Raw genomic sequence first — 72,089 nt, forward strand, 5'->3', positions numbered from 1 at the left:
CTTGTGAAGCACCAATCTTGCCTCCTTTTGGTCAACTTTAAATTTCTAATTGGTGGTGTTGCCACAAGGCACTTTTTAACATAAAACACACATAAAAAGTCTGTCTAAGTTTCAAATTTGATGTCTATGGCACAAATGATGTTAGTGAAAGGTCATGGTTTGATTCTGGTATTTCTGATGACATCCCTCCAGTCATCGGATGTCTCAGTGTAAGATTTCGCATTGACAAGACCTTTCATATAACAGTGGCCTCTTATAGCGAAAACTACTTTTACAGATGTACGTTGTTTCTGTGCATGAGCTGTGTAGTGCAGAAAATGCATAACCATGAAATTCTTGTTCTGACTTGCATTTGAGTTGGGAAAAAAGAATGATGTGTTTTACTATTGGGCTGAGATTGTTCTCATCATATGTCCTCTTCCAGGTGGCACTTTCATCATACATGTAAAATACTGAAGTTTAGTCTGATGATACGTGTATATTAAAAGTTATGAAATTCAGTTGACGATGACTGTATACATCAGGTGTGGTTACATTAAGAGTAGGCAGATTCTTTTTTTAATCAACAATAATTGCCTCAATTTCTTCATGTTTTCCGGATTCTTATAGCAGTTTCTTTTGACTGAATAAAACTTCACACTTCTCACCATATGATCCTGTCTTTTCTTTGCCACAAAGCCTTCTTAGCCTTAAACGGTATTATAAATTGCCATGTAGAGACTTTAAAGAAACACTCTGAAATCTGTGGCTCTCAGATAGATGGTTGAAGTAAATATAAAACCAAATAAAATCAACTGTGTGAATAAACTAAATCCATTTTTTTTCCTTCATGAAATCTACGAGAGGAAGTCATCTTTGTAAGTAAGGTAGGTCCTGGGCTAATGAGGCATGTTCTACAGTAGTATCAGTAATGACACTGATACCTATGATTTCAATCAATTACAACTGTATGTGTCTTTTTCAGGGTATCCAAAAATAAATATTGAAGTTTCCATCAAAAATTTCTTGGAAAGTTGTTGAACCACCAGTATGTTCTTTGTTAGACTCAGTATATATTACATATAGTTTGGCTTCATCTAGCCCTTCAGGTAAGCACACTCTTGATGTATCCTTTAAAGAATAGTGATATTTCCTTCCTCTCATAGATTTCATGAAGGAAAAAAAATGGATTTAGTTTACTCACACAGTTGATTTTAGTTGGTTTTATATTTACTTCAACCATCTATCTGAGAGTCACAGATTTCAGAGAAGTGTTTCTTTAAAGTCTCTACATGGCAATTTATAATACCGTGTAAGGCTAAGAAGGCTTTGTGGCAAATGGTTACATCTGGCAATAAATCACTACCATAAACATGTGCACGTGCCTGATAACAATAAGACACACAATCACTTGCCACTGCATCATACTTTCTGTTGCACCACTGCTGAACTGGAACAATTGTGATCAGTTCACTCAAATACTGAGTCTGTTTGTTGCAACACCCAAGTTTGTTTACGTTAGATATAATGTGTGGAGTGCCACTATGAGGACATGACCGAGCACCTTAAGATTTTGCATGAACCGAGGACTGGCAGCCACGTAACACGAGAAAATGTGAAAAGTGTTAATATGTAGTAAAAACCTAAGAAAATGTCCCGTTTCCGTCATTTACTATCGAATCGACCTAACACCAGATCGTCTCATTGGTCGCTTTTCTCTCTGAAATGGTTACATTTATCGTCTGCAAGCCCTTGTTGCATGCTGCGGTATGCGGAGACACTACAAGCAGCACAGTAGAACACAGAAGACGCATCTAAGTTGATGCAATCGGCCAGTAAGAAGAACAACATTTCAAGTTTTAGTTATCGATTATTGATTTCCATTTTCATGGAAAATTGTACTGAAATGCAGGAGGATCTGCAGTGAATTGACGCATGGTGCAGGGAATGGCAATTGAATATCAATGTAGACAAGTGTAATGTGCTGTGAATACATAGAAAGATAGATCCCTTATCATTTAACTACAAAATAGCAGGTCAGCAACTGGAAGCAGTTAATTCCATAAATTATCTGGGAGTACGCATTAGGAATGATTTAAAATGGAATGATCATATAAAGTTGATCGTTGGTAAAGCAAATGCCAGACTGAGATTCATTGGAAGAATCCTAAGGAAATGCAATCCGAAAATACACTCCTGGAAATTGAAATAAGAACACCGTGAATTCATTGTCCCAGGAAGGGGAAACTTTATTGACACATTCCTGGGGTCAGATACATCACATGATCACACTGACAGAACCACAGGCACATAGACACAGGCAACAGAGCATGCACAATGTCGGCACTAGTACTATGTATATCCACCTTTCGCAGCATTGCAGGCTGCTATTCTCCCATGGAGACGATCGTAGAGATGCTGGATGTAGTCCTGTGGAACGGCTTGCCATGCCATTTCCACCTGGCGCCTCAGTCGGACCAGCGTTCGTGCTGGACGTGCAGACCGCATGAGACGACGCTTCATCCAGTCCCAAACATGCTCAATGGGGGACAGATCCGGAGATCTTGCTGGCCAGGGTAGTTGACTTCCACCTTCTAGAGCACGTTGGGTGGCACGGGATACATGCGGACGTGCATTGTCCTGTTGGAACAGGAAGTTCCCTTGCCGGTCTAGGAATGGTAGAACGATGGGTTCGATGACGGTTTAGATGTACCATGCACTATTCAGTGTCCCCTCGACGATCACCAGTGGTGTACGGCCAGTGTAGGAGATCGCTCCCCACACCATGATGCCGGGTGTTGGCCCTGTGTGCCTCGGTCGTATGCAGTCCTGATTGTGGCGCTCACCTGCACGGTGCCAAACACGCATACGACCATCATTGGCACCAAGGCAGAAGCGACTCTCATCGCTGAAGACGACACGTCTCCATTCGTCCCTCCATTCACACCTGTCGCGACACCACTGGAGGCGGGCTGCATGATGTTGGGGCGTGAGCGGAAGACGGCCTAACGGTGTGCGGGACCGTAGCCCAGCTTCATGGAGACAGTTGCGAATGGTTCTCGCCGATACCCCAGGAGCAACAGTGTCCCTAATTTGCTGGGAAGTGGTGGTGTGGTCCCCTACGGCACTGCGTAGGATCCTACGGTCTTGGCGTGCATCCGTGCGTCGTTGCGGTCCGGTCCCAGGTCGACGGGCACGTGCACCTTCCGCCGCCCACTGGTGACAACATCGATGTACTGTGGAGACCTCACGCCCCACATGTTGAGCAATTCGGCGGTATGTCCACCCGGCCTCCCGCATGCCCACTATATGCCCTCACTCAAAGTCCGTCAACTGCACATACGGTTCACGTCCACGCTGTCGCGGCATGCTACCAGTGTTAAAGACTGCGATGGAGCTCCGTATGCCACGGCAAACTGGCTGACACTGACGGCGGTGGTGCACAAATGCTGCGCAGCTAGCACCAGTCGACGGCCAACACCGCGGTTCCTGGTGTGTCCGCTGTGCCGTGCGTGTGATCATTGCTTGTACAGTCCTCTCGCAGTGTCCGGAGCAAGTATGGTGGGTCTGACACACCGGTGTCAATGTGTTCTTTTTTCCATTTCCAGGAGTGTACAAAGGAAGTAGGTTACAGTACGCTTGTTTGCCCACTGCTTGAATACTGCTCGGCAGTGTGGGATCCATACCAGATAGGGTTGATAGAAGAGATAGAGAAGATCCAACGGAGAGCAGCGCACTTCGTTACAGGATCATTTAGTAATCGCGAAAGCGTTATGGAGATGATAGATAAACTCCAGTGGAAGACGCTGCAGGGTTCTAGACGGTCACGTCACCCTCCAAGAGGGAACATGTTTCGCACATCATACTGCATCTGCAGCTACAATTTGAGCAGCAGTTGGCACCACAGTGACACAATGAACTGTTACGTATCGTTTACTTCAAGGACAGCTTCACACGAGATGCCCTGTAGCATGCATTCCACTGACCCCAATCACTGTCATTTTTGACTTCAGTTCCATTAAGCAAGAGGTCATTGGAGGACATGGTGGAGGTCTGGTTCTGCCTTGGTGCCAGTGATGGCCATGTGTTGGTTAGGAGGAGGTCAGTTGAGGATCTGCAGCCAACCTGCCTGCGTGCTAGACATACTGGACCTACACCTGAAGTTAGGATCTGGGGTGCAATTTTGTATGACAGCAGGAGCACTCTCATTGTTATATTATGCATCCTGACTGCAAATTTGTTTATCAGTCTGGTGATTTGACCTGTTGTGCTGCCATTCATGAACAGCATTGCAGGGGGTGTTTCCTGAAAGGATAACACTCAACTACATACCTTGTCATTGCACAACATGTTCTACAGAGTGTCAAAATGTTGCCTTGGCCTGCTTAATGACCAGGTCTGTCTCCAATTGAGCACACATAGGACATGATCGGATGAGAACTCCAGCAGCATCCACAAACAGGATTAACCATCATTTACAGCATCATCCACAAACAGCATTAACCATCCCTGCATTGACCAAACAAGTGCAACAGGCGTGTAACTCCACCCCACAAACTGACATCCGGTACCTGTACAACACAATGCATGCATGTTTGTATGCAACATTCTGGCTGTTATAGTGGTTACCAGCACTTCACATTTGCAATGGCTTATCTCACACTTACGTGAACCTGTGATCTTTCAATGTTAATATAAGTCTCTTAGTATCATAGTCATTTTACCAGAACAGTTTTTCTCTGTGACTGTTTCTCTAGAAAGCAAAACAGGCGTACACTATTATTGCATATAATACTGAGGTAAATGTTTAGAAATCACTCCTTTTCTCTTCTTCATATCTTTCAGGCAACTATTGCAATATTACCATATTGTCAACATGCATGTGTGGGCATTTTGACTGTTACCTCTTACACCAATCACAAAGTAACTACTGGTGTTACCTTTCATTTCTTAATGATGTAATTAACTGTGTGTGTCATGTTGATAAATATAAAACAAAACTAGGTCCCAGCTCTCTGGCAGAAACGTGGCATCTTTTTGACAATATTCAGACTTTCATTTCAACAGAGTCATATAATAATATAGAATAAAATTTTTAATATGATGTTTTTGGTATTGCACTTTATTGAGTAAAAATAAAAATTATTTATTAACAAATGCATCATGAAAGCATTTTTAGTTCATACAATACCACAGCAACTTTGGTGTACAGAAAATATCATAATCTGCAGTCTTCAGTATTAGATTCATAGTTACAGACTAGATGTTAATTACTTAAAGCTACAGGACACTCATTATTCCAAAACTTGTGCACAAATGTCTGTGTTGCATCTTCTGATACTATGCTCCATGTGTATTGCATACCTGTACACTGATTTTTAGACAGTATGGATTCTCACTGTAGTTTTTTCCATGTTGGAGGACGATCACAAACTTTCACCATTCATGACACAAATTGGCACTTTTGGTACAACCTAAAATAAAAGAGTATTTATCAAGAGTGTTTCCAAACTGCTTACATTTATATGCAGTACACTGACACTAATAAATTTTGTTCAAAATATTAGATATTTCATTGAGTTTGATCCTCCTAGTTGTGTCTCTAACAGAAATATGACTTTCAAATAATAAACTTTCTTCCAGACAATGTAACTGCCATATAAGAAACAATATTATATTATTAATACTGTGGAGAGGCCAGAAAAATGTGGTTCCAGAAGAGGGGCAGCAGCCTCTTTAGTAGTTGCAGGGAAACAGTCTGCATGATTGACTGATCTGTTACAATAATGTCAGACAATATGGCCTTGCTGTGCTGGTACTGTGAATAGCTGAAAGCAAGGGGGAAACTATAGCCATTACTTCTCCCAAGGACATGCAACTCTACCATATAGTTAAATGATGATGGGATCCTCTTGGGTAAAATATTCCGGAGGCAAAACAATTTCCCATTTGGATCTCTAGGTGGGGACTACTCAGGAGAATGTCATCATTAGGAAAAACAAAACTGGCATTCTACGGATTGGAGCATGCAGTGTTAGATCCCTCAACTGGGTAGGTAGATTATAAAATTTTAAAAAAAGGAAATGCTTAGGTTGAAGTTAGATGGGATGGGGATTAGTGAAGTTTGGTAGCAGGATAAAGAGAACTTCTGGTCAGGTGAGTACACTGTCATCAATAAAAAATCAAATAGGGATAATGCAGGTGTAGGTCTAATAATGAATAAGAAAATATGAGGGTTGCCCAGAAAGTAGTGCACCACATTTTTTTCTTCAACAATCCTTTATTGAAGATAACAAGAATTACACACATGAAAGAATGGTGTTTCATCTACATACCCTATTTTTCCACGTAATCTCCATCCCATCCTATGGCCTTCCTCAAGCGCGAAACAAGGGCGTGTATGCCCTGTCAGTACCAATCCGGGTCCTGGTGGTGGAGCCAATGCTTCACTGTGTGAATCACCTCCTCATCAGCAAAATGTCTTCACGAATGGCATTCTTTAATGGCCCAAACAAGTGGAAGTCCAAGGGGGCTAGGCTAGGTGTGTCAGGTGTGACAGACACTGCTGCAAATAATGGAGCTCCACCAAATCACCTTCTGACGACCTCACCCTCCATGCCCAGCAACTAACTGTACTTCTGTTGACAGCATATGCTCCATAGACTGTGCACAAGCATTTGTGAATATTCACCACAGTTTCTTTCTCTGCAGTGAGAAATTCAATGATGGCATGTTGCTGTAACATGCATCTCCTACAGATGCCATTTTGAAACTGTCCTGCGGCTACACTATCTGTCAGAAGTGACAGAATCTTGACGCGCTCTCTCTCTCAGGAGACTTCAAATAATACATATGGAATATTCTGCATTTGTAGCATTGTTTTTGGCTGAGAAAAAAAAATTGGTGCTTTATTTTCTGGGCGACCCTCATAGCAATGTGGGTAAGCTACTATGCGCAGCACAGTGAACACATTATTATACACAGGATAGGCATAAAGCCAACACCCACAACAATAGTACAAGTTCATATGCGAACTGGCTCTGCCGATAATGAGGAGGGTGAAACAATGTATGATCAGACAGAATAAATTATTCAGACACTTATGGGAGAGAAAAATTTAATTGTGATGGGTGACTGGAATTCAGCAGTAGGTAGAGGAAGAGAAGGGAAAATAGTAGGAAAATATGGACTGGGGGAAAGGAACAAAAAAGTAATCTGTGTGGTAAAATTTTGCTCAGAGCATATTTTAATCATCATCAATACTTGGCTCAAGAATCAACAATCATGGAAGACACCTGAGATAATGGGAAGTTTCAGATGATTACATAACAGCAAGACAGAGATTTTTGGAACCAGATTTTAAACTGTAAGACATTTGCAGAGCAGCTGTGGACTCTGACCATAACTTATCGGTCATGAACTGTGGATAAAACAGAAGAATAGATTGCAAGAACAATGGAAATGAACACGGTAGAAGACAAATTGATAGCTTGAGAGATGAAATAGTGAAGGCAGCAGAGGATCTAATAGGTAAAAAGACCAGGCCTGCAGAAATCCTTGGACATCACAGGAGATACTAAATTTAACTCATGAAAGAAGAAAATATAAAAATTCAACAAATGAAGTGCCAAAAGAGAATACAAATGTCTAAAACATGCAATTCACAAAAGTACAAAATGGCTAAGCAGAATGATAGAGGAAAAACGTAAGTCTATAGAAGCATGTATAACTAGGGGGAAGATAGGTACCACCCACAGAAAAATTAAAGAGGCCTTTGAAGAAAAGAAAACTAGCTGTATGGCTATCAAGAGATCAGATAGCAATCCAGTACCAAGCAAAGAACAGAAAGGTAGAAGGAGTATATAGAGGGTCTGTCCATGAGAGATGTACTTGAGGGCAATGTTATAGATATCAAAGAAGACGTGGACGAAGATGAGATGGAAGATATGACACTGTCAGAAGAATTTGACAGAGCACCAAAAGACCTAAGGAGTTGACAACGTTCTGTCATAACTACTAATAGCATTGGGAGAACCAGCCATTACAAAGCCCTTCCATCTGGTTTGCAAGATGTACGAGACAGGCAAAATACCCTCAGACTTCAAATAATAAATCTAATTCCACAGAAAGCAGGTGCAGACAGGTGTGAATATTACTGAACTATCAGTTTAATAAGTCATGGTTGCAAAATACTAACATGAATTATTTACATAAGAATGAAAAAAAACTGGTAGAAGCTGACCTCGGAGAAGATAGGTTTGGGTTTTGGAAAACATTGGAACATGTGAGGCAATATTGACCCAACAACCTATCTTAGGTCTTGTAAATAGGTTGAGGAAACGGAAACCCATGTTTACAGCTTGTGTAAATTCAGAGAAGGCTTTTGACAATGTTGACTGGAACACACTCTTTGACATTCTGAAGGTGACAGGAGTAAACTAAAGGGAGTGAAGGATTATATGGAACTTATACAGATATCTCAGTTATAATAGACCAAGGGCATGAAAGGGAAGCAGTGGTTGAGAAAGGAGTGAGACATTGAGAAAGGAGTGAGACAGGGTTGTAGCATATCCACAATGTTACTCAATGAAACTTTTATTTTAGCAATTGCTGGGGCGGGAGCTGCAGTCACTGAATGTGCTGCACTCTAGGTGACTGTTATTCTATGAATACTTACCTCTCTTGTGCACAGAAAATAATGGTGTTTCTTCAAACCACAGTAAATACTCACTTGCAGAAAAAACAACTGTTTAAAATTTACCACTGCATATATCTTCAAAGGAAAAGGAACCAATAATGAAACGTTCTCTGAATGTGCACCACACCTTTTCACTGCTAATACAAAGGTATTTCCACAATTAATCAAGCTATATGTATACACATTTCAATTACTTGAAAAGTGTATCTCATCTGCCTGCATGACATTTGTTTGATTGGTTGATTGATTTGGGGGAGGGAACAAACAGCGACGTCATCAGTCCCATGCATGACATTTATGTCCATCCATATTATTTTCCATTTGTTGTGTGTTGGCCTGATGCAGCTAAGTTTATTGCAGGTCACTCTAAACAGTATGTATTGTCAAAGTTTTTCATCATCGTTATCACTGAGAAACATGGCACCACACCCTCTCAGCTACTGTTCAAAAACAGTATGAACAATAATGGAAATTCATAAACTGTGAGTTACCTTATTACGTTATGGTATGGGAAGATTTCAACTTACTAACTATAGGCTGGAAAACTCTATAATGATTATGGCAAGCAATAACAACAGGGATTTGTGTGATATTGTTATGAATCCTTATCGAAAATTTACCTTGAACAATTAGTAAGGGAAGTGACTTATAAGGGGAAATGTCTTAAATCTAGTTACAAATTGGTCATAACATTTTAATTTAGTTAACATAAAGCAGAGAATCAAAGCTGATATAGCAGTTATAGCATCACCACCATGAGTGTTATTAGATAGGTTAAGAAAGGCAGATAGATATTTCTCATTAATAAATGTGACAAGAAACAGATTTCAGATTATCTGAGCAGACAACATGAAACATTAATCATTCTGCTGTTAGCTGCCCTAAATGGTTGGTATTCCACAATTTTCACTCTTATAAACGACATAAATTGATGTTACAGTATTCATCTGTGGCATGCTAGTGTAGAATATGTGACAAATTCAGCTAAGTAAAAAGACCCAAACATTGCACATGTTAATTTAAATATGTAAACTAACTTTCAGTTTTTCCATGGTGTGAGACCACGTCATGTGTCAGGTAAAACTGATGCAGAATTCTAGAAATATTTTATTGTTTGTATTAAGGCTTGTGTGTATCATAATATATTGTGTATCTTCAAACATCTGTGAGTGCTGCAAAAGATCTGTACTACAATGTCAATTGCAAACTACATTCTGGCAGCAGAACCCATCATTTAGACAACCACTGCCTCCTGATTTCAGTTGGTACACGTGTGATAAATGATACATTTTTCAGAATTTTTGGAAGCTCTGAGTACTGTGTGTAACATATTTGACAATAAATCAATGGTTTTGAGCTATAGTTGTGTACTCTGCAAACTTTAGCAGCAATATATTTTTGGAAAATCATTTCCCCACATGAATCTGTTAATGAAGATGATTTCAACAGAAGTTTGAGACAAAGTAATCTTCAACAATTCACTGATATTTAACAAAAGCCACTTTCTTGGGTGTTGAAACTTCATATCTTAAAAAGGAACTTGGAGGCCTTGTAGGGTAATAAATCACGAAACTAAAAAATCCAAGATTAGTTTAAAGTTACTTGTTTATTGTTCAACAAAAACAATCAGTTTTTGAAAAAATAATTTAAATTTAATTGGATAAATAAAAAAAATCTACTCACCAAGAGGTGGCAGAACACACACATAAAAGAAAATTGTAATTAAGCAAGCTTTTAGAACCAGTGGCTCCTTCTTCGAGCAGAAGGATTGAAGGGGAAGAAAGAGGGGTGAAGGAAAAGGACTGGAGAGGTCTAGGAAAAGGGGTAGATTTTGGGAAAGTCACCCAGAACCGCAGATCAGGGGAGACTTACCGCACAAGATGAGAAGGAAAGACTGATTGTTGGGGACTGCATCAGATGATATTTGAAAACCTGAGACCTTAAAGGTGGAACACAGGGTAATATGCAAGACAGAGATTACTGCTTACACATCATGCATGAGTTAATAAGAGCAAAAAGATAAGTACATTGTATGTAACAGATGTGGGAGGGGGTGGTGAAAAATAGATAGGTAAGACAATGAAAGATGTAGAAAACTAAAGTGGAGTGAAGAGAAGAGTAGTTACTGTGAAGAAATGCTGGGATGGAAGAAGTTAACATATATTAAGGCCAGATGGTTCGCGAGAACCAAGGACATGTTGTAGTGCTAGTTCCCACTTGCAGAGTTCTGAGAAACTGGTGTCTGGGGAAAGAGTACAGATGGCATGTGTGGTTATCATGTTGTAGAGCATGCTCTGCAACAGGATATTGCATGCTCCCAATATACACCCTCTGCCTATGCCCATTCATCCTAATTGATAATCTGGTGGTTGTCATGCAGATATAAAAGGCCAAACGGTGTTTACATACCAGCTGGTACAAGACATGTCATTTCACAGGTGGCTCTCCCTTTGATAGTATATCTTTTGCCAGTTACAGGGCTGCTATAGGTGGTGGTAGGAGGGTGCATATGGCAAGTCTTGCAGTGAGGACGGTCACTGGGCTAGGAGCCATAGGGTAGGGAGATGGGTGCAGACGGAGCACAGGACCCGACAAGAATATTGCAGAGATTGGGAGGGCAACAAAAAGCTGTTCTAGATGTGATGGGTACAATTTCAGACAGAATGAATCTAATTTCATGGTATGTTTTTAGGAAGTCATGGCCCTGTTGAAGTAGCTGATTACACATTAAAGACCAGGATAATACTGAGTCACCAGTGGTGTGCTTCAAAGCTGTTTTTACAGTGATCAGCAATACCAGGATTGGATGGGATGGCCCAGGAAATATGCTTTTGAACTTGGCTGGTGGAGTAATTAAGTGCAGTGAAGGCTGAGGTGAAATTCTTGGTGTATTGCTCTAAAGAGTTTGCATCTGAACAAATACATTTGTCTCAAATGTCAAAGCTGTATGGGAGGGAACATTTGACATGTCAAGGCAAACGTATTTGTTCAGATGTAGACTCTTTACAGCAATACACCACCAGTCTCACCTCAGCCTTCACTGCACGTAATTACTTCACCAGCCTAGTTCAAAAGCAGATTTCCCGGGCCATCAAATCCAATCCTGGTACTGCTGATCCCTCCAAAAAAACAGCTTCAGAACACAACACTGGTGACTCAGTTTTGTCCTGGACTGGAATGCATAAATCAGTTACTTCGACAGGTCAATGACTTCCTAAAATCATGCCCTGAAATGAGATGCATTCTGTCTGAAATTTTTCCCACCACATCTAGAACAGCTTTTCGTCACCCCCCCTCCCCTCCCCCCCTCCCCTCCCCACCCCTCCCCTCCCCTCCCCTCCCCTACCCTCCCTCCCCCCCCCCCCAATCTCCACAATATTCTTGTCAGACACTATGCTCCTTCTGCACCCATCTCCCTACCCAATGGCTCTTACCCCTGTGACCATCCCTGCTGCAAGACTTGCCCTATGCACCCTCCTACCACCAACTATAGCAGCCTTGTAACTGGCAAACATATACTATCAAAGGGAGAGCCACCTGTGAAACAACACGTCATGTACCAGCTGTCATGTAAACACTGTTCGACCTTTTACATCAGCTTGAAGACCACCAAATTATCAATTAGGATGAATGGACAAAGGCAGAGGGTGTATACATGAAACATGCAGGCTCTACAACGTGACTATCGCGATCTCGGTGTCTGTTTCACCAAACATGCCATCTGGATTCTTCCTCAGACACTAATTTCTCAGAACTCCGCAGGTGGGAACTAGCACTACAACATGTCCTTGGTTCTCACCACCCACCTGGCCTTAATTTATGTTAACTTCTTCCACCTCAGCATCTCTTCACAGTAACTACGCTCTGTGTGCTCTCTGGTTTTCAAATCTCATCCAATGCAGTCCTCAATAATCAGTCTATCCTTCTCGTCCCGTGTGGTGAGTCTCCCCCAACCTGCGGTTCTGGGTGACTTTCCCAAAGTCTACCCCTTTTCCTAGACCTCTCCAGTCCTTTTCACTCACCCCTCTTCCTTCCCCTTCAACCCTTCTGCCTGAAGAAGGAGCCACTGACTCTGAAAGCTTGCCTAATTACAACATTCTTTTATGTGTGTGTTCTGCCACTGCTTGGTGAGTAGATGTTTTATCTAGCCAATTAAATTACTGTTTGTTGTTCAGATAAACATCGCACCACCCACATGCAGCCCCACTGTGAATGCTGCTCTCAGGCACTGGGTGGACTACTTGGTGTTTGCAAGTAATTGGAAATTGTCCAGACTGCTATCAAGCATTTGAAAGCCGGTGTGAATGGATGGTTGGGTAGACTTCTGTCAAAGGAGCGTGAACTACTATCCTCTCCCACGGGTACTGTTCCTTCTCCAGGAAATACAAGATGTCGACAACTAGACTTTGAGTGGTGAGTCAATGGTTGGTCCAGAGGAAGGCTAGGACTGGGAAGAACTTCAAAGTTCTACACTTATCACTTTTACCAACAGGTTTAAGGTGCTGTCTCCCACTGGAATGATAACTGTTGGGGCAGTAGGACTAAAAAAAAAACATTGTTCATTGTTCATTGGTAGCATAGTAGGATAATGCAGTCAATCTACACAGGAAACTGCTTAAAAACACTTCCACATTCCATTTCAAGTGTATGGGGCCCATAAGAATTAGTACTGACATGTATATTGAATGTAAACAAGTAAAAGTAGTATGAATGGTCACAGGTTTGTTTGACTCACAGGAATGCTGAAAACCTTAAACTGGCACACACTTGAATATAGATGCCATCTGTTACTGGTAGTGGTGCATACACATCTTGCTGCCAGCCACAAGCACTAGTCATTTTTTTAATAGAATAATTCTTAGTCTCGCAGCCCAACCGAGATGATGCAGCTGTGCCAAATGAGGACACCACATGGCCTTGTCAACAGAGGTTATTAGTCGAGGCCACTGCAGGACAGCAGTTTTGCACACTACATCTCTCCACAGACTTATGGAGGCATGACACCACTGGCCACTCATGTACATCCCCGGCAGCACAGCCAACTCCTGCCCAGGGGGCAGGAGGTTTCTTCCCATGCACACCAGCCACTGCCAGACGGGGGGTCTAGTGTGGTGGGCACCCCTGCTGTGATGTCAGCAGATGGTACTTGGGGCCACAGAAGCCATAGCAGCATAAAATTTGCACAATGATGGTGCAGGGTCCATGCAACCAGCTTATGTAACAAGGTCACTGGCACGATGTAGTGCCGCACCGGCAACAAGGGTTGTGCGGGCAGACAGCCAAGCAGAATTCGGCAGCCAGCTGGACACTGACCCTATGCATCAAGCAGTTCAGATGTGTCAATAAAAGAACTTGTTACATTTGCAGCTGCCGTCCTCTGCCATCTGGGCTCGACCTCAGCTCCACCACCCATTTGCAGCATCCTGGCTTCTAGTCACCGCACCCTGCACCACGAGCACTGTACCTTAATCAGTCCCACAATCAGCAATTATTTTGTCAACACAACAGTGAAAAGATCTGTGCTCAGCTGTGAAAATAAACGTGTATGAACTTCCTTGTGTAGTCAGTCAGTGATAGGTGTAAATATCGATAAGTGAGACATGATTGTTGAACCTGTTAGAGCGCTATCGATGAGTTATCCTGCCACTGTTAAAAGTCCATTATATTCGCTAACTAACTTGGCCAACTAGTGTTATTATCTGGAGAGAAAGTGGACTGATTAGATGAGTATTACTAATGAAATTATTTTTATAAACTGCTGATACTACGAAAAAGTGTGAGAACTGGTCATCAGTTGCGTGCAACTTAATCTGAATAAATAAGGAAGAGTATCAAAATTAAATCAATGGTGTTACATTCGTCCCTGAACTGTGAGAACACCAACTAATACAATTTCAGGATCTGAGACTAAATTATTCATGCACCACTGAGGACTTGCAGCGACACTGCCAGATTGGTACCTTAGTAAGGTGGACTTTATTATTATTATTATTATTATTATTATTATTATTATTACTATTACTACTACTACTACTACTACTACTACTACTACTACTACTACTATTTTTATACGCAAACTATCAATGAACTGAAGTGACATGTAAAGGAAACGGGTCAATGCTGACACATCAAGAGTCCCAGAATCACTCCTCATCAATACGTACTTGTCAGAAGTACAAACAATGGCTTTATTGTGTTCAGGTGTGTCTTTATTGTTTCTAGATTGTTTTTGTTGTGAAAAACTGTAGACAATCATTTCATTTCACACTGACTTTATAATCTGCAGAATATACCAGCCACAAACAAGAAATGCATGATAATATTCTTCAAATTACATAGACGTACACGACTGCTGCATTTGTCTCCCTGTCTGGAGTGCGGAGATTCCTGTGCCTACATGGGGCAGCCTGTGTGCACAAATCAGAAGCCCGTGTGACTCTGCGAAGTTGCATTCACCCCCTCACCTCTCCGTTCAATGGCTACATGCACCTATAGTGCGCGTCATTTATGTTGGCGGCCATGTTTAGGTTCGTTCTGCGCATCTGACATCACAAAACACAATCAGCCAATGAACAGAGAACGACGTTGCCAGATCTCGACTGCAGTGCAGAGCATGGATGAGTGGTTTCAGTTTTAGAAACGTTCAGTCATAAATAAAGTAAAAGAACAAAATCAATGTCTTGATAGCAGACTTTCATTTATAGAAAGTTTGGGAAAAACATTCTTTATACCAATTGCTTCATATTCTATTAATTAATTAAACCTAACAAGTAATAAGACTCCTAATTCAGGCGATAGCAAGGAAAGGTGTTTGTATCAATCTCACTAACCGCTTTTTCGCAATAAAGAACGGCGGTAAGTGTTTATTTCCTATTTTACTTCGACGAAGCGTCAGTAATTCATAGTCATACCAACAGTGTTTGTCAGTATTTTGCATGACGTGTTAGACTCCTCATGTAGTTACATTGTAAGATGAGCTGCGTTAGCGTAATGGTTAAGGTGTTGGGCTACTAAGCAGAAGGTTGTAACGGTTAAGATGTTGGGCTACTAAGCAAAAGGTTGTAACGGTTAAGGTGTTGGGCTACTAAGCAAAAGGTTATGAGTTCAAACCTTGTGCGGTGCTTAATATTTTCTTTATTTAAAAACAATATCGCAGTGTCTTACTTCACGAATTTTATTCGTTTGAATGCAATTTTTTGAAATTTCTAGTGCTTTGTCTCTTCATTAACCCTTTCGCTGCTGCAGACATGTGCTCCTCGAATTCCATGCTGTGCATGATTTTGTCATCACTGGACTGCTAGCCTGTGTAGACACATGGTGTTCCCACTGCTTTGACACACTTATCATTCGATTTCACAAAAACTATTTGGCCCAAAAATTAGATTTTTACACATCTTCTTGACTGATATCTTCCCCTCATAAATGACTTAATTTTGTTTCGATGTTCAACACAGTTATTGTGCAGCATTAAATGTAGTAAACCATTGCACGAAATTTTGAAGAGTTTGCAGAGGTAAAAGTCCATAGAGTATACTTTCTGTATGGTCGATTTTAGTTGCCACAATGTTGAGATTGAAATGTGGACAAGATACCTAAATTTCATATAAAATTTACTGTATAACAATATCTCATTTAATTTAAGTACCACATAGGTGTCATATGTAATATTGAGAAATATTCGATCTTTCGCGACTGTAACAAAAGTTTTATTTACACTGGGCAAGTTTGGCTTTATTTTAAAGCACTTCAATCAACAAAAGGTATGACACATACACAATGGTACTCATGTTCTCTTTCTTGTTTTTGTTCCACAGTTGCAGTTTTACCAATGGTACTGAAATATATTCCTCTTCTGCAACTGTAATAAGCGACTTATTTAGACCAGACGCATTTCTCTCTTTTGAAGCATCTTCAGAGGACAGTATTTTTTCTCCTCCATTGCCAAGTCACCTTTCATAGTTTTGTGCTGCGGTAACACAATATTCAATGTTTGTGTCGGCTGATCAGTGTTTTAGCAAATAAATGCTGTTTGTGTGTGCCACACACAAAAATTATATTTGACATAGCTCAGAACACTTCACTGATAGATGGAGTCCTAATGTTTTTGTAAGTCCACAGTTTTGTATAATGTATTTTGTCTACTTCCTTTTGATCGCTTGAAGTACTTTTAAATAAAGCCAAACATGCCCAGTGTAAATAAAACTTTTGTTAGTCACGAAAGATGGAATATTTCTCATTATTACATACGACACCTATGTGGTACTTAAATTAAATGAGATATTGTTATACAGTAAATTTTACATGAAATTTAGGTATCTTGTCCACATTTCATTCTCAACGTTGTGGCAACTAAAATCAACCATACGGAAAGTATACTCTATGGACTTTTACCTCTGCAAACTCTTCAAAAATTTCGTGCAATGGTTTACTATATTTAATGCTGCATAATAACTGCGTTGAACATCAAAACAAAATTAATTCATTTATGGGGGGAAGGTATCAGTCAAGAAGATGTGTAAAAATCTAATTTTTGGGCCAAATAGTTTTTGTGAAATCGAATGATAAGTGTGTCAAAGCAGTCAGAACACCATGTGTCTGCACAGGCGAGCAGTGCAGTGACAAACGCGCACAGCGCGGAATGCAGGGAGCACGTCTTTGTATCAGCGAAAGGGTTAATGCGGCCGTGGTAGCTTTACTTCATGAACTGCGCGCTCGCCCCTAAATGTAAGCTTAGGAACTATTCTATCCTATGGCACTGCTTCTCTTGGTGCGTGCATCGTGTGCAACTGGCAATGCAGCAATCTCCCGCATCTGGGCGGGCATGCGCGAGCCGCCAAGATAAAAGAATTGAACTATCGTGCACACATAAAGTTACACAGATGTAAACACACCTTTACAAGCAGGTTAGTTTACATGCATCTAGCAGTAGTTTTGTCAGAGAAAGTTGTTGTTGCATCAAAAGAAAACTTCACCTGATAAAACAATAAATTATGAGACAGAATTTCTTCCCAGTGCCTATTTTCTGGGGGCAAAACTGTTAGTACGGCCAAAACATATAAAATTATACAAAAATACTCTAGCTTTCAAAACTATCTGCTGCTACTGCTGCTGGTGTGTGTGTGTGTTTTGTATGTTCCACATCTTCTCCTAAACCAGTGGACCAATTTCAACCAAACATGATATACATATCCATTACTGTCAAGCAACAATTGCTGAGGGGTAAGAACCACCTACCCACCACAGTTCAGGACATATGACTTCATTAACACTGAGATGCATGAAAAACTGCTACATTGTGCATGACATTTACATTTTTTACTCCTTTGCTACTAACTCTATTCACAACACATTTTGCAGACACTATCCACAAAAGCTGCTGAATGTAACTATAAAATTATATCATTGTATGATGTACAGATCAGGAGAAACTTTTGCATCATGCATGACATTTAAATAAACTTGTTCTTAAGTACTAAAACACTCCTAGTCAAGTCAACTTAAGGTAATCCCTTACACCTGCTTGTGCTTTTGGCATGTTTGAACTGTGAAGCACAAACGGCATTAGACGAAAACTATAGCTGCCTACAGAGATATGGAGAGGCATTGCCATAGTGATGTTCACAAAACTGCACATCTCACACCAAGTATACTGCTCAAATACATACAAGGTTTCATTTCTAATAGAAAATTGGCAAAATTAATATCCACGCAATGCTGGGTTTGTCAGCTAGTAAGTCTATAAAAATCAGCAGCAGGGTGCAGTGCTGTTTATGAAAGAAGACAGTATATTGAACATTTCAGAAACAGAAGTCAGTGTTTCCAGTAAATGTTCAGTATTTATGAGAAATAACATGTTCTTACGTAGTACTTGAAAGTCAGTAATAAAAGTTAGTGTGATCTTATAATCTTTTAAATGAACAGATGCATCACCCATGGGGCAAGTGAACAGCAGATCTATTTCCTAATTCTTGTCAGTAAACTTTTACTTGTGTTTTCTCTTTGTATCAAACTGATGTTAGACATATGATTTATCTATGGATAAACAATAAACTAAATAATTGTGGCTTCATACTTCTACAAACATTATTCATTGTATAGGAATCATAGCCAGAGTTAGGAAATTGTATGTCCTGTTTTCCTCATTATACACTCCTGGAAATTGAAATAAGAACACCGTGAATTCATTGTCCCAGGAAGGGGAAACTTTATTGACACATTCCTGGGGTCAGATACATCACATGATCACACTGACAGAACCACAGGCACATAGACACAGGCAACAGAGCATGCACAATGTCGGCACTAGTACAGTGTATATCCACCTTTCGCAGCAATGCAGGCTGCTATTCTCCCATGGAGACGATCATAGAGATGCTGGATGTAGTCCTGTGGAACGGCTTGCCATGTCATTTCCACCTGGCGCCTCAGTTGGACCAGCGTTCGTGCTGGACGTGCAGACCGCGTGAGACGACGCTTCATCCAGTCCCAAACATGCTCAATGGGGGACAGATCCGGAGATCTTGCTGGCCAGGGTAGTTGACTTACACCTTCTAGAGCACGTTGGGTGGCACAGGATATATGCGGACGTGCATTGTCCTGTTGGAACAGCAAGTTCCCTTGCCGGTCTAGGGATGGTAGAACGATGGGTTCGTTGACGGTTTGGGTGTACCGTGCACTATTCAGTGTCCCCTCGACGATCACCAGTGGTGTAAGGCCAGTGTAGGAGATCGCTCCCCACACCATGATGCCGGGTGTTGGCCCTGTGTGCCTCGGTCGTATGCAGTCCTGATTGTGGCGCTCACCTGCACGGCGCCAGACACGCATACAACCATCATTGGCACCAAGGCAGAAGCGACTCTCATCGCTGAAGACGACACGTCTCCATTCGTCCCTCCATTCACGCCTGTCACGACACCACTGGAGGCGGGCTGCACGATGTTGGGGCGTGAGCGGAAGACGGCCTAACGGTGTGCGGGACCGTAGCCCAGCTTCATGGAGACGGTTCCGAATGGTCCTCGGCGATACCCCAGGAGCAACAGTGTCCCTAATTTCCTGGGAAGTGGCGGTGCGGTCCCCTACGGCACTGCGTAGGTTCCTACAGTCTTGGCGTGCATCCATGCGTCGCTGCGGTCCGGTCCCAGGTCGACGGGCACGTGCACCTTCCGCCGACCACTGGCGACAACATCGATGTACTGTGGAGACCTCACGCCCCACGTGTTGAGCAATTCGGCGGTACGTCCACCCGGCCTCCCGCATGCCCACTATACGCCCTCACTCAAAGTCCGTCAACTGCACATACGGTTCACGTCCACGCTGTCGCGGCATGCTACCAGTGTTAAAGACTGCGATGGAGCTCCGTATGCCACGGCAAACTGGCTGACACTGACGGCGGCGGTGCACAAATGCTGCGCAGCTAGCGCCATTCGACGGCCAACACCGCGGTTCCTGGTGTGTCCGCTGTGCCGTGCGTGTGATCATTGCTTGTACAGCCCTCTCGCAGTGTCCGGAACAAGTATGGTGGGTCTGACACACCGGTGTCCATGTGTTCTTTTTTCCATTTCCAGGAGTGTATTTTCCCCACACAGTCAAACATCAGTTCAGTGTCAGTTATTATTAATAAATTTTATGGACAGAAAACTAGAACTTACAGTGTTGACATAAAATTTACACTTCATATTGCAGGTAAGTGTGGCTTGGTGGTAAAGTGCAATCTTTGGATTGGTGACTGATTTACTTTTTCTATTCCAGGTAAACTTTGAGTAAAACACACTGGATATTCTCATTCAGAATACAGCAATAAATAAATAAATATGTACAGTATTATTTACATATTTTAGAATCACAGTGAATAAGTATTGTCACACATACCTCAGAAAATACAGCAATGCATAAATATTCAGTAGCAACACAATATTTAGTCCAGTTTTTAGCTAAATGCTTGTATTCCAGTTATAGCTCTCCCAAGAATGAGAGCATGGATATCGTGAGTACCTATAACAGATTGATCAAGTGCAGTTGTCCATTATTTGCATTCAGGAAACAAAGAGGAAAAAGACAGAAAAGTATATGACCTTACCTTCATATGTATTGACTGATTCCAGATTCAGAACATGTCTAATAATATGATATTCATCAGAAATGCCATTCCCACCCAACATGTCACGGGCAGTGCGTGCAATGTCCAAAGCTTTTCCACAGGAATTACATTTCAGTATTGATATCATTTCTGGAGTACACCTTAAAATAATATGTACAAAATGAAACTTTACTTATATGGAGAAAATGAAGATGGTTTAATATGTAAGTGAGAAAGTGAGGAATTTGTGTAAAATCTTGAGAACAGCTATTTTTATTATATTATTATGAAACACGCAATAACAAATGGCTTTTCATGTAAGACAACTTTTGTTGGTGAAACTGAAGCATATAATTAGGAGACCACTCTTGCATCACAACATCCAGTTTCATACTACACCTAGTCACCTAATAGATAGCTGCCTCATCTTGACATACAAGACAGCTGCACATTATCAGAACATGGAGTCTCCATGTCCCCAATGCATGGTTAATGACACCCCAGACCAATTCAACTGGGATTATGTGCAATCAGGACATCAAATATCCCTCAAACCACTGTAGCGTGATTTTGACCTGTTGGTATGGATTGTGTTTTCCTGGGAACGCCACATCTGGTAGGGAGACCATAAACTATGAAGGAGCATATGTGACTAATAAAAATACTGGCATATTCCACAGCTTTCATAACGCCTTCTATAACAACCGCAGGTCCCAACAAGGTCCATGTCACCTTTTCCGAACCTTCATCTGAGTTGCCACTCTGCTACTAGGAAATTCATATTTCAAACTCTAATATCTAATAGGTTACAATATAATTAGTTTGCTTTTGATAAATATTAGTGATATCAGAATATGAACATCCAATAACCTATGCTGCTTTTGCAGTAATCATTTCTAGCTTCTAAATTATCAAAATGTGACCTCTGTTGAAGTTGATCAGCAGTTTTCTGTAATCTCAGAATACGGAGTACACTGAATGACTTAGTTGCACTCTTGGCACCTGTCATGCCATGAGTACATTAATTTGAGATAGTTGCTGTGTAGGAAAGAGAGTGGTCCTGTTTTCAAAGTGAACACTTCGGCATGCCACATGACTGGCAGTCATCAAATTTTGTACTGGTCATTGGCATAACAGTTGAGAGCAGGATGTTAAAGATATGCAATATTAGCATATTTTATCAAGATCAGATCATGTGTATATGGCACGTGAGACACTCCATTTGAGGCTATGCAATTGATGGGCTTTTCATATGCCACTCTTTCAAGGGTGTTCCTGAGGACTTGCTTATAGGGAAAATAACTACCACCAATGTCATAAGTCATGAGAAATAACACAGTGATGAAAGAGATTGCCACTAGCTCCTTTAGTTAGTGCAGGTTGTAAGATTTAAGTGGTGGGCCACAGCCAGTTCAATGCAGAACAACAACAATGTCATTTTTTCCTCTGTCATTCCTTAGTTGCTTCAAATTTCATGGAGGTACGTTTCAAAACTGTAAGTCAATGAAAGTTAGATTGTTTATGCCATATACGTTTCACTTCTTTTATTCATGAAGCATCTTCAGTGGCCTGTAATACATTTTTCTTTTTATACATAAAATAAATGTATTATGTAATAATTACAATACGTTACTATGTTACATTTCGCCATGTCTTTCTCTTGTTTTTTAGATTACAAACAACTTTTATTACACAGATCTTGTGAGGTTCAATTATCATTTGATGTTACTTCCGATTTTCAGTATTGTTAGTCCATATGTGTGGTCCTGTAGCTGTGTTCGTTTGGTCCCCATGCTCCAGCTCGCCGATTTCTGGCAGTTTTTTCACCCACATTTATTACAACACATTACTTGCACTTTTCATTTTGTGATCAATATGTGCTTGTTTACAGTATGTGGTATTGCCAACTATCACCATGTGGTTTATCTTTTGTCTTTTATGTGTGGTTTCATATTTTTCATCTGTTTTGTGTGTGTGTATTTTGTTATGTGTAAATGTTACATTATTTGTGGGAGCAGTCTTCTTTTTCCTTAAGTGAATAAGTGTGTGTGTGTGTGTGTGTGTGTGTGTGTGTGTGTGTGAGTGAGAGAGAGAGAGAGAGAGAGAGAGAGAGAGAGAGAGATGGGGAGGGGGGGGGGGGAGAAAGAGTCATCAATTATTTACTCTGGTTAATGTTTCCGATTTATGTTTATTATTGTTTTAGTGGCTAACTTGATCAGAGAGTTATTGATTACATTAATTAGGTCATTAATTACTTTCTTTTTCATTGCATGGGCTCTTTGTATGTGAAAGTTTTCTCATAATGTCAGGAGTTTTTTGTTGTGACTGTTCACTCTTCTCACATAAAATTATTAGAGTGAACGATCACAACAAAACTCCTCATATTAGAAGAAAACTTCCACATGCAAAGAGCCCTTGCAATGAAAAGGAAAGTAATTAATGACCAAATCAACACAAGCAATAACTCTCTGATCATGTTAGCCACTAAAACAATAACAAACAGAAATCTGAAACATGACAAGAGTAAATAATTGATGGATCTCTCTCTCTCTCTCTCTCTCTCTCTCTCTCTCTCTCTCTCTCTACACACACACACACACACACACACACACACACACACACACACACACACACAATATTCACAAAACACACACTCTCACAATGAACAACAAATTTACATATAACACAACACACACACACACACACACACACACACACACACACACACACACACACAATAAATGAAAAATGATAAATGTGAGTGAACAAACACCAGAAATCGGCCAGCTGGAGTATGGGGACTGAATGAATACATCTCCAGAACCACATATGGACTAACAACACTGGAAATCATAACACCAAATGATAATTTAACATCACAAAATTTGTGATACAAACGTTGCTTCTAATCTATAAAACAAGAGAAAAACATGACAAAATGTTACATACTTACATTCTGCAACTACTACATAACACATTTATAAAAACTAAAACTTTGTGTTCTGCCTTATGACAGGTCTTGTCATGGAGGAAGCCTCATCAGAGAGGTCCACCCCACGAGCGTCTAGGGAAGTGATTCCAGTGGTGGTTTCCTTTTGCCTTCCACAGATGATGATGAAATGATAATGAGGACAACAAAACACCCAGTCCCTGGGCGGAGAAAATCTCCAACCCAGCCAGGAATTGAAACCGGGCCCCATGACATGACAGACCGCCATGCCGACTTCTCAGCCATCAGGGCGAACACACATTTATTATATGTAAAAAAAAGAAATATGTATAACATGCCACTGAAGATGCTTCACAGACAAAAGAAGCAAAAGGCATATGGAGATAAACACACTGCCTTTCATTTAGTTGCATAGATGGAACATACCTCCATGAACAACAATGATGATTGGTCAGCACCCACAATCATCCTCTCACTATAATGTGTAGAAGTCACCACTCTCACATGCTTATTGAACATCAAAGAGCATGGCTATTCATATCATCACTGGACACTGACAGTAAAGAAAGTTACCTGAACTGACGAGCTGCAGAACACACTGGTACACTCTTATGGCAGGGTACAATTACACCAAAAACCAGGTGAGCTGTTTTTCCAAAAGAACACCATTCAGGCCAGTAGCAGTGGTATAACCATATGGTGGACATGTACGTGGAATGAAATGTGGTTCCTGGTATGACTAACATTGTTCCTCACTGGTGAATGATACAACCACCTTCAGCCCAATCAGGTGCACACTAAATCTCTCACCTCCCTCTCCAGGTGACTTGTACCTTTAGAAAGACATTCCCTTATCTAGTTGCTCCCAAATTGGAACACTGCATGAAATGAGAAAGTTTTCTGGTCCTCCAGGTCACCTGACCTTAATCATATTGAGCACATATAGGACACCATATGTATGTTTCTTGGATCCATTTCTGGCCAATTTCTGTGTGTTGTGGTCAACAGTTGAGTAGTTACGGATCAGGGTGGCTATCTACACACACTGTTTCACACAGCCCGAGCAATGACATGTCACTGCTGTCATAAGGCCAAAACGTTTTGCTAGATGCTATTAGGTTATATTCCTCATTACTCCATAATACCTCTGGTATTATGACATCCCCCCTGGGTTATTAGGTGAGCTCAATCTTGACAGAAGGATGTTCATAATATTAATATTATAGGCAATCGGTGTGTGAGGAATTTTCTTAAGCTTGGTCTTCAGTTTTTCCCAATACCCACCCGTCATCCGTTTAAATTTGTTGAAATACTCCGAGACAGTCACTGTGTGAAATGTACTAACTTATCTCATGTTTAAAACAATTTTATTTTAATAGTAAAAATTGCACAATTTAAATGAGTTTGTTGTATATAAATCAATGTCTTGTAGGAATGAGTCATTTTACATCCCATCACAAATTATTTTGTGAATATTGTTATGGCATCAAAATTTATAAGTGTTTTTTTTTTTTTTTTTTTTTTTTTTTTAAATATGCGGATCTGATTTGGTAATTCTTACCCATCACCTTTAACACATTAGAATTACATAAATTCTTCTATAGAATAGAAGGACGTGTCAAGGAGAAACTTTCTCAGTTTGTCCTCAAATTCTGCTTTGCTGGCTGCCAGACATTTTATATGCCTCATTAAGTGATCAACAATTTTTGTTGCAGCATTACACCACCCTTTCTTTTGCTAAAGACAACCTTTATGGGGAGTATTGGATGTCATTTTTCTTTGTGGTATTGTAATTATGTACATCATAATGTACTGTAATGAACTGCAATGGATTATTTACAACAAACTTCATGAGGTAATAAATATACTGTGAAGCAGAAGTGAGGATGCCCAACTCCTTAAACAAATGTCTACAAGGTGATCATGGGTAAGCTACCACACATTATTCTTGTTGATAAATAATTAAACTTTAAGTGTTTCATGATACAACACTGGAAAATTCTTACTCTCATCAGTAAGTATGACAAGCACACTTTTAGGATCCATTTTAGAAGTTCTGGGCATGTTATTCATCTGCAAATGTGTCACATGACACACGAAAGTCATGTTTTTTTATCAGCAATCACATTAAAGGACTTCTTGAAGTTTTCAACCTCAGATGATTTTCACGAGTATTATACAGGGTGATTATAATTACAGTTAAACTTTCAAAACACTGTAGAAATAACACCACTAGTCAGAATGATGTCAAATTGCAATGGAAAATTATTGGAGAAGGGGAAAAACCTATGGCAGATGAAAAATATAGTATGAAAATTGATCAACAGATGGTGCTTCATGTGACAGAATAGGTAAATGAAAACACCTGTCATGCGCACGACACATTGAAGTTGGTATAAACACTCCAGGTACACGGCTTTTCCTCCTTTCGCATCTGCGATGTTCGCAATGACTGTCTCAATGCAGAATCACGCTCTGCTTGTGAAGCTGTATTACAAGAACGATGACTGTGCACACATCATTCTGTGGAAGTACTGGACACTGTAGGGTTTTAAAAAAGGTGTTGGTCCAATGACTGCCGTGGGTCTGGAGAAAATTATTCATAAATTCGAAAAGACGTGTTCTTTTGGTGAGCAACCTGATAGACAGAGGAAACAAATTGATTCGACGTCAGTGGAAGCAGTGGCCACAGCAGTGCAGGAGGAGACAAGTAGTGGTGTGCAAACGTGTAGTGCATGGAGAATTGCCTGAACATTGGACATACCCATGAGCATTGTGCGTAAAATCCTACAAAACACTCTTCTTTGCGACACATTCAAAATTACCCATGTGCACGAGTTGCTTCCTGTTGACCTGCCAGCAAGAGAGACCTTTGCTTGCATGGAAGTGGACAATGATTGGCCAGGGAAGATTTTGTGGAAAGATGAAGCCCACTTCCATCTGACAGGGTATGTCAATACACAGAGTTTTCGAATGTGGGCAAGAGAAAATCCACACGCAAATCAACCGATTCCATTTCATCCTGAAAAGGTCACTGAGTGGTGTGGGTTTACGGCATCATTTATCATAGGGCCATATTTTTTAGAAGAGACAGGTGCTTCTGCTAAGTGCTATGAGTGTCTCTTGCGCAATCTAGTTATTCTAGCTCTCCAAAAGCCTGGATGTGTGGATGGGATCATTTTTATGCAAGATGGCACACCTCTGAACATTGCAAATCCAGTTAAGCAGCTGCTGAAATGCCATTTCAGAATTGCTAGAATTATCAGCCGCCATTTTCTTACAGCCTGGCCATCCTGATCACCTGATCATAACCGTATGACTTCTGGCTGTCCGGCAGCCTGAAAGATGATGTGTTCAGTGTTCCGACTGCAAACTTCGCTGCATTGAAGGCACGCACTGCGCAACACATTCTGAATGTGATTCCGGAAACACTTCCATCAGTTGTGTAACATTCTGTTCCTCAATTTCAACTTGTTGCAGAAAATGGTGGACAGCATACTGAACATTTTTTGGACCAGTCACACAGAAATTAATAATGTGATCTGATTTTGATTGATGCTTTTTGTACGGTTTTTGGTCTCAGGACAATTAAAAACTGATGTAAGTGATGCTTTTTATGTGATTTTTGGCCTCAAGACAATTAAAAACCAATTTTTCCCATCCAATGTGATATGAACTTGCCGTGGTGGATGGGCTTACGTAACTAACAGTATCACACCTGTACACGCATGCAAACTGAGTAGTTAAGTTTGTTTAACGTCAAACGTACACCTTAGGCATTGTTGTATGATTCATTTGTCATTTGTAGTCGACCACTATTAAATTATAATGCTTACAGTGCCATATATTGCTACATATTGTAACTATTTATTTTCCGTCTGCCATATGTTTTCCCCCTTCTCTAATAACATTCCGTTACAATTTGACGTCATTCTGACTAGTGGTGTTACTTCTACAGTGGTTTGAAAGTTTAATTTTAATTATAATCATCCTATATTATATCTTGCGTGATTGCCCAATTTTGGCCTTGCAGGCCATTTTCAAGCATTGTAGGTGTTAATGTGTTGTGCAGTTACCCTGTTATTAAACAGTGCATACAGCCGATCTGAAAGCCAGCACATGACGTGCAAGTATGGCTGTGGTACCCCATGTGAACCAAATACGCAGTTACATCAATTAAATATCTAGGTGTAAAGTTGCAAAGCAATATCAAATGTAACAAGCACATGACATCAGTTGCAGGGAAGGCAAGTGGTCAAATTTGTTTTATTGCAAGAAGTCTTTTTAGTATGGCTCATCTCTAAAGGAGGCCACATACAGAATACTTCTTGAATACCACTAGAGTCTTTGAGACTCTACCAGGTAGGATTAGAGTACATCGAAGCAATTCAGAGGCACGTTGTTAGATTTGTTATTGATAGGTTCAATCATTATATGAGTATTATGGAAATCCTCTGAGAACTTGAATAGGAGTCCCTGGAGGAAAGACGACATATTTTTAGTGAAACACTATTGAGAAAGTTTAGAAAACCAGCATTTGCAATTGTCTGCTGAAGAATTTTACAGCACCCAATGTACATCTTGTGTAAGGAATATGAAGTAATCATAAGGTAAATTTGGGTTCATACACAAGCAATTAGACAGTCTTTTCCCCCTCACTCCATTTGCGAGTGGAACAAGGAAGAGAATGACTCGCTGCTGTGCAAGGTAACCTCTGCCAAGCACCATAAAGTGGCTTGTGGAGCATGTATGTAGATGTAGATGTCTACATCAATTTATGGAAGTAAAGGAAAACATAAATAACTTTGAGAGGATCTGAACTCTCCTCCATCAAATTTGTGTCCAGTTCCTGTAATTAGTACTCTTCCTTGGGAACTTTGCAGTGTAATAATGAACCTCAGAATATACTGTAACTAAGTACATGATTTCACAGTACTCTAATCAAATGAGTCATTTAGTTTACAAAGGACTTACTCAGTGAAAAATATAGTAACATGCTAGCCATTTATATGATCGTCCTTTAATTAATATTAAGCTATCTTTAATCTCTATTTTTCAACATACATTGATTTATACTTCACTATATGTGCAATGTCACATACACTTTACAGTCTTGTACATTCACAAATTTTTCAATTGTATACAAGCAAAATGGCACAGTGTAAGACACTCAACTCATTCGGTTCAAATCCCCACCTGGACATCCTGATTTAGGTTTCCCTTGATTTGTTTAAACAGTTTAAGGCAAATGCTGGGAAAGTACCTTGGAAAGGTACTTTTAAAAGGGCACAGCTGATTTCCTCTCCAACCTATTTCTAATGACCTCATCATTGACAATGTTAAGCTCTAATATTCCATCCTTTTCCTATGGAGATGGAGATGTCAAGCAGACATGATTTCAGTTTGCGTTTGAAGTTAATTATATTGTATATTAGATTTTTCACATACTTGGATAAGGGGTGAATTAATTTTGGGACTGCAAATCCACTGCTTTCTGCATCACACTAAGCCTGAGTGAGTTTTGTTACCAGGAATTTCTGAGTTGAAAGTGAACATCTTCATTCCCAAATGAATTACATAGCATTTCTTGTGTAACTTTGAAAATTATGACATAAAAGTAGTTACAAGTCAATGTGTCTTTATAGAGGCAGTTAATACCACAGGACAGAATTCTAGGATGAAAAATGTTATTTTTCTTTAATATACCTTATATTTTACCCTTATTTAAAAAAATTATTTTCAGTAATGAACAAGTTTGGATTATCTAAGTTTTTTTCAACATATTTCAAATTAAGCTTTGATTTGATTGAATATGTTGTTTTCTCTTTGTGATTAAAATCAGCAATATTACAAATTCTTATTCCTCAAAAATTAGTACACTTACAAATTCTTATCCTTCAGGCGACCCACATGAAGACATGCTTGAAGACCTATTGATATTTCTGTAAGCATATCTGCTAATTTCTTCTGAATGAGCTGGGTGGCTGCTAAAGGCCGTCCAAACTGGTGACGCTCTAGTGTATATCGACGTGCTTCTGCTAAGCAAAACTCTGCTGCACCCAGGGCTCCCCAACCAATACCATAACGAGCATTACTAAGACAGGTAAAAGGTCCCTGGGGAAAAAGGGCACAAAAAAAGAACCTTAAGTTACAACAGATCCAACACTTACAATAAAAATGTGAAATATGGAAGAGTTTATTTTGAATATAAATAGAACACACAGAAAAACTTTATCATCTTCACTTCAAACATCAGGCCTTTTTTAGTTTTGCCTGTTACAGTATGCATCAATTCCTCAGTATTCTTCGAGTTCATTATATCCACATTGTGTAAACTGTATGAACCAAATGAGTATTGATTATATAATCCAATGTGCCTCAACTAAGAATACATTTGCCATGTTTACCAAGATTCATCCACAAGATTACAAATCGTAGGGATGAGAGGTTTTTTTTTTTTTTTTTTTCTTTTAGGCTTTGAAGAATAAATTGGATCAGCCATCATAAATGAGTGTAATGAATACAACTTTAATCTACGTGACAATCTGATTGTTGATTTGGAAATTATGTAAATATCTGGAGATGTGTATTAAGGTCAGTGAGAACCTAGGGATGAGAGTTACTTTTTTCTTCTAGGCATTGAAGAATAAATCGGATCAGCCATCAGACATGAGTGTAATGGATACAACTTTAATCTGTGCGACAATCTGATTGTTGATTTGGGAATTATGTACATATCTGGAGATGAGAATCTAGATTATTCCATGATTGAACTTAGAACATCCAAAGTGATTGTGTCAACAATTTGCTTACAGTACTTCATGAAATCGGTGCTCAGCTGCAGGATGATTTGCCTCATAATGGGGAAGAAGAAGATAATTTGAAAAAGAGTAGCAACATAATTGTACAAATTTTCTCACTTTAGATGAAAGAGTAGTGTCTCAAACTACTTGTATTTTCTTAAAATTAGTAGAAATGGTCATACATATTGCAAATCTTTAACTGGCAATACAATTATAGAAAATAATTAGTTTTATTTCCTACAGATGAAATTATGCTGTTTTGATATCAGCCTGTAAAAGCAGACATAAGTTTGTATCTTTCAACTTTAAACCTGCCTATCTCCTACCACTTACTTTTCAAAATATTTTGGAAGACTATTTATGATCATATTTATTGACATGTTGCAATTCCTTTCTGATTCCTTCCCAATTTGGTTTCCATATAAGATACTTCACAGAGGATGCTATAATCATTTACAGGAATAAAATACTTTGTTAACAGTATCCTCTGAGAATCTTTTTGAATTTTTGGACCTCTTCCAGGTTAGACTTACAAAATTAATACAGCATGGGAAATCAGATAGTATAGACTCTTTCAGTGTTTTACCCTCAACCTATTCTTATCTTGATTTTTCATTAATGGCTTTCCAATGATGGTAAATAATCAGGCAGCAATGGTTGCCAATAAAATAGCTGTACAGATCAAGTATTACTACTACACAACACAAGCCACAAAAATGTCAAATTTGTTAATACTATTTTATAATAGTGAATGACACTGCAAGTCATTGAAATGAGATAAATGTGCTGGAAATTCAGAACATCCAACATGTAAGGTTCCTATGTAGCCAAACAGACAATTAAATTGGCAGCTTATTGATAACTAACTGAAGCAACAAAGTTTGCTCCAAAACTTATTTTCTGACAGTATGACAGACAAGTGATTCTGTTATATTCTTTGTGTATTTCTATCATCTGCACTAATGAAAAGAATTTACATTTCATAGGCTATAGTTAAACAGAAGAGGGAAGTTCCACGATTGTAATAGGCTTGTCTCTCTCACACACATGGCAAACATGAAAAAGCCAACACACATTACAAAAAGATTGGTAGAAAAGGACTCGCCAAAGGTGGATGTACCAGAATTAAATGATGCTAAATATACAATTATGTACCAGTTTCTGAGAAGACATAAGAAAGGAAAAGAAATACGCCTGATTGGCTGACTTTGAAGTAAAGATGCTGTAAATACAATAAATAGCTACAAACCCACAAATGAATCCATTTCAAAAATTTACAGTCACAATGTACTATCTTTGCATGACAAGACTATGAAATACACAGCTCTTGTTTTCTTTTTATTTACACATCAAGTTCCGTAGGACCAAATTGAGTACCAAATCTCCAAGGTCATGCAACATGTCAGAACATGAAATTACAACATACAAGTAATAACAGATAAAATAAAATGTATATGAACTCAAAAAAAGACAAGCCATAAGTTTGAGTAAGCACAATCAACAATATAACATAGGAATGAGCTTAATTTTTCAAGGAACTCCTCGACAGAATAGAAGGAGTAACACATGAGGACACTCTGCAGTTTCAATTTCAAAGTGCATAGATGACTGCTAAGATTTTTGAACTCCTGTGGTAGTTCATTGAAAATGGTTGCAGCAGTATACTGCACACCTTTCTGCACAAGGGTTAAGGAAGTGCAATCCAAATGCAGATTGGATTTCTGTCTAGTATTAACTGAGTGAAAGCTGCTAACTCTTGGGGATAAGCTGATATTGTTAATAAGAAATGACAGTAAAAAATAAATATACTGAGTGGCCAATGTCAATACCCAGACTAGTGAACAGGGGTCAACAAGAGGTTTGCGAACTTATTGCCCAAACTGTGCATTTCTGAAGCACAGATATCTTTTGAGAATGATAAGAGTTACCCCAAAATATAATACCATATGACATAAGACTTATGTCATAAGTGAATGAAAATAAGCAAAGTAGACTAACTTTCATGTTGAACGATCACTTACTTCAGATACCATTCGAACAGTAAAAATGGCGTCATTAAGTCTTTGGACAAAATCCTGAATGTGGGCTTTCCATGACAGTTTACTATCTATCTGAACACCTAGAAATTTGAACTGTTCAGTTTCATTAATCATACGCCCATTCTGTGAAATTAAAACGTCAGGTTTTTTTGAATTGTGTGTTAGAAACTACAAAAGCTGCGTCTTACTGTGATTTAGCATTAGTTTATTTTCTACAAGCCATGAACTTATGTCATGAACTGCAGTATTTGAAACTGAGCCAATGTTGCACATAACATCCTTTACTACCAAGCTAGTGTCATCAGCAAACAGAAATATTTTAGAGTTACCTGAAATACTAGAGGGCATTGCATTTATATAAATAAGGAATAGGAGTGGCCCCAACACTGATCCCTGTGGGACCTCCCATTTGACCGTACCCCACTCAGGCTCCACATCACCACTATTCTCAACACTGTGAATAATGACCTTCTGCTGTCTGTTGCTAAAGTAAGAAGTGAACCAATTGTGAGCTATTACCCACATTCCATAATGGTCCAATTTCTGCAGCAACATTCTGTGACCAACACAGTCAAACACCTTGGTTAAATGAAAAATATGCCTAGTACTTGAAACCTTTTGTTTAACACATCAAGTACCTCACAGAGAAAAGAGAATATAGCATTTTGAGTTGTTAAATGACTTCTAAAGCCGAACTGTACATTTGATATCAAAATGTGTGATATAAAATTATCAATTATCCTTACATACAGAGCATTTTCAATGACTTTAGCAAACATTGATGGCATAGAAATAGGTCGAAAATTGTCTACATTATTCCTTTCTTCCTTTTTATAAAGCGACTTTCCTACTGAGTACTTTAATCATTCAGGAAACTGACCATTCCTAAACAAAAAATTAGAAATATGGCTAAATACAGGGCTAACATGTGCAGCAAAGTACTTTAATATTCTGCTAGGCACTCCATCATATCCATGAGAGTCCGTAGTCTTCAGTGATTTAATTATTCACTCAATCTCCCCCTTGTCTGTATCACTGAGAAATATTTCAGACATCAATCTCGGAAAGGCATTTGCTAAGATTGTTATATGATTTCCTGTAGAAACTAAATTTTTATTTAATTCACCAGCAATGCTCAGAAAATGATTGTTAAATACTGTACATATATCTGATATACAAGTAACAGAAACTGACTTTACATTGCCAACCTTGTGCTGCTGACCGGACACTTACTTCACAACTGACCATATGGTTTTAATTTTATCCTGTGAATGAGCTATTGTATTTGCATGCCATGTACTCTTTGTCTTCCTAATAACATTTTTAAGCACCTTGAAGTACTGTTTGCAATGCACTACTGTAGCTTGATTGTGACCACTTCTAACGTTTTGATATAATTCCCGCTTTGTTCTACATAATATCCTTACCCCACTAGTTAGCCACTGAGGCTGCCTTTTACTGCTAGTACCCTATTTAGCCCCCCCTCCCCATGAACCATGGACCTCCCAAGTGGGGAGGCTTGCGTGCCTCAGCGATACAGACAACAGAGGGGTATCTGTCGAGAGGCCAGACATATCTGTGGTTCCTGAAGAGGGGCAGCAGCCTTGTCAGTAGTTGCAGGCGCAACAGTCTGGATGATTGACTGATCTGGCCTTGTAACACTAACCAAAATGGCCTTGCTGTTCTGGTACTGTGAACGGCTGAAAGCAAGGAGAAACTACAGCCGTAATTTTTCTCAAGGGTATACAGCTTTACTGTATGATTAAATGATGAAGGTGTCCTCTTGGGTAAAATATTCCGAAGGTAAAATAGTCCCCCATTCGGATCTCCAGGCGGGGACTACTGAAGAGGACGTCATTATCAGGAGAAAGAATACTGGCATTCTATGGATCGGAGTGTGGAATGACAGATCCCTTAATCGGGCAGGTAGGTTAGAAAATTTAAAAAGGGAAATTGATAGGTTAAAGTTAGATATAGTGGCAATTAGTGAAGTTCGGTGGCAGGAGGAACAAGACTTTCTGTCAGGTGAATACAGGGTTATAAATACAAAATCAAATAGGGGAACTGCAGGAGTAGGTTTAATAGTGAATAAAAAAATAGGAGTTCGGGTAAGCTGCTACAGACAACATAGTGAACGCATTATTGTGGCCAAGATAGACACGAAGCCCGTGCCTACGACAGTACTACAAGTCTATATGCCAACTAGCTCTGCACATGACAAAGAAATTGAAGAACTGTATGATGAGATAAAAGAAATTATTCAGATAGTGAAGGGAGATGAAAATTTAATAGTCATGGGTGACGAATTCGATAGTAGGAAAAGGAAGAGACGGAAACGTAGTAGGTGAATACAGATTGGGGGTAAGAAATGAACGTGGAAGCCGCCTGGTAGAATTTTGCACAGAGCACAACTTAACCATAGCTAACACTTGGTTCAAGATCCATAAAAGAAGGTTGTATACATGTAAGCAGCCTGGAGATACTGATAGGTTTCAGATAGATTATATAATGGTAAGACAGAGATTTAGGAACCAGGTTTTAAATCTTAAGACATTTCCAGGGGCAGATGTGGACTCTGACCACAATCTATTGGTTATGAACTGTAGATTAAAACTGAAAGAACCAGAGGTTGTACAGAGTTTCAGGGAGAGCATAAGGGAACAACTGACAGGAATGGGGGAAAGAAATACAGTAGAAGAAGAATGGGTGGCTTTGAGGAATGAAATAGTGAAGGTAGCAGAGGATCAAGTAGGTAAAAAGATGAGGGCTAGCAGAAATCCTTGGGTAACAGAGGAGACACTGAATTTAATTGATGAAAGCAGAAAATACAAAAATGCAGTAAGTGAAGCAGGCAAAAAGGAATACAAACGTCTCAAAAATGAGATCGACAGGAAATGCAAAATGGCTAAGCACGGATGGCTAGAGGACAAATGTAAGGATGTAGAGGCTTATCTCATGAGAGATAAGATAGATACTGCCTACAAGAAAATTAAAGAGACCTTTGGAGAAAAGAGAACCACTTGCATGAATATCAAGAGCTCAGATGGAAACCCAGTTCTAAGCAAAGAAGGGAAAGCAGAAAGGTGGAAGGAATATTTAGAGGGTCTATACAGGGGCGATGTTCTTGAGGACAGTTTTATGGAAGTGGAAGAGGAGGTAGATGAAGATGAAATGGGAGATATGATACTGCGTGAAGTGTTTGACAGAGCACTGAAAGACGTAAGTCGAAACAAGGCCCCGGGAGTCGACAACATTCCATTGGAACTACTGACAGCCTTGGGAGAGCCAGCCCTGACAAAATTCTACCATCTGGTGAGCAAGTTGTATGAGACAGGCGAAATACCCTCAGACTTAAAGAAGAATATAATAATTCCAATCCCAAAGAAAGCAGGTGTTGACAGATGTGAAAATTACCGAACTATCAGTTTAATAAGTCACAGCTGCAAAATAGTAATGCGAATTCTCTACAAATGAATGGAAAAACTGATAGAAGCCGACCTCGGTGAAGATAAGTTTGGATTCCGTAGAAATATTGGAACACGTGAGGATATACTGGCCCTACGACTTATCTTAGAAGAAAGATGAAGGAAAGGCAAACCTATGTTTCTAGCATTTGTAGACTTAGAGAAAGCTTTTGACAATGTTGATTGGAATACTCTCTTTCAAATTCTGAAGGTGTCAGGGGTAAAATACAGGGAGCGAAAGGCTATTTACAATTTGTACGGAAAGCAGATGGCAGTTATAAGAGTCGAGGGGTATGAAAGGGAAGCAGTGGTTGGGAAGGGAGTGAGACAGGGTTGTAGCTTATTCCCGATGTCATTCAATCTGTATATTGAGCAAGCAATAAAGGAAACAAAAGAAAAGTTTGGAGTAGGTATTAAAATCCATGGAGAAGAAATAAAAACTTTGAGGTTTGCCGATGACATTGTAATTCTGTCAGAGACAGCAAAGGACTTGGAAGAGCAGTTGAACGGAATGGACAGTGTCTTGAAGGGAGGGTATAAGATGAAGATCAACAAAAGCAAAACGAGGATAATGGAATGTCATCGAATTAAGTTGGGTGATGTTGAGGGAATTAGATTAGGAAATGAGACACCTAAAGTAGTAAAGGAGTTTTGCTATTTGGGGAGCAAAATAACTGATGATGGTCGAAGTAGAGAGGATATAAAATGTAGAATGGCAATGGCAAGGAAATCGTTTCTGAAGAAGAAAGATTTGTTAACATCGAGTATAGATTTAAATGTCAGGATGTCATTTCTGAAAGCATTTGTAGGGAGTGTAGCCATGTATGGAAGTGAAACGTGGACGATAAATAGTTTAGACAAGAAGAGAATAGAAGCTTTCGAAATGTGGTGCTACAGAAGAATGCTGAAGATTAGATGGGTAGATCACATAACTAATGAGGAGGTATTGAATAGAATTGGGGAGAAGAGGTACTTGTGGCACAACTTGACTAGAAGAAGGGATCGGTTGGTAGGACATGTTCTGAGACATCGAGGGATAACCAATTTAGTATTGGAGGGCAGCGTGGAGGGTAAAAATCGTACAGGGAGACCAAGAGATGAATACACTAAGCAGATTCAGAAGGATGTAGGCTGCAGTAGGTACTGGAAGGTGAAGAAGCTTGCACAGGATAGAGTAGCATGGAGAGCTGCATCAAACCAGTCTCAGGACTGAAGACCACAACAACCCTATTTAGGACATTCTAATGGAAAGCAGCTCTCAAAGAGCATCAGAAATGTGTTAAGGAAAGCATTATATTTGTCATCTATGTTACCAGCACTATAAACATCCTGCCACTCTTGTTCCTCGACAAGGTTTAAAAAATTCTCAATTGCTTTTGGATTAAATGGTTCAAATGGCTCTGAGCACTATGGGACTTAACTTCAGAGGTCATCAGTCCCCTAGAACGTAGAACTACTTAATCCTAACTAACCTAAGGACAACACACACATCCATCCCCGAGGCAGGATTCGAACCTGTGGCCGTAGCGGTCGCACGGCTCCAGACTGTAGTGCCTAGAACCACTCGGCCACTCCGGCTGGCTTTTGGATTAACTTTCCTGCATAGTTTGTAATTATATGTGACATTTGTTTGAGTACAAAATCCTTTTAGTGTTAAAATTGGTGCATCATGGTCTGAAAGGGCATTGACCCTTTTACTAACAGAATGCCCATCTGGTAATGAAGAATGAATAAAAATGTTGTTTATGGCTGTGCTACTGTTCCCCTGCACTGTAGTTGGAAAAACACATTCTGCATCAGATCATATGAATTTAGGAGATCTACCAACATCATTTTTCTTGCACTATCATGTACAAAATTTATACTGAAGTCACCACACACAACTAATTTCTCGTACTTCCTATAAAGTGAACAAGAACCCCCTCTAGCTTGGGCAGAAATGCTCTGAAGTCAAAATTAGGGGACCTATAAACAAAAACAATTAAAAGTTTAGTTTCACTAAATTCAACTGCAACTGCACAACATTCAAATATCTGTTCAGTGCAGTGCCACGATACATACCTCTATGGACGCAAAAGGAATACTGTTTTTTACATACATGGCCATTCTCCCACTCCACAATGAAATCCTTGAAAAACAGCCAGCTAACCTGTATCCTGGTAAAGGAAGCCTCTGAATCGTCAAATTATTTAAGTGGTGCTCCGATATACGAATAATTTCATAGTCAACATCTATAAGCAGTTCACTAACTTTATCTCTAATAGCTTTAATATTCTGATGAAATATGCTAACTCCTTCTCTACTTGGAAACACGACATCCTCTGAAGGTGAGCCCTTAGAGGGACTTCCTTTAAGCAGGTATATCCATCAGCTGACTTCATTCAAAAACGGTGCAGCTCTAACACTAACTACTACAGGAATTTTTCCAAGAGTGTCCTACCACCACCCACTACACTTGCACCTATAAGCTTTGCCAGTATCCCCTTCCCAAACCTGTTGAAGTGCAGGCCATGCCTAGTGAAACCTGATCTACTGATAAACTCAACTGGCACCAATGCAATGTGACCCATGCCCTCTGCCATCAGTGCCCTCTCCAGCCCAATGTTAACGTGCTTAACAGCTGCATTAAGATGAGGCTGATCATGATGCGGAAACAGTTGCATGAAATGCAGATTGATGCCATCAGTTTGAGTAGCTATCTTTATCAGGTCACCACCTACATCACATTCCCTGTCCCTATCAAGGCTATTCCCTGCACCAGGTCTAATTTGGTGCGTAGTTTTGTGTATGTAATTAATTTCCTAATTTATTTTGACCATTCCTAGTTAATATCTTTTGTTATGGAGTGAAATCAGTAATTTTTTCAGGACTTAAATTCTATTGTTTACTTATAAACAAAAATAAAATCTGTAATAATTATAAACATTTGGAAGAAGAACTACTAGAATCCTTTAAGTATTTACTTGGCTCTATTCGAAAACATGTTAGCAAAGTCAGCCCTTATTTAATTCCAAAATAATTACCAGATTGGTCAAAAGCATTGTTTGCATAACTAGATCTGCTAATTTCATTATTTAAACAAATAATTTGGCCTAATCTTTGTGGTAGAGAGAACTGTTAAAAAGGAGGAATTTTTCGATCTATTCATATAATTGAATGAGTTATGTTTTAATTGTAATTTCTGTAACTTAAAACATCAAAAAAGTATAGTCTCAGTGCCTATTTACTGTGAGGATTTATAAAGGCCCTATGTTTGGTCCTGAGACAGTCCGTCCACGGCCAATTTTCAGAGGGAAATTATGTACTGCTTCAAGTAACAACAATGCATCAAATTTAACAGTGGAATTAGTGTAACACAAATAGGCCATGTGTTAAGGCAATGACAATGTCTGTTCAAGTTATTTGAGAAATAGTGTCACACATACCTTATTCTTCTGCAAGAACTGCGAACTGTGTGGTTAGGTTTATACTGCTCATAGATGTTCAACAGCAAACTATCATAGCAGTATGCTGATGTTTGCCTGCAACCTATTAATGAGGCTTATCAAAATTTACCAATAGTGAGCTATGTACTGTTGGGGGTTGTGGACAGTGACAGTAAAGAACTGTGAAACACAACTGTGCAACTGTTAGCTACATTAATTACAGTAGTCAGTGTTGAACTTCCACCCTCCAACCCCCCCCCCCCCCCCACCCCCTATTTTTTAGCCAGTATAACAATGCAGTACGTCGACACCAAGGACAAATGAAGAAACAAAGCAGGTGAACGTCACAAGCTTTCAGCCAAGTGCTCATTGGCCTTTTCCAAGAGGTATGACTGCCAGTGGGCTGCTGGTACACCCTTATATATGCTAGCTGCCAGCTGATATCACTGGTGCTCACAGCCTTGCCATATATGGGCATAATTTGACTTGGCATTCAATATGCCCACTTCAACCATGTGATCCCTGGATTCCACATCATTCTGAGCTGCAGGAGGCCATCTCCATTAAGGGCGTTATTGATGATTTTTATTTCAGTGGCTTATTTAATTACACAGTCCCAAAAGCCATTAGTGTGAGCCACAACAGTGGTTTCATCGAATTTGATCAAGCGACCGTTTTCTAAAGCATGTTCAGCTAAAGTCGATTTCTCAAGGTAGTGTATGCGATAAAGCCTCTTGTTCTTCTGTCTGCATTGTTCTACCATTCATACCGATTTCCAACATATGACTGGCCGCACTCACAAACCATCTTGTAGACCCGAGGTATTCTGCGACCTACTCCATCTCTAACTGGTCTCAGGACTTCCGAATATTTATCAGAGACCTGAAGATCAATTTGATTTTGTGTCTTTTCAGTAGGTGGCTTGTCTTGCTCAACATGGACCCACAGAATGGCAAGAAGACATGTTTCTTTTCCCACTTTTTGTCGGTGGTCTTATTGTGATTCTCACTTGAAAGCACTCCATTTATTTGATGAATGTTGTAACCGTAGTTCCTGAAGACCATACTGTCACCCTCATTAAGATGAAGATGGTCAGTCTGGTTGATAAAATCATTAGACCACAGAGCTGTGGTCAAAACACACAATAACCCTGAAAGAGTGGTTTGGTGTGGGGCGGTAGAGGGGTGACGAGGACCGCGGTGGCCATCGTAGGGTTGTGGACCACTCTGGCTGCGGCATGGATGGGGCCTCTCCGTCGTTTCTAGGCCCCCGGTTAACATACAATACAATACAATACAATACAAAACAACACAATGATGATCATTTATGAGTCACTGCAAGCTTAATATCAGTAACATGTATTGTCTTAATACAACTGGCCAGAGCCAATAGTTTTTCTTATTGCACAAAAAAAGTATTTCATTCTCCTCCATCTATTTTTCTCCTTTTCACATCAAAACTAAGAATATTCCTGTTACTGTCAACTGGAGATACTACAAACACATTTTTTGTGTTTTCTTGATTTTATAAAGTGTGGTCAGTTATGTTGTTGTTGTTGTGGTCTTCAGTCCTGAGACTGCTTTGATTCAGCTCTCCATGCTACTCTATCCTGTGCAAGCTTCTCCATCTCCCAGTACCTACAGGAGGCTACGTCCTTCTGAATCCTATTAGTGTATTCATCTCTTGGCCTCCCTCTACGATTTTTACCCTCCACGCTGCCCTCCAATACTAAATTGGTTATCCCCCGATGCCTCAGAACATGTCCTACCAACCGATCCCTTCTTCTAGTCAAGTTGTGACACAAACTCCTCTTCTCCCCAATCATATTCAATACCTCCTCATTAGTTGTGTGATCTAACCATCTAATCTTCAGCATTCTTCTGCAGCACCACATTTTGAAAGCTTCTATTCTCTTCTTGTCTAAACTATTTATCGTCCATGTTTCACTTCCATACATGGCTACACTCCATACAAATACTTTTAGAAACGACTTCCTGACACTTAAATCTATACTCGATGTTACCAAATTTCTCTTCTTCAGAAACGCTTTCCTTGCAATTGACGGTGTACATTTTATATCCTCTCTCCTTCGAGCATCATTAGTTATTTTGCTCCCCAAGTAGCAAAACTCCTTCACTACTTTAAGTGTCTCATTTCCTAATCTAATACCCTCAGCATCACCCGACTTAATTCGACGACATTCCATTATCCTCGTTTTTCTTTTGTTGATGTTCATCTTATATCCTCCCTTCAAGACACTGTCCATTCCGTTCCACTGCTCTTCCAAGTCCTTTGCTGTCTCTGACAGAATTACAATGTCATCTGCGAACCTTAAAGTTTTTATTTCTTCTCCATGGATTTTAATACCTATTCCAAATTTTTCTTTTGTTTCCTTTACTGCTTGCTCACCTCACCAAAAGTCTTGTTCCTCCTGCCACCGAACTTCACTAATTCCCACTATATCTAACTTTAACCTATCCATTTCCCTTTTTAAATTTTCTAATCTACCAGCCTGATTAAGGGATCTGACATTCCACACTCCGATCCGTACAACGCCAGCTTTGTTTCTCCTCATAACAATGTCCTCCTGATTAGTCCCCGCCCGGAGATCCGAATGGGGGACTATTTTACCTCCGGAATATTTTACCCAAGAGGATGCCATCATCATTAACCATACAGTAAAGCTGCATGCCCTCAGTAAAAATTGTGGCTGTAGTTTCCTCTTGCTTTCAACCGTTCGCAGTACCAGCACAGCGAGGCTGTTTTGGTTAGTGTTACAAGGCCAGATCAGTCAATCATCCAGACTGTTGCCCCTGCAACTACTGAAAAGGCTGCTGCCTTTCTTCAGGAACCATTCATTTGTTTGGCCTCTCAACAGATACCCCTCCGTTGTGGTTGCACCTACGGTACGGCTATCTGTATCGCTGAGGCACGCGAGCCTCCCCACCAACGGCAAGGACTATGGTTCAAAGGGGGAGGTGGTTGGTTATATAATTGATATCAATGGGTTTCTGTATATCATTCAGGTTCTTAAGGGCAATTGTAGCCTCAAAATGAATGGAAATCGTGTTTATGACATGTTTTAACAACATTGTGTGTAAAGTTACTCCATTCAAAGAGTACATGCATATTCAAATGCAGAGATATGTAAACAGGCAGAATATGGCACTGCAGTCGGCAATGCCTATATAAGACAACAAGTGTCTGGTGCAGTTGTTAGATTGGTTACTGCTGCTACAATGGCAGGTTATCAATATTTAAGTGAGTTTGCACGTGGTGTTATAGTCGGTGCACAAGGGATGGGACATAGCATCTCCGAGGCAGCGGTGAAGTGGGGATTTTCCCATGTGACCATTTCACGAGTGCACGGTGAATATCATGAATCCAGTAAAACTTCAAATCTCTGACATCGCAGCAGCTGGAAAAAGACCTGCAAGAACGGGACCAACGACAACTGAAGAGAATAGTGCAGCGTGACAGAAGTGCAACCCTTCCACAAATTGCTGCAGATTTCAATGCTGGGCCATCAATAAGTGTCAGTGTGTGAACCATTCAATGAAACATCATCAACATAGTCTTTTGGAGCCGAAGGCCCACTCGTGTACCCTTAATGACTGCACGACATGAAGCTTTACACCTCACCTGTGATCATCAACACCGACATTGGACTGTTGATGACTGGAAACAAGCGGATGGATGTGTAAGGGTATGGAGACAACCTCATTAATTCATGGACCCTTCATGTCAGCTGAGGACTGTTCAAGCTGGTGGAGGCTCTGTAATAGTGTGGCGCGTGTGCAGTTGGGAGTGCTATGGGGCCCTTGATATGTCTAGAGATGACTGTGATAGGTGACACATGCGTAAGCATCCTGTCTGATCACCTGCATCCATTATTCATGTCCACTGTGCATTCCAACAGATTTGGGCAATTCCAGCAGGACAACTCGACACCCCATACATCCAGAATTGCTATAGAGTGGCTCCAGGAACATTCTTTTGACTTTAAACACTTCCACTGGCCATCAAACTCCCCAGACATGAACATTATTCAGCATATCTGGGATGCCTTGCAACGTGCTGTGCAGAAGAGATTCCACCCTCTCATACTCTTATGGATTTATGGACAGCCCTGAAGCATTCATGGTGTCAGTTCCCTCCAGCACTACTTCTGACGTTAGTCGAGTTCATGCCACATCATATTGTGGCACTTCTGCATGCTTGCGGGGGCCCTACACAATATTAGGCAGGTGTACCAGTTTTTTGGCTCTTCAGTGTACTTTGCAAGATATTTGGCAGTATTGCCTTATAATGGATAACTTTACACATGTCTGGAAATTTTAAATGAAAAGAAAACAGAAATCTGAAGTGGCATGACACTTTTCATAGGTTTATTGACTTGTTGGAACCTATTACAAGGATAAATGCAATATGGCAAGTCATTTAAATTTTAAGTTTTTATTATGTAAATTGAAAATAATGCTTCTGCTGTGTCTGGAGCACGAGTTTCTCACCTTCACTTTTATAGTATTTCTATAGCAGGATGAGGCACTACTAACCTTGATTTCACTTCAATAAAGACTGGATACATACATAAAAGATTGCAGGTGTTCTTTGAACTACAAAGATCATCTTTGTAATACCACAGGTTCATCAAGTAGCCCCTAGTTATTGATTTTGGAGATATCTCCAACATCAGGCCATACAAATGTCTATGTTGAGTCACCTGTCATCTTCACGAACTTAACTTGAATCTAATCATAAGATAGCACTTGTCCAATAATTTCCTCAGTAACCTTATTTTCTGCTTTTGTTTGCAGTCGTCGTAAAGTTACCCCCACCCAAGCAAAAGTCACACACCTTTGCTTGTTTTCAGCTTGCTAGTAAAATGTCTCCACTAAAAAAGTGTTTCACCTACTGTTCCACATAACTATGACATGGCAATGACAGTTTCTAAGCAATGTAAAAATACGTAAAGATGCTCACATCCAATTAACTGCATTTATCATCCTGCATCATGATGTATGAACAACACTGTCATGATTTTTCAATCCAGTAAAGTTCACTATGTCTTATCTAAGCAGCCATTTTACTCAGAATTTCCAAAACAGGCCATGGGCGGCACCCCACAGAACTTAATGGAAAGTGTGTAAAGTAACCCAGGTTGCATAATTTAACCCAGTTTATGGTACATCAAATTCAGTCGTTATCTTAAAACCATTGCAGAGTATACCCTTGTACGTTTCATCCTCTCAGAAACTAAACTCTGCTTATATTCTGCTAAACACAAAAATAGTTTTATACATAATCACTATTATGAATTTGAATATTTTATTTCCATGCATTCAAAAGACAGCAGTAGATTTTAAGCAACTTTCTTCTTCTCTGAATTTCTAATTCTTCTGAAGCACACATAAATTTGATAATTACTGAAGATTTTTGTACCCAAATGTACAAAAAACTTTGGACGAAAACAGAAGGCATTCAGCCTGATCCATCTATTTGCCATGCTTTCTGTCAAACTACAGCAAGCTGTAGTCTCAAAATAAAATGGCACAAAACCTACAGCACTGCTCCCTGTCTAGCACTGCTGCAATTGCATTCTCACAATGAGTGGCTTTTGGATATTAGCGAGATCATGAAAACCAATCCTCTGCAACAGTTAACATGTTCATCTGATGATTAGATTATAGTGTATGTTTTAGAGTTCAGTTGTTACATCATATTTCAAAAGAAAATATAAAACTGACAAGAATATTTAGAACATACAGAGTGAATATCGAACACACACAGAGACTGGCAATAGCAAGAAAAACTTTCCTGAAAAGCAAGATGATGTTAACAACAAATACAAATTTAAGTGTTAGGGAGCCTTTTATGAATGTATTCATTTGGAGTGTGGTGTCATGTAGAAGTGAAAGGAAGAAAATAAATGGTAAAGAGAATATAAGCATATTTGGTGCTACAGAAAAATCCTGAAGATTAAATGTATAGATTGGATAAGTAACAAGGAGGTACTGAATGGAATTAGACATCAAAGAGCTTAACATCAAAACTTGCCTAACAGAAGAAAGAGATTGATTAGACACATCCTGAGGCATCAAAGAATAGTTTAATTTGGCCTAGAGGAACGTGTCAGGGGTAAAAATTGCAGGGGGAAATCAATGTTAAATACAGTAGGCAGGTTTAAATTGATGTAGGGTGCAGTAGTTATGCAGGTAGTAAAAAGTTTATACAGGAAAACAAGTCAGTCTTCAGACTGATGAATTCAACAATTACAATAAGCACTCTGTATTACTCGGCAAGGTGAATCAGTTACCTGGCTGTAATGGGAACTACTTGGCGATGTGACTTGTTACAGTAACGTTCCAGTCCATCTCAGAGTGTGAGCACAAAAAGGGACTGCAGAAAATACCTTTGTGGAAAGCCATGACTACTTGCTATTAATATCGTTAATATTACAGGCAATGAAAACAAGAAAAGTGTGATAGTGCTGACACAGAAGGTGATAAAAGATGCATTCAGTTAGGGAATGGTGTGCAAATTACAGAAGGAGGGATATGATGCCAAGTGGAGTAGGACATCAAGTATGTGCTCCAAAACAGAATTAGAGAAATGCATACAATAAATATTTCATTGGTGATCTAAATAAATTGCTGCAATATTATGGCCATGGAAGGAAATACAAACTTTGCAGAAATTTCACAGCTGTTGTTTCACTGAATTAGCCTTCCCTACTAGAAAAGAAACTCTAAGAAAAACTGTTCCATCTATGGGATTTGATTTTAGAAGTTGCTAGAATGAATGAGTCATGAACATACTAGCAAAAAAGCCCATGATATCAGACTTTTAAAAAAAATTTATAAAATGAAGCATTAGCATAAAGTGACCAATGGTTTACTTAGATGAGCCATGGATCGAGACACACTACACTGTGAAAAATATTGCAAAGTGGCAATGTGTGAACAGTGTCATCAGACAACAGTGCCAGAGAGCGTTTCATTGTTGTGACTGCAGAGTTTCATTTTTTGTTCACATATTCTCTGTGACAACAGGAAAACTTCAGACTATCATGTAGAAATGGCAAAAAAAAATACAAATCTGTAGAGACAAAGAAAACCAAACTTTCACATTAATTATGGAGCAACAAACACTTTCTCTTTATTCAATTGGTAAACTCTTGCAAAAAATGTCCCTTCTTACTGCTGTCATGCCATCTAGACCTAAATCCTACAGAACTATTATGAAATCTTGCAAAGATAATCGTGATACATCACACATCTTACTCTCTAACCTGAAAAACTTAACAGCTCATGCCTCTGCTGCTAATAAATAAATGTTGTTTGTCATCTAGCTTGGTGCATACCTTTTGATGTAACACTACTTTGGTGATTTATGCATCAATTTTTCTGGTTATAGTTGGCATTACAAGGCTAAGTGGGTTTCCTTCCAAACCTTTCCACCTACGAAAAATTTGAGATGGTCACTGGGAATCAAACACAGGACCTTGGCATTACTAGGCACAAATGCTAACCACTAGACCACAATGTCACTTTGCTTATGTGGCTGTGACATTATCTTTTACTGCTGTGTCCTTAGAAGACTTGAAAGTATACGTATCATGCCAAAAAAGTGTGTGATGATGAGTGGAGGAGACACACTTTGATGGCCAAGGAACTGAAAATATAAATAAAATCACTCAGCACAGATTCAAACAAAAAGTCAGCATTGTCATCCTCCAATGAAACAGCAGCAAAGAATCAACAGATACACACGTAGAAAATAGCGATGTCACTGGGGAAGATAGTTTTCCAGATATTGCCCTTCTTACTGCTGCCCACTGTGAGCAGCCAAGGTGAGATATACTATGTGTCCCAATTCCGGTCTTATTCTAAATGGGTACTTCATTTAGATGTGAGTATAGACATTTAGCGTGCGACAGCACTCCTCTTGTAACAGTACTGGAAGGTACACAATTACTACCTCCCCTCCTTGCTTATAGGGCATGAACACAGGGGCACCGGCACCCTGGCCAGATAATTGGATTGCTTTGCTGGGTAAAACTTCAGCTAAGGGAATTAAAATACACTCATCTATGGAATCTAAAGGAAGTTCTAGACATTACAGGCATAATAAAGAAGAAAATTGTAGAAAATAAAGTAACTTTTGCATCTGTTGCCTAAAGATGCTTCTACTAGAATAAAGAAATTTTTCTTGCTGTTCTGAGTTAATGCATACACAAAACATGACACTTTGCCCTCACTTGTTCCTACCAACACACAATTCTCATTTAACAAAGAATTAAATACTGCTCTTGGTTGGTGTCGCAACGTAGTTGTCAGTCTCACACATTGCAATTCTTGACTGAATTACTCTGCCCATATTCAGTATGTTCTGGTATAAGATTAGGGATCATGGTAGTGAGTTATGGTGACACATGACAAAAACAAAATTCAAGCTTACTTTGAAACTGGTCACACCAGGAAGAACGTTTTCCTCTGGAACTTCAACTTCATCTAAGAAAATCATTCCTGTAGCAGATGCCCGAAGTGAGAATTTGCCTTCTATTTTGGGTGTTGCCAATCCTTTAGCTCCATTCCATTCCACAATGAATCCTCGTAACTTGCCGTCTTCACATTTTGCCCAAATAATTAAAATATCTGCAACTGGGGCATTGCTTATCCTGAACAGACAATAAGTTACATAAACATAGATGCAGTATTACAAGTACACTTTTCAAATCAAAAGAAATCAACACAATGGAAACTCATCATAGATAGTATTAAGGAACAAGCATATGACAATATGATGTGTCTGAAATACCCAAATATAGCTACAGGTATGTACTATTATGCATGCCCACTCGGTTAGCTGTGCGGTCTAACGCACTGCTTTCCAGGTAGGAGGCATGCCGGTCCCCGGCACAAATCCATGCAATGGATTAGTGTCGAGGTCCGGTGTGCCAGCAAGTCTGTGGATGGTTTTTAAGACGGTTTTCCATCTGCCTTGGCAAATGTGGGCTGGTTCCACTTATTCTGCCTCAGTTACACTATGTCAGCGATTGCTTCACAAACACCTTCTCCATGTACGCATACACCATCATTATTCTACCATGCAAACATTGGGGTTACTCTCGTCTGGTGTGATATGTTCCTGGGGGAGGGGAGGTGTCCACTGGGGGCTGAACCGCGCAATAACCCTTGGTTCGGTGTGGGGCGGCGGTGGGGTGAGTGGACTGCTGTAACCTGTTGTGGGATTGTGTACCACTGTGGGCTATGGCAGGGACGAAGCCTCTCCATCATTTCTAGGTCCTCAGTTCCATACAATACAATATTATTATGCATGATTATTAACATAGAAAAGCACCAGTGTAGGATTTTTATAACATAAGAAATGATATTATTATTATTATTATTATTATTATTAACCTTTATTTGTCTATGATACCTTTACAGCCTTGAACATTGTAATTGCTGCACACTTACAATGATGATATCATGTCGTACATATAAGGAATACATAAGCTAAAATAGAAGCACATTAGATGCCATTATATAAACATTCAACGCCACTAATACACTGCAACATTCAAAAGTAATACTACTGATAATGGAGTTCAGAAATGTCTGAGTGGATATAAAAGTCTTTTAATTAACAGCTGTTTCAACTTGCTCTTAAAGAAATTTCCACAGAGCTGCTTCACATTATTTGGCAACCTATTATAAAATGCAAGTGGACTTTCATTTGTAGCACTTTTGTTACTCAGTATCATAATAACAACACCTTATGAGACCTTAGTTTCTCCCAGTGTATAGAATGTCGTCACCCAGCTGCATTCCCCTAAGTTATTTGAATACACCTTGTTCATGTATTGCATTAATAAAATCTCTATTCATTATGCTTATTGCATCATTCTCTTTTACAAATATAATTGTCATAAGCATATACCTTTATTGTATAGTCAATAAATTATACTTAATATAGTCCCAACATGACTAGTGTTTGCTTACAGTAGTAATAACCATAACTAGTATCTTCTGAAGCCTGAATATTTTATCCATGTAGACTGTGGGTGCTCCACCCCAAATTTCAGTCTCGTGTTGTAAATGAGAAGGGATTAATCCATAGAGCATTTGTTTAATAATAGGAGGAGTTATATATTTTTCAGGTGTTTTAGCAACCAAATATTTCAGCTAGTCTCTTTACAGATGTAGCTGACAGACTCTTTTCATGTAAGACACTCATCAATAACAATGTCTAAAAATTTATGTTTATTGGATGTTTCAACTGTAGACAGTGATTCAATATTTATATACACTTGAGACTGGTTGCAATTGAGCACCAACTTTATCACAACAGTCTTGGCCTTATTCAGCATAAGTTTATTCATGATCAGATGTTCCATGATCAGTTCAAAGTTGTCTTTATTGTTTTGGAATGCTATCTGCTCATTGCGGCTGAGGATAATAAATGCTGTATCAGCAGCATAGTTCACTAGCTTTAAGTTTTATGATCTAAGAATACTTCCCTGGGAACTCCAAAGTTGAGAGTCTTGTATACTGATTTTACTGTGGGGCATTCTTACTTCCATTCTTATAAGATAGTTTAGCATACTGTCTCCCATCTCAGAGATAACTTATGAATTTTAGTGATACTGCTATTATACCGCTAATTTGGATAAAAGTACTGTATGATTTATAGAACCAAATGCCTTATGCAAATCTAGAATTAATACTTGCAACACTTAATACAGTGAAAAACCATACTTCAACATAATTGTTTCTTTTGTATCTGCACAGGCACGACAACGTTGCAAAACATAGCCATCAGCACAAATGTCACTAATCTAGCCAACTGTGGGCACTCAACCCAGGAGCCTGGAAGCTGGACCGAAGAAGAGGATAAACTCAATGTGCAAGTTGATCTATGGGGGAACAGGGAGTCCAAACACCATGTAGAGACACAAGGAGAAAAGCACAAAATGCAACCAGCATGAATTACCAAACAAATAACATGTGGAAACAAGAGCATGCTGCAATGTGGAAGTCAGGTCAGTGTTAATCAATCACTCCATAGGAACTCACTGGCCCAACCTATCGTCCCTGGCAAGTAAACACCTGAGTCAGCAGTTCTGCCCATATGACACTCCACACATGACGTCCATGATAGCTTCTGCACTACTCTACCACTGAACCCACTGCAGTTCATCTGTGTCCATACATTTGTCTGCTGGTGGGGATACCAAAATTTCAATTGAGCAACACATTATTGGCTAATTCTACAGCCCTGAAAGTTCTCCTTGGTACCCAAGCCACAAAACATAATATCTTTATTTATGCCAATGCAATGTTCTTCTACATGCACATTGATACAGGTATTTCAACGATTGGTGGTCCATTAAAGGTTCCCTTGCCTGAAGTGAAGTTCAGTACATTTCTATCATCTGTTCTATGCAAATAATTGAGGTTCAAAAAATTTTGAACTCAGGTCTACATTATTCATGTAATGTCCTGACAAACTGACAATTATTCTGGTATATGTTTCAAGTTTCCTGTTGTTGTTGTTGTTGCTGTTGTTGTTGTCTTCAGTCCTGAGACTGGTTTGATGCAGCTCTCCATGCTACTCTATCCTGTGCAAGCTTCTTCATCTCCCAGTACTTACTGCAACCTACATCCTTCTGAATTTGCTTAGTGTATTCATCTCTTGGTCTCCCTCTACAACTTTTACACGCCACGCTGCCCTCAAATGCTAAATTTGTGATCCCTTGATGCCTCAGAACATGTCCTACCAACCGATCCCTTCTTCTAGTCAAGTTGTGACACAAACTCCTCTTCTCCCCAATTCTGTTCAATACCTCCTCATTAGTTATGTGATCTACCCATCTAATCTTCAGCATTCTTCTGTATCACCACATTTCGAAAGCTTCTATACTACTCTTGTCCAACCTATTTACCGTCCATGTTTCACTTCCATACATGGCTACACTCCATACAAATACTTTCATAAACGACTTCCTGACACTTAAATCTATAATCGATGTTAACAAATTTCTCTTCTTCAGAAACGCTTTCCTTGCCATTGCCATTCTACATTTTATATCCTCTCTACTTCGACCATCATCAGTTGTTTTGCTCCCCAAATAGCAAAACTCCTTTACTACTTTAAGTGTCTCATTTTCTAATCTAATTCCCTCAGCATCACCCGACTTAATTCGACTACATTCCATTATCCTCATTTAGCTTTTGTTGATGTTCATCTTATATCCTCCTTTCAAGACACTGTCCATTCCGTTCAACTACTCTTCCAAGCCCTTTGCTGTCTCTGACAGAATTACAATGTCATCGGCGAACCTCAACGTGGGCTACAACCCCGTCTCACTCCCTTCCCAACCACTGCTTCCCTTTCATGCCCCTCGACTCTTATAACTGCCATCTACTTTCTGTACAAATTGTAAATAGCCTTTCGCTCCCTGTATTTTACCCCTGCCACCTTTAGAATTTGAAAGAGAGTATTCCAGTCAACATTGTCAAAAGCTTTCTCTAAGTCTACAAATGCTAGAAATGTAGGTTTGCCTTTTCTTAATCTATTTTCTAAGATAAGTAGTAGGGTCAGTATTGCCTCATGTGTTCCAACATTTCTGCGGAATCCAAACTGATCTTCGCCGAGGTTGGCTTCTACCAGTTTTTCCATTCGTCTGTAAAGAATTCGCGTTAGTATTTTGCAGTTGTGACTTATTAAACTGATAGTTCGGTAATATTCACATCTGTCAACACCTGCTTTCTTTGGGATTGGAATTATTATATTCTTCTTTAAGTCTGAGGGTATTTCGCCTGTCTCATACATCTTGCTCACCAGATGGTAGAGTTTTGTCAGGACTGGCTCTCCCAAGGCCGTCAGTAGTTCCAATGGAATGTTGTCTACTCCCGGGGCCTTGTTTCGACTCAGGTCTTTCAGTGTTCTGTCAAACTCTTCACACAGTATCGTATCTCCCATTTCATCTTCATCTACATCCTCTTCCATTTCCATAATATTGTCCTCAAGTACATCGCCCTTGTATAGACCCTCTATATTCTCCTTCCACCTTTCTGCTTTCCCTTCTTTGCTTAGAACTGGGTTTCCATCTGAGCTCTTGATATTCATACAAGTGGCTCTCTTTTCTCCAAAGGTCTCTTTAATTTTCCTGTAGACAGTATCTATCTTACCCCTAGTGAGATAAGCCTCTACATCCTTACATTTGTCCTCTAGCCATCCCTGCTTAGCCATTTTGCACTTCCTGTTGATCTCATTTTTGAGACGTTTGTATTCCTTTTTGCCTGCTTCATTTACTGCATTTTTATATTTTCTCCTTTCATCAATTAAATTCAATATTTCTTCTGTTACCTAAGGATTTCTACTAGCACTCGTCTTTTTACCTACTTGATCCTCTGCTGCCTTCACTACTTCATTCCTTCTTCTACTGTATTTCTTTCCCCCATTCCTGTCAATTGTTCCATTATGCTCTCCCTGAAACTCTGTACAACCTCTCGTTTAGTCAGTTTATCCAGGTCCCATCTCCTTAAATTCCCACCTTTTTGCAGTTTCATCAGTTTTAATCTACAGTTCATAACCAGTAGATTGTGGTCACAGTCGACATCTGCCCCTGGAAATGTCTTACAATTTAAAACCTGGTTCCTAAATCTCTGTCTTACCATTATATAATCTATCTGATACCTTCTAGTATCTCCAGGATTCTTCCATGTATACAGCCTTCTTTTATGATTCTTGAACCAAGTGTTAGCTATGATTAAGTTATGCTCTGTGCAAAATTCTACCAGATGGCTTCCTCTTTCATTTCTCTCCCCCAATCCGTATTCACCCACTATGTTTCCTTCTCTCCCTTTTCCTACTCTCGAATTCCAGTCACCCATGAGTATTAAATTTTCGTCTCGCTTCATTACCTGAATAATTTCTTTTATCTCATCATACGTTTCATCAATTTCTTCATCATCTGCAGAGCTAGTTGGCATATAAACTTGTACAGTTGTTGTAGGCGTGGGCTTCGTGTCTATCTTGGCCACAATAATGCGTTCACTATGTTGTTTGTAGTAGCTTACCTGAACTCCTATTTTTTTATTCATTATTAAACCTACTCCTGCATTACCCCTATTTGATTTAGTATTTATAACCCTGTATTCACCTGACCAAAAGTCTTGTTCCTCCTGCCACCGAACTTGACTAATTCCCACTATATCTAACTTCAACCTATCCATTTCCCTTTTTAAATTTTCTAACCTACCTGCCCGATTAAGGGATCTGACATTCCATGCTCCGATCCGTAGAACGCCAGTTTTCTTTCTCCTGATAACGACATCCTCTTGAGTAGTCCCCGCCCAGAGATCCGAATGGGGGACTGTTTTACCTCCGGAATATGTTACACAAGAGGACGCCATCATCATTTAACCATACAGTAAAGCTGCATGCCCTCGGGAAAAATTATGGCTGTAGTTTCCCCTTGCTTTCAGCCGTTCGCAGTACCAGCACAGCAAGGCCGTTTTGGTTAGTGGTGCAAGGCCAGATCAGTCAATCATCCAGACTGTTGCCCCTGCAACTACTGAAAAGGCTGCTGCCCCTCTTCAGGAACCACACATTTGTCTGGCCTCTCAACAGATACCCCTCCGTTGTGGTTGAACCTATGGTACGACCATCTGTATCGCTGAGGCACGCGAGCCTCCCCACCAACGGCAAGGTCCATGGTTCCTGTTAATAAGTCGTAATTCTTTCATAAAGTACAATGTATTCCCTTCCACAGAGAAGAGCAAGCAATAAGAACTGAAATAGACCAGCAATAACTTCAGCAACACCATCAACTACTTCAGTAACAACTAAACAAACAGGAGAGCCAATAAAAAAGTTTGGAATAATGCAGTCACCAACAGTCTTAGGAGATACACGCTTTAGTGTCCCTACTACCATGTCCAGCGTCATTTGTGCCATTCCAAGAAACACAGGGGCTTGAGACTCTTACAGGCAATACCAAAAGCAACATTTTGAGGTGTTCCAGGTGCATTGTGTGAATGTATGTAATTCACTTTTGTAATGGTTCTGCCACACATCTGCCACTGGCAGAAAACTTGAGAGGCTATCATTTCTTATACCAGGTAAACTCTTATATTATTATGTTAATTGCTAAATAATATTTTAACATTTTATTTTAGACAGCGAAAATAACCACTAAATTTTTGTACTATTCTGAACCACACAATGATAAAATTACTGTCATAACAAAGCAGCAAGAATGGGGACCAATGAGAATATGTTGGGGGCAACAGAAAGGGAGAAAAGACATGGGAGTGTGTCCTCTGTGACAGAAACAAACAGAAGGCTGTCAGAGGTGGGAGCTTTCCACTGTTTATGGTCAAGATACAGGACAGCAGTAGCAGCCAGCAGGGGGTCTTCAGCATGGACTGGTGAAGAAGGACATGGCACCTGATCCCACATAACGCTGCCATTGTAGGTGATGCAGCCACTGCCATTATGGACACTCCATCCAGAATTAGGAGCTCATTCAATTGTTAAGTCCTAGTCTCCAAGATTACAGGGGTAATAGTCTCAAAAGGCCAAAATGGCTGTCATTTGCTATGCTACACAAAGGAAGCATCAACTACCATTTTGTAAAATGATCCCTGTTGCTTCAGAGACTTGCTGTAAGGACATTTTATTAACTGAACTTAATGCTGTAGCAGTGGTTCAGAAATTCATTTATGTAAGCTACCATGTTTGCTGAGAATACGTAAGTCACAAGATATTTGAACCTGTGAGTTATCATCTCCCAAGTCACCGTAAATTAGTGACTCAACCCCTTTTGCAAAATTTCTTCTAAAAAATATAGTACGGAAAGATATCACAGCAGCTATGGAGTTTAGTGGCATCATCTTGCCAAAAGTGCTATGAAGACATCACAACTAACTGAACTTTCCAACTACATAGAACTGTAACCACAATAATTTAAAAAAATAGAGTTTACTGTTTCATTTACCTTTCACTTGATTAACTCTGTCACTATTAACTTTTTACTGGACTGTATACTGAACTCTTATTTTTTCTCAATACTATCTCAGAAGCAAAACTGGTAAGAAACTTGTATTTTTCATCTTATTCATGTATATGTTTGGACTCAACTTTTTCCATGAAGTTGAGTGTCACCTGTCAGCACTGTTGGCCACAGAACTCAGGTTACTGTGGAGCAGAGATATGAATGTATCAAGTTTTCCTTTGCAGGAAAACAATTTCATAACTACTATGACCAAATGTGAGAAGAGCAAGGGAGGTTGTAGAGAGTGAAAGTGATGGAGGTTGAGGCCAGCCTGTTGCCAGGGGCAGAGAGGTTTTTGTATGGGCATTTATGAACCCAGTGTAGTGGGAACACAGTATAGCACATATCTATGTAGAACTAGCATTTCTATTGTTAATAACTTTTCTCATACAGCTCAGGATAATAAAAAAATAACTACTAATTTTCTGTCTAAAATAAAACATACAATCTTATTTTGTAGTAAATATTATCTTAATTATCTCTTTGTCTGCTGTGTAAAAGACTCAAACTGTTGTGACAGTGCCATGACATTTAACAGTGCCGCCACGACAGTACGCGCAAATGGCGATAGAGGCACTCCGCAACTCGGCTGAGCGCGGGAGTGCCACCTAGCTACGAATGGCGGCGGCCGCATGTCACGGCACGGCAGTCGAATAAGAGATACTGAGTTGTTATCATGTAACCAGCTATTGCTTCTAAGTGAGTGTGTTTGAATATCCACGCAATTATTGGGGATTAAAGGTTATAACACTTTTTGGCAACGAGGTCGGATATTTTCACTGCGTTGTGGATTTGTGTGTTCGTGACGGGGCAGACATGGAACAGCTTATGCAAGCGCTCATTGAACAACAAACACAGTTGACGGCTGCTATTCAGGCATTGTTGACATCGCTTACTCATCGTCTGGCTTCCTCTTCTCCGCCTCCATTCTCTCCATACGATGAGGCTGCTGAAGACTGAGATGATTATGCGAAGCGTTTGCGGCAACACTTCTTGGCTTTCGGCGTTGTCGACGCTCCTATGTGTAAGTCGTTATTTCTATCTTGGATTTCCCCACGGATCTATCAGCTGCTATCTCAGTTAGCCCCTCTGCGGGAACCTGCCTCTCTGTCCTTCCAGGAAATGTGTGACTTATTGTCTAACTATTACCGAAAAAACACCCACGTCGTTGCCACCCGTGTGGCGTTCTACCAGTGTCGTAAACAGCCCCATCAATCATACCGGGCTTGGGCGGTGGAAGTACACGGTCTGAGTAGGAAATGTCAGTTTGTCACGGACACTCATCATGAGTCTTATGCTGATTCAATGGTTAGGGATGTTATTCTACGGCTTGCTCCTGATAAAGAAGTTCGGCAACATGCCCTACAACTGCCAAACCCGTCGTTGTCGGAAGTTCTAAGCATCGCTCAATCCTTTGAAGTGTCTCACACTGCTGGCGCACAAATAGATGTGTGGTGTGATGTAGGCGCTGTACAGTCAACTTTCGACCCGGACAATTTGCCTGTTTCACAGGAGAACGAAGATGTGGCGGCGGTTCACTCGCGTAAGCAACGTCGCGTTGGGCCGCAACGCTCGCAGCGACAACAGCAACCACGGAAGCAGGTTCGTTGCGCACTTACTTCTTGTCCACATTGTTTCGTACAGCATGACAGGGCCGTGTGTCCAAAATGTTGGGCCACATGTAATTCATGTAGGAAAAAAGGCCACATTGCTTCTGTGTGTCAGTCCCCTAAAGTTCCTGTCAACGAGGACAAGGCATCGGACATGGATGTTAACTGTGTGCTTTCTCAAACAAATAAGTTGTTTGTTACTGTTCGTGTTCTGGATAAAGACATTCGCATGCAAGTGGGCACTGGCTCTGCAGTAACTCTCATTAATTCTCGCACGTATTTGGAGTTGGGCTCCCCTCTCTTGTCTCCAGTTACGCGAAATCTGAGAACTTATAATAAACAGAAAATTCCCATCATTGGCCAGTTTGATGCTTCCACTGCCTACAAGTCTGTTGTTCGGCCCCTCACATTTTATGTAGTGGATCATGCGGGCTGTAATGGAACTGACGAATAGACGTCATTTTATGTTATGATACACTATTAGACGTCACTTTATTTTATTATTCACTAAAGTCGTGTTATAAAAGTTTTTGCTTAAGATAATACTAACTTAGGTGTTGCGATCAATAATCGATATTGGAATTGTATGTTCTTTGTAGCTTATGACCGTGTTCTTTGGTCTACTACGGGCTTTCAGCCACTTGTGTGTTGGCCGCGGTTGAGTGTAGTTGTGCATATAGTTCTTGCAATAAATGTGTTTGATACAAAGAAACCGTGGAATACTGCGTCGTTTTTCGATAGTCCAGTAATAATTAAAAAACCCGCACCTTTTTCTTGGACCCAAAGCAGCCAAGGAATCATCGCCTAGACAACAAGAAGCCACAAGGACAACGCAGACACAGCAGCATCAACAAAGGAGACATCATGGCCAGCTCTACTAAATTACTTTACAGCCATTAGCTACACCGTAACGGTGTCCTTATGGAGTTAACTTTTCCTGCACAGTAGAGCCGGTTCGTGACAGGGCACTGAAAACCTGTTCGGTTATGATGCTTTCCAGTTGTTCGGGTTCTCCGTTGATGATGATGTGCACCTCATATCTGAGGATATTCCGTATCAACAGCTGGATGGATTGGGTTCTGAATTTTTGTTCGTGTTCTCTGCTGGCCTGGGTCGTGCCAAGGATTTTGAAGCCCACATTACTCTTAAACCTACAGCTTGCCATAAGTTTTTCCTGGCACGCCCTATTCCGCTAGCGTTGCGTGCACCTGTCAAGGCTGAGATAGACAGGTTAACAGCTTCGGAGATTCTCCTTCCTGTTACCTCCAGCGAATGGGCATCACCAATCGTGGTGGTTTCTAAACCAAACGGGAGTCTGCGATTGTGTGGTGATTTTAAAGCCACTGTCAACGCTCAGAGCCTCATTGACACTTATCCCCTTCCCCGTCATGAGGAGTTATTTACCAAGCTCACTGGGGGCCAGTTCTTTTCCAAACTTGACTTATCGGAGGCGTACCATCAGTTGCCATTGGATGCTTCTTCTAAGGAATTTCTCGTCATCAACACTCCTTGTGGGTTGTATCAGTACCAGCGGGTACCATTTGGCGTCGTTCGCGCGCCGGCCACTTTTCGGCGGTTTTTGGAACAGCTCACGGCTTCCGTTCCTGGCTGCATAAACTATCTGGATGACATTCTTGTCACGGGGGCCTCCACTGAGGAGCACCTTCGCAATTTGCGTTCACTGTTTCGGGTTTTGCATTCGGCTGGGTGGAGGTGCAATCTGGACAAGTCACAGTTCTTCCAACCCTCCATTGTGTATCTTGGTTTCCACTTGTCCCGTGAGGGTATACGTCCTCTACGTCAGCATGTTGCGGCCATTAACGCTCTACCCCGGCCGTCTACGGTCAAAGAACTTCAGGCGTTTCTAGGCAAGATTGCTTGTTATCACAAATTCATTCCATCCGTGGCGGCGGTCGCTCATCCTCTGCATCAGTTGTTATGAAAAAACGTCCCTTTCTGCTGGTCCGACGAGTGTGAGCAGGCTTTTGCCCGCCTGAAGGCTCATTTGCAGTCAGCGCCTTGTCTTGCCACATTCCGTCCGGATCAGCACTTGGTTCTGGCGACTGATGCGTCACAGTATGGCCTAGGGGCTGTTCTCGCCCATCGGTATGAGGATGGGTCGGAACGACCCATTGCCTATGCTTCCAAGACCCTCAATGATGCGCAACGGCATTACTGTCAAATCGAAAAGGAGGTGCTCGCTATCATTTATGCTCTAAAAAAGTTCAGCATTTTTTTGTATGGTTCTAAATTTCACCTCATCACTGACCACAAGCCGCTGGTCTCTCTGTTCAGCCCATCGGCGTCGCTTCCGGATAAGGTAGCTCACCGCCTGCAACGTTGGGCCTTATACTTGTCTCGTTTTCACTATGAGATTCACTATCGCCCCACGGCCCAGCACGCCAACGCTGACGCATTGTCGCGATTGCCGATGGGCCCCGACCCAGTTTTCGATCGTGATGAACTACTCTGTTTCCACATTGATGAGGAAGAACGTCGTGCAGTCGAGGGTTTTCCACTCACAGGTTCGCAGGTCGCGTCAGCTACTGCGCAGGACATGGTCCTGCGTCAGGTGATCGGTTTTGTTCAACGGGGTTGGCCGGACAGGACCCAGGGCCGGGCATCGGATCCCCTTTGCAACTACCATGCCTTGCGCCTTCGTCTGTCTGTTCGTGATGGTGTTGTTCTTCTGGCCACGGATGGTGCATCTCCATGGGTCGTGGTGCCAGCTTCTCTTCTCAAAGATGTTCTCAAACTGTTGCATGAAGGCCATTGGGGTATTTCTTGGACTAAGTCCCTGGCCCGCAGGCACATTTATTGGCCCGGTATTGATTCGGACATCGCCCACATGGTTGCTGCGTGTGGTCAGTGTGCTCAACAACTGGCTGCACCTCGTACAATGCCCTCTCCGTGGCCTGATCCAGCGCAGCCATGGGAACGGGTGCACGCTGACTTTCTCGGCCCCTTCCTCGGTATTTATTGGCTACTGTTGATTGACGCCTTCTCGAAGTTTCCGTTTGTTGTTCGATGTTCGTCGGCCACCACTGCGGCGACGACGCTGGCTTTGTCCAAAATCTTTGTGCTAGAAGGTCTTCCATCCACGATCATCACAGACAATGGCCCTCAGTTCTCTTCGCAGTCCTTCTGTGATTTTTGTACTGGACAAGGGATTCATCATGTTACAGCACTGCCCTTCCATCCGCAATCGAATGGGGAGGTCGAGTGCCTTGTCTGCAGTTTCAAAAGCCAGATGAAAAACTTCCGTAGTGATTTATCCACAGATGACGCTCTGCTGCAATTTCTGAGTTCTTATCGCTTCACGCCTCTGGGTGATCGCAGCCCTGCTGAACTCTTGCATGGCCGCAAACCGCGCACTCTACTGCACCTGCTTCACCCTGTCAGGCCTTGTGCTGTGTCCCCTAGTGCGGGAAAATACTTGGTGGGTGCCGACATGTGGGCATGAGAGTATGGATCTCACCCTAAATGGATTCCAGGGGTGGTCAAGGCTCTTCGCGGCCGCCGGCTTTGTGAAATACATACGGACGACGGCATGGTTGTTCGTGATTACGACTAGATGCGCCCACGAGTGGTGGCCACGCCGGTGCCACCACCCCTTCCTTCTCCTCCACCAGCCCGAGAAGCCAGTCCTGTCGCTGCTGCTGATCTACCGTACGTGTTGATGGAGCCGCCGTCGCTACCATTGCCGAGTACACCGGAACCGGCCCCAGTTGCGACGCCGCCTTCTCCAGGACCCATCTCGCTGGAGCACAGCCCCAGGTCCACGACACCTATGGATTCTGCTCCGGAGTTTTCACCCATCTCATCCATGAGGCACATTCCACGCACGAGCTTCTGTCCTGGACATTTTCGACCATACTCTCGTGTCTCTCCGCAGGATCTTCTCGGGGCCTCACAAGAGGCCATGGATGTCTCCGTACTGTCCATGTCTGCAAGGAAGTGAGTGTTTTTTTTTTCTTCAAGAGGGGAAAAGTGTTGTGACAGTGCCATGACATTTAACAGTGCCGCCACGACAGTACGCGCAAACAGCGATAGAGGCGCTCCGCAACTCGGCTGAGCGCAGGAGCGCCACCTAGCTACGAACGGCGCCAGCCGCATGTCACGGCACGGCAGTCGAATAAGAGATACTGAGTTGTTATCATGTAACCAGCTATTGCTTCTAAGTGAGTGTGTTTGAATATCCACGCAATTATTGGTGATTAAAGGTTATAACACAAACCCTTCCATCTTCATACTCTTCATCAATATTTTGCCACATTTGATAACTTTTGAGACAAAAATTAGGTCAAAATATAACAGAACCGTTACAATTTCTTGTCATGGATAGAGACACAAATATTTAAGGTACTGAGAAAATATACGCCATTAATGAACCCAGTCTCGTTGCCTATGGCCCATTCCAGTCATATGTCAACAAGGAAAGCCACTTTGTTGTATATCAGTGCCAGAAGCATCAGGGGCAACTTTATGAGGTACTATATTTGTGGTTTGACCTGTAAATGCCATTTCCATGAAACAAATGAAGATCTTTGTATAAAATGTTTTCAGTTTTCTTGCCATGTGAAATCAGAGTAAAATCTAAAAATTTTGATGATTATATCAATCGACTTCATCAACAGTACCTAACAGCAACCACCTGATGGATGTAATCATTAAAACCTAAATGTTTTACTATAATTTCAAGCAGCAAAAAGACTAAAAACACCAGATTCTATATGTTTAAATTCTGAATTTGAACAGTCGTATACAAACTTCCTAATGCACAGTGGTACTGTCCATTTTAGGAACTCTGTTGTGAGTAATTAAAACTAGATGATCACACAGTAGAAGACTATCATACAGATTTGGAAGTTGCAATGCCAGGAGATTTGAAAGTAGAAGTGCCGTACAGCTCAAACTGCATCACTTCCCTCACGTTCAATACCATCAACAGCCTATAACAGTACACACCCCATTGGCAAGCCATGTGGGTTGATCATTCATAGCAAAAGAGGCTACTCCCAAAGAAAGCAACAGAGTGACAACACAGCAAAACTGGTTTGTCACTTATGTACATAGGATGTGACAATCTAACTTGAAGACATCTGTAGGCCACATAAATTTAAAAATCCTCAGCTATTTGTGATCTCAGCCAGTGTGGACATAACGCAGTCACTTAGTCAGCTTTAATGATTATTGCAAACACAAAACTATGTTCCATTTGGAAACTTCATTTCATTTGACCCCATAATTAGGGATGCTGTTAAGTCAGTGTCCAATGCAATTCCCTACTAAGTATTCAGAAACCTCTGCCATTAATTTGCTATGATTTTCTCACCTGGATCAGGGTGTGCTACAAGTTATGAAGCCAACCATGGACCTTGGTCCAGTGGGATGGCTTGTGTGCCTCCAAGATACAGTTACCTGCACGATAGGTGTAACCACATGTGAGGGGTGTCTGACTCAGATTAACATAGGCCTCCTGAAGAGAGATAGCAGGTTGTTCAGTAGTTGTTGGGATGATTGATTGATCTGGTATTGTAATATTAACCAATATGGCCTTTCTATGTTGGTACTCCACTGGCTGAAATCAAGAGGAAACTACAGCTATTAGATTTGCTGAGGACACACAGTTCTATTGCATGGTTTAACGGTGCTGGTATCCCCTTGTTTAGAGGGCCAGTAATTTGATAGCAATAAATGGGAAATGGGAAAAATAGTGGGAAAATATGGACTAGAGGAAAGGAATGGAAGGGGAAGCAGCCTGACAGAATTTTGCACAGAGTATAGTTTCATTATTTCCACACTTGATTTAAGAATCATGAAAAGAAATTTGTATGCAAAGAAAAGACCTTAAGACACAAGACGGTTTCAAAGTGAAAAATATTTCAAGGGACAGATGTGGACTCAGACCATATTATAGTGGTTACAGACTGCAGATTAAAACTAAAGAAATTGCAGAAAAGCAGGAAATTAAGGAGATGGGGCTGCCTAAGTTAAAGGAACCAGAGGTGGTTGAGAATTGCACTTGGAGCATTACGAATTAACTGAAACAGGCAGAAGGAATACAGTAAAAAATGAAAGGGTAGCATAATGAAAGCAGCATAGAATTATAAAGGCAAGAAGAAAGGCCCAGTAGAAATCCTTGGATAACACATGAGATATGGAATGTAACTGACCGAAAAGAGAAAATACAAAAATGCAGTAAATGATGGTGTCAAAAGGGAATGCAGATGTGTAAAACATCTGACTGACAGAATTGCAACATGGTAAAGCAGGAATGACTAGGGGAGGAATATGAAGCTGTAAAAGCATGCATGACTACAGGAAAGACATATGCTGCCTAAAGAAAAATCATAGAGACCTTTGCAGAAAACAGAAGCAGCTGTATGGATGTCAAGAGCCCAGTTGGCAAGCTACTACCAAGTTAAGAAAGGAAGGCTGGAAGTTGGAAGGAATATGTGGAAGGGAAATAAAGTTGAAGACTATATTATAGAAAGGGAACAGGAAGTAGATGAATATGAGATAACACATTTGATTCTGCAATAAGAATTTGGTAGACAGCTGAAAGAGCTAAGACAAAACAAGGCACGTAGGGTGGATGACAATCCCTCAGAATTACAAAGAGCCTTGGGAGAGCCAGATATGAAAAAAACTAGTCCACCTTGAGTGCAAGATTTGTAAGAAATATAAACTTATTTCAAGAAAAATGTAATAATTCCAATTCCAAAAAAGGCAGGTGCTGGCAGGTGTGAATATTACTGAACTATCAGATTATTATTATTATTATTATTTCTTTCCTTTCTCAGACATTATGTATGGTTAAAAATGGAAAGTGACGCGGACCTTGATCAAGTGTGACTTCCTTTTAACTGTACGGTATATGTTACATTGCATTTAGGAACTTTTGGGTAATTGAACATGTATCAATAATTACAGATTTCTGTAGTTGTATATATACATTTGGATGTAGCAGTATTGCATCGATGTACTGGTGGATATTGTGTGGTATGACTCCTGTAGTTGATAGTATAATTGGTATAATGTCAACTTTATCCTGATGCCACATGTCCTTGACTTCCTCAGCCAGTTGGATGTATTTTTCAATTTTTTCTCCTTTTTTTTCTTCTGTATATTTGTTGTATTGGGTATGGATATTTCGATCAGTTGTGTTAATTTCTTCTTTTTATTGGTGATTATGATGTCAGGTTTGTTATGTGGTGTTGTTTTATCTGTTATAATGGTCCTGTTCCAGTATAATTTGCATTCATCATTCTCCAGTACATTTTGTGGTGCATACTTGTATGTGGGAACGTGTTGTTTTATTAGTTTATGTTGTATGGCAAGTTGTTGATGTATTATTTTTGCTGCATTGTCATTTCTTCTGGGGTATTCTGTATTTGCTAGTATTGTACATCCACTTGTGATGTGATCTACTGTTTCTATTTGTTGTTTGCAAAGTCTGCATTTATCTGTTGTGGTATTGGGATCTTTAATAATATGCTTGTTGTAATATCTGGTGTTTATTGTTTGATCCTGAATTGCAATCATGAATCCTTCCATCTCACTGTATATATTGCCTTTTCTTAGCCATGTGTTGGATGCGTCTTGACCGATGTGTGGCTGTGTTAGATGATACGGGTGCTTGCCATGTAGTGTTTTCTTTTTCCAATTTACTTTCTTCATATCTGTTGATGTTATGTGATCTAAAGGGTTGTAGAAGTGGTTATGAAATTGCAGTGGTGTAGCCGATGTATTTATATGAGTGATTGCTTTGTGTATTTTGCTAGTTTCAGCTCGTTCTGGAAAGTATTTTCTTAAATTGTCTACCTGTCCATAATGTAGGTTTTTTATGTCGATAAATCCCCTTCCTCCTTCCTTTCTGCTTAATGTGAATCTTTCTGTAGTTGAATGTATGTGATGTATTCTATATTTGTGGCATTGTGATCATGTAAGTGTATTGAGTGCTTCTATGTCTGTGTTACTCCATTTCAATACTCCATATGAGTAGGTCAATATTGGTATAGCATACGTATTTATAGCTTTTATCTTGTTTCTTGCTGTCAGTTCTGTTTTCAGTGTTTTTGTTAGCCTTTGTCTATATTTTTCTTTTAGTTCTTCTTTAATATTTGTATTATCTATTCCTAGATATTTATAGGCATCTGTTTTATCCATCGCTTCTATACAGTCGCTATGGTCATCCAATATGTAATCTTCTTGTTTAGCGTGTTTTCCCTTGACTATGCTATTTTTCTTACATTTGTCTGTTCCAAAAGCCATATTTATATCATTGCTGAATACTTCTGTTATCTTTAGTAATTGGTTGAGTTGTTGATTTGTTGCTGCCAGTAGGTTTAGATCATCCATGTATAGCAAATGTGTGATTTTGTGTTGGTATGTTCCAGTAATATTGTATCTATAATTTGTATTATTTAGCATGTTGGATAGTGGGTTCAGAGCAAGGCAGAACCAGAAAGGACTTAATGAGTCTCCTTGGTATATTCCACGCTTAATCTGTATTGGCTGTGATGTGATATTATTTGAATTTGTTTGGATATTAAGTGTGGTTTTCCAATTTTTCATTACTATGTTTAGGAACTGTATCAATTTAGGATCTACTTTGTATATTTCCAATATTTGTAGTAACCATGAGTGGGGTACACTATCAAAAGCTTTTGGTAATCAATGTATGCATAGTGTAGTGACCTTTGTTTAGTTTTAGCTTGATATGTCACCTCTGCATCTATTATCAGTTGCTCTTTACATCCTCGTGCTCCTTTGCAACAGCCTTTTTGTTCTTCATTTATAATTAACTTCAGTCATTACACAGAAATTAATAGCACATACAACACAGAACAAAATTATAAATGAAGAACAAAAAGGCTGTATAAGTGGGAATGCATTTACATCGATTGGACGAACATTATGAAAACAAACACTCGAAACCGACGTTTCACGTAAGTCACATGCAACGAAAAATCTGTAACGCAACCATCTGTGTGTGGCGTGTTTATAATTACGTTTTATTTATATTTTAGGACAATTCATCTATAAAAACACACCAAATGTCAGAAATAAAATCGTGTAAACCGTCTGATGATGAGTCACAACGATTCGAAACCGGTAACGGTTTCCTTTGAATAAAGGAACTCAAAGTAAATTTGTGGCTGGTTGCTGTCCTAACACCATCAACATTTGTCTTCAAACAACAGCCACGGTCTCCAACATGTCATCATATGACAAAATTTCATTAAGCTGAAATTTTTCTTCTATATGTAACATGCGTGTCACTTCGTGTTCTATTTTTGCTTGTTCTGGTGGTTGTCTTAAGATTTCGTTTTCCTCTGATTGTTTAATTGATGCATGTTGTTCTTTGTTTATTTGCTCTGGGATGTTTGAGTCCATTACTGTATTTTCTTCTTCTTCTGATTCCACATTATTTTGTTCTAGTATTTGTTGTACTTGTTGTTTGATGTTTTCTAATTCTGACTGCGGTATCCTGTTATTTTTCATTATTACATGGATCTGATCAGCTAGTCACTGTTCTGTTAAAAATTTTAATTCTGGGTATCTGGTAATAAATGTTGCATATACTTGTGATCTGTATCCAGTTGTGTTGGTTCCTAAGTTTGTTGCTTGGTAATAACAGAACATGAGGTGTCGGTTAACTTTAACTGACCATCTCATCCTCTGTCTTTGTTTTCCTTCTAGACTGGTTGGAGGAAGCATATCCTGCAAAACACCTCTATTTGGATTTAAATCATTTTCCGTGTGGCTAGCAGTGTCGTTACCATTGTGGACGGGCATAGGGTTCAAGCATCGTCCCCGACCATGACAGCGCTTGTTTGAGGCTTCATTAGTTCTGTCCTGAACCAACTGATCACACTAAAAGGGGGGTTAGCCCGATTAGTGGTTTGTTCTTTTTGTCGCCTTTTACGACTGCCAGAACATACCAGAGGCCTATTCTTTCCCCGGGCCTCCACGGGTTTTATTATTATTATTATTATTATTATTATTATTACTATTATTATTCATGTATGGGCCCAATAGGACTACGCAAGGTACAATCCATCAATGTCACTTTTGATGGTTGGCCTCCCCTTTTGTGTGTAAATTTGTTTCATCCTTTCAGAATGACGTCTCTTTCTTTCAGCAGATCACGATGTTGCAGTCCATTTTCTAATTTCCCTCTGACCAACTTTCCAATCAAATATCTTATGCCTGAATGTTTCTCTACATGTAATGTCTGCCTGAGTTATACCAGCTACTTTAAGATCCTCCTTCATTGCAGAAATCCATTTAATTTGGTCAGTTATGGCCTTATTTCTGTTTTTGTAGAGTTCTACTATTTGTTTTGTCAACCTAGTGGGTGCCATTCTTTAAATGTGTCCATAAAATTTAAGTCTTTGTTTTCTCATGTCACCATGTATGTCTGTGTATTTTTCTATTGCCTTATTACTTCTCAGCCTATAAATATCTCCAGCAGTAATTTTGGGCCCTAATATTTTTTTAATAATCTTTCTTTCTTTTGAATTTCTTCAATGTCCCTCTTTCTATTTAAAATTAACATTTCTGCCCCATAAAAACATTCAGGTTTGACACAGTGCTGTAATGCCTAAGTTTACTGAATTTAGAAAGTGATTTTTTTGTTATAAATATTTTTTGTTAATCTGAATGCAGTTGCCATTTTTTGACAGCGATTTTCATTTGCCGCTTTTTTCAGATTGATTTCTTCTATGGTTTCCCCCCAAGTATTTGAACTGAGAAATCCTTTTTAATTTTCCATCTTTTGTGGTCACAAATTTTGGTGCTAGTTTCTTGCATGTCATATATTCTGTTTCTTCAAATGATTTTTGTAGTCTTACTTTTTTCTACAACTTCGTTAAGAATTTAAATTTGTTTTTGACCTGTGGTAATATCACTAGTTAAAATTGCCAGATCATCTGCAAAAGCGAGGAAATCTACTCTAATATTACTTCTACCTAACTTGATTGATTGATCTATATTTTGACTTGATGTTTGCTATCGCCATTCTGTAATTACCAGTTAAACAGTAATTGGGAGAGTCCAGCTCCCTGTCTAACACCAGTTGTTATATCAAATGTTTCAGAAATTTCTCACATGAATTTAACTTTAGAGCTAGTGTCAGTTAATGTTTCCTCATTAAGTGTGAGAGTTTTATTATCTAGCCCTTCTTCCTACAAAATGTGGAAAAAGAGATTCACGATCAACTGAGTTGTAGGTCTTTTTAAAATCCACAAATGTACTTACAATATTGTTACCAGAAATTCTTTGGTGCCTAAGGATTAGTTTTAAATTAGGAATTTGTTCTGGACAGGATCTGTTTGGTCTATAGTCTCTTGGTATTCACCAGTTTTAGGTTCTAACTGTCCTTGGGCTCAATCAAGTAAACAATGCGAGAAAATTTTGTATGTGACCAGAAATGGAGAGATTCCACAGTAATTATTAACATTGGCTCTATTCCCTTTTTTATGCAATTGATGAATCAGGGCAATTTTCCAGTCCTCAGGTATTTCCTCATATTGCCAGATATGTCCTATTAGTTGAGTGATCTATTTTATAGTGTTAGGGCCAGCTGATTTTTAGTAGTTCTGCAGTTATACCATCTTTTCTGTAAGCTTTATTGTTCTAAGTCTGTTAATTTGTTTAATTATTTCAATTTCATCAGGTTCTTTAGAATTAGCGTTGGTGTTATTTTGCTGTGGTTGGAATTTATTCGGTGGTTTTAGACAGCTTAAAAGTTTAAAAAATAATTAGCAAATGCCTTACAATTTTCCTGGTTGTTAAGAGGCAAACTGCCATTTTCATTTTTGAAGCAAAGACTTTGAGGTTGGTAACCAGTTAGTATTGTTTTGAATGTCTTATAAAAGTTTCTTGTATTGTTCTTTTGGAAGTCTTTTTGGTTTATAAAAGTTGGGCATTTTCACAGTTTCTTTTAGTCTGTCGGATTAATTTAGATGTTCCTTTTATTACAGTTAGAAAGGTGTTGCACATATTTTCAGTTTTGTTACTATTCCAATTTTTAATGCCTCCCACCAAGGGTGTTTTTGTCTCTTTCGAAGCGGAATTAAATTTTGTGCTGGTTTGATGAACTTTTCTTTTAGGCTTTGCCAATTGTTGGATTGTTTTTTGTCAAGCTCACTTGTTAGGTTTGAGGTTATTTTAGCAGTGTCAAATTTTGGGATAGCATTTTTTGTTTTGAAGAGTTTTTGAGGATGAAGTTTTACTTTTATTCATGTTAAATAATGGTCAGAATCAAGATTAGCCCCTTTCCTAACTTGGAAATTTAAAATTTCTTTGTCGTTAGGGTGTGAAATTGCTACATGATCGATATGAAATTCCCCAATAAATGTATTGAGCTCCTGTCAAGCTTTTGTTTAGAAGGGTTCTTTTTAAAATGTGCTGATGTGATTTTAAGGTTAAAATTTTTGCATGTTTCAACAAGTCTTTGACCATTTTGGTTTGTCTACTTATGAGCAGGAAATCCATCCACCATTTTCTTATATGTCCTTCTCTTTACCTAGTTGAGCATTAAAAGCACCCATTAAAATTTCAGCATGGTTTAAGGGAATTTTCAAGATGATGCTTTCTAACATTTCCCAAGCTTCATTAACTTATTCACGTTTTTTACAGTTATCTTCGCTGACTGGCATATGGCCATTAATTAAAGTGTACGCTTTATTTGCACATTTAAGAGAAATTGTTATTAGTCTATTATTAATAGGTTTTACTTCCGTCATTGAATTAAAAATATTTTTGGAGACTGAAAAAGTGACTCCCAGATGTGGTGTATTCTTTTATCAGTTTTACTTTTAAAGAGACAATAATTGCAAAAATCCATGGTGTTATTGTTTGTCATTCATGTTTCTTGAAGTGCCAAAATTTGAATCTTCTGTTCTTTTAATGTATCTCCCAATTTATGAAGTTTACTTGGTTGCAAAAAATGTATTTGTGTTGGTTTTAAGATGGTGAGAGGACTCTGACTTCCTCTGTTGAATCACACTGCATTTTAACCTGGCTACCCCAGAATCTGAAAGACCAGTCATGCTAGAAATACTGTCAGTGGATTGACGACCTGGTGTAATATTGTGATTATCAAACTGCTCCATGATGATTGTACCTGGAATAAGATGGGGTTGAGTAGACTCACTGAGTGAACTCAAAGTGTTAAGACTGGAAGGGTTGGTTCCAGAATATAAATTTCAGCCACACAGCTGGTGAGCAGACACTGACCACTTTGTGCTTGCTACAGGACAAACACAAAGTGGACTTAGTTTTATTTTGCCTTGGTCCAGGACTGCTTATTCTGCATTCACAGCTGTCTACCATATCTGATGGAACGTTCACTATCCGCCACCTGTGACCTGTCCAATATCGTAGGCAAGGTTGGCTTCTTAGACTTTTAGTTACAGTCTTGAAACCTGAAAATCAGCAACTGACAGTGGCTGAAGGAGAAAGAATATAAAATGCAGACTGGGAAAAGCAAGAAACATGTTTCTGGAAAAGAGAAATTTATTAACAACAGATACAAATTTAAATGTTCAAAAATCGTTTTTAAGTGTATTTGTCTGGAGGGTAGCCTTGTACAGAAGAAGAGAACAGAAGCTTATGAAATGTGATGCAAAAGAAGCAATATTTAATTTGTAAAAAAAAAATGTTATTTTAACATTTTTCTGAGCATTTTAAAAGTGCGAATACAAGTTTTGCTACAGCTGCAATAAAAGTTCTGTCATAGCAGTCTCAAAATCTGTGGTTCTGACCTTTTTTTTTTTGCCACATGTACCAGTACAGAGTACCGGTACATACCATCACAAATCAAGCACTGAACAGATGTATACTGAAAATTAGATGGATAGACTGAATAACAAATGAAGAGGTACTGAATCAAATTGGGGGTTGGGGGAGAAATCTGTAGCACAACTTGACAACTTGACAAAAAGGGGGATCAGATGATACATTATACCCTGAGGTATCACGGAATTGTCAATTTGGTAATGGAGGGAAGCACGGCGTGTAAAATTTTAGGAGACCAATGCTTGACTACAGTGAGCAGGGTGAAAAGATTTAGATCGCAGTTTATGTAGAGATGATGTACAGGTGATCTAATGACATATAAATTATGCTTATTTATATTTACAATGAAGCACCTTTCACAATAGGCCTACACAGATGAACAACTGCTGTGTACTGGATACCACAGATTTTTTAAACTATATATAGAAATGTAATAACAGTGGTGAGAAACTGTAACATTCATACCACAAAAAAAGCTTTTATTTTGATATGAAAGAGCAAGATTTAATTTTGATGACTGTAAGAAAATGGAAGACAGTTTCATGTAGAAACTGTTTCAATAACTGTCATACATTGATTTATCCATGAATATAAATTGGAAATAAATACAAATGTTCCCAATGGAAAAACCAAGACTCAAATTACTCAGAATGAAAATGCTTAAGAAAGAGAGATGGGACCCAGGAATCTAGTTGTTTCACATTCTACCAAAGAGTGCATAAGACATCAAACATTAGGAGATTATCTCAAAGACACTAGAAATTATTTAATGCAGAAATAACCTTATACTATTAAGATAGTGTAATAAACTAAATTAACTTGTGAGGAAGCAAGCTGGTTTCAATTCCCCTCTTGTTTTGCCATCTGCCTCCTTAAACTAATTACCATTATCATACATGAGTATAATCTGTATTTTCATATAAGAGAACAGTTGGCCCTCAGTTTTAAAGAATTTAACACCAGATCTAATTCTGGGCTTAGCTTTAGGTATGTAATTGATTTTCTCATTTATTTTGACTATTCCTAGTTAGTTCTTTTGTTATAGGGTAAAATCTGTAATTGTTTCATAACTTAAATTCTACTGTTGAAATATTAACAAATATGAATTCTGTAGTAATTGTAACCATTTTGAAGATGAAATGCTAGTATTCTTAAAGTATTTAT

General features: G+C 39.8%; 1 protein-coding gene across 1 annotated transcript; it reads right to left on the minus strand.

The window, feature by feature from the left end:
• Positions 1-5,390: 5,390 nt before the first annotated feature.
• On the minus strand, positions 5,391-48,930 carry LOC124722261 (glutaryl-CoA dehydrogenase, mitochondrial-like). Its single transcript, XM_047247449.1, has 6 exons — positions 48,917-48,930; positions 47,895-48,114; positions 29,588-29,817; positions 20,754-20,914; positions 20,546-20,668; positions 5,391-5,453 (listed from the first exon to the last, which is right to left on the minus strand). Exons 1-5 carry the CDS (start codon positions 48,928-48,930, stop codon positions 20,604-20,606), a joined length of 690 nt encoding a protein of 229 aa, XP_047103405.1. The 3' UTR covers positions 5,391-5,453; positions 20,546-20,603.
• Positions 48,931-72,089: the final 23,159 nt, after the last annotated feature.

This window comes from Schistocerca piceifrons, chromosome X (assembly GCF_021461385.2).
Source record: "Schistocerca piceifrons isolate TAMUIC-IGC-003096 chromosome X, iqSchPice1.1, whole genome shotgun sequence".
NCBI classification, from domain to species: Eukaryota; Metazoa; Arthropoda; class Insecta; order Orthoptera; family Acrididae; genus Schistocerca; species Schistocerca piceifrons.

Bases quoted from the DNA above. Each gene is read 5' to 3' on its own strand.
- LOC124722261 (XM_047247449.1), bottom strand. The intron at 20,915-29,587 runs GTAAGTGTACTA...TATTATTTTAAG, and splicing joins CGCCTGAAGGATAAGAATTT to GTGTACTCCAGAAATGATAT. The intron at 20,669-20,753 runs GTAAGGTCATAT...AATCTGTTATAG, and splicing joins ATCAGTCAATACATATGAAG to GTACTCACGATATCCATGCT.